The sequence below is a fragment of the Maylandia zebra genome, linkage group LG7 (genome assembly GCF_041146795.1).
Source record: "Maylandia zebra isolate NMK-2024a linkage group LG7, Mzebra_GT3a, whole genome shotgun sequence".
Taxonomy (NCBI): domain Eukaryota; kingdom Metazoa; phylum Chordata; class Actinopteri; order Cichliformes; family Cichlidae; genus Maylandia; species Maylandia zebra.
Window position 1 is genome coordinate 39964454 of NC_135173.1, and position 60948 is coordinate 40025401.

A 60948-nucleotide genomic window follows, 5' to 3' on the forward strand; every position below is an offset into this window, starting at 1 on the left:
AATGTATTTAAATTGTAACATTCGAGCATCATTTATATGAAGACATTTCAACTACATTCTGGTTTGCAGAGCAGAAATCAATGACTTCTTTGAGCCAGTGGTCCTTTGGGATCATTTTCCTCCTTTATGGTCAAAAGTTATTTTATGGCTTGAACTATCTCTACTATGGTTAAGGAAAACCCATGAAAGTTTATTCCAACAACATTTTCCACAAATACAGATACTTTGGCACACACTAATATACTCTAGCTGCTGGGGGACTGCATCACATTACATTAGGCTGACAAGTTGTTTTTCTGTTGTCTGGCCTGCTTCCATACATTGGCCCGTCACTGTCTTTTTATCAATTGTCTCTACCCTTTTAAACTTTCTATTTGTCCTTTGCCAGTCTCAGGCCATTTCTATTCATGTGAAAGAACAATAAACATCAAGACTGACCTCTCTGGAAAGTTAAGAACTTGTGCTTCTAAAGAAACAGACTGTTCCCCCCACTGAGGTCTTGAAATAATTGAATGTTTTTCTCCAGCAACTGTTCTAAGTTGATAAAGCACTTTCCAAGGGTCTTTCGGTGCAGGTAAAAAGAATGTGTAACTCTCAGAATAATGGCGTTATCTTATCCCTTATCAAGGGGGATTAAGGGACTTGAGCCTTTTGAGGTATTCAGTGGGAAATTATAATGGATGTACTGTAGTGGACTTACACCCCATAGTTTCTATCCTCAACATAATACACACTGAACATCTAATTTGACAACACACACATACAAACACACAGCTCTGGCTGGGATAATAGGTTGTGATAACTCCCCATCTGTGTTTGAGCTTTATTTTAGCTCATTTAGGAGCAACCTCATACTTAGAGCTTGGCTCATTAGTAGTAGTGTGGAAAGAGATTTGGCTAGATAGCAGAATGAATTTATCTAAAAGGAACGGCACGTTGGGAGTCACCTGGGAAATCATGGATTAGATAAAGCTACCTGCTTTTTTCCTTCTGGAGGAAAGTAACACATTGCCGGCAGGATTAACTGGTTGGATGAAGAACGGGTACACAGAAAGAGATAAATAATAAGTCAGATACAATGTAGGAACAAAGACAGAAAATCATTATAAAAATCAAAGCATGAATTAAGCTACTAGGTTATTCCTCCAGGGTGGAATACTGCACCTATATAACCAACAATAGCAAGCTACCATAGTGACAAAGAGAGAGAAAATCAATCAAATAATGGAATCAATGACGTTTATTAGTTTTTCATTAGTGATTGGATGGGGATGGAGTTTCTGGGCTTGAATATGATATGAGCTGAATATCCTTTCATACATTGCTAACTAACAGCAAACATTAAGATGGAATACATTTGATTTTTACTCAGCACGAAATTAACTTCTTGAAGATGCGTAAATCTCTGAAATGCAGCTGAAGTGGTTCAAGTGTCAAATCCATGCATCTTCACTGATATATTTTGGCAGCTTGGAGACCAGTAAAACTGGTGGGTTTTGATAATACATCAACACATCAGTTGCAGCTTGATCTTTCAGTTCCTATCAATTGTAATATAGGTTAGTTGATTAGAGGGGCAAGTGGTGGGGGCATATGCTAGGTTTTCATTTGCTTTCCTAATGGTACTGACAAATCTTTTTTGTTTGTTTTTAGTTGTTTGTTTGTGTTTTAAATCCATGCACAATTTCAGTGTGTGTTGCATTTTTTTGGTTTGAAGAGTAGTTGTCTATACATACCATCTGCCACTTGACAATTCTCTGACCGTAGCATGTATTTCAACACTACTTGGATAGCAGCCGTTAGGCTGTGCATTTTCAGTCAAACCCCAAATTTACTGCAAATTCTGTAGTAGAAATGTTAGGTAGTACTAGATATAGTAATGGAGAAGACTTTATAGTACACTCACGTCTAGTGTTTGATGTTAGAGAAGCAAATTTCCCAGGTTGAATACAGATCAGGCTCCCAGGTTGTTTGTCATGTCCCTGAGTTGGGAGAGACCCAGACTTGGCGAATGTTCGATTCCCTTCTCAGTAAGGCATTGACGTCTGCAGATGGGGCAGGATGCAGCTGGAGTTTCAAAACCAGGTGGGGCAATGATAAAAAGATCAGACTCCAGATGGCAGATATCACCCAGAGATTCTTCAGAGTCAGGCAGCATGGCGGGAGGAGGCAGGGGATAACAGTGATGAAAAGACAGCTCTATCAGGATGAGATGCAAAGATTGCAGATTAGCCATTTTCAAGTCTCTGCTCAAAGTACCAGGAAAAGCAATGGTAAAGGGTTTGCCCTGCTTTGACCTTACCTAAATGCCTGTAAGAATGTTTGGGTTATTGTCACAAACACAGTCAAGTAGTGAGCATAGAATAATATGGAGATGCAGCCACAGTCACAGGCGTTAGGAGCTGCCTGGCACTTTGATGGTAGACAAAGTTAGCTTTGATGTTTTTTCATTATTGATCATTCATCAGTTTTAATTTGATTTTAGGAGTTGGCCACTTAATTAGACAGAGTTTAAAGTTTTGGTGGGTTTTGTTTGTTTGTTTTTATGGTTTTCTTATGTTTGCTGAGTATCAGATGATAAATAGGGATAGGGAAGACACATTGGCATTAATATGTCCTGAACAGTATGGTAGTACAACACAGGAACAGTGCGAGAACAGGACTGGATTATTGCCACTGACTATACATATGGGCATATATAAGCGTAAATATATATGGCTATATACATACTTTTTTATTATGTTATTTCTGTTTGGGATTAATACGCCTATCCTCGTGACTGAGTAGTAGTGCAAGAGAGGATGTTGCTCTAAGACCAGTTATTTATTGCTCTTTGTTTTTGCCAATAATTCTATAGTTTTATATTTTTCTTTATCTATTCAATTACTATTTGATTAATAAACATAGCATTTTTGTACTCTTTTTTTTTTTAACCATGACAGCTCATCACCCTTATATGGGACCACAGCACTCAAAAACACTCATATCTTTGTGTCTTCATACCTGTTTAAAAACTGACTATTGCCAAATGACTTCACTTTTTTTTTTTTTTTTTTTTTTTACACCCAACTGCACCTGGACTTTTAATGTGTGGTTCAAGATTATGACAAATATTGCATCATTACACTGGGTTTGTATGTAGAGCTGATTCAGTTCAATTAATGAAATGTATTATCATTGCAACCTACTAAAATCTCAGTTTTTTTCATTGTGTTATCATTAGCAAGTTCCTAAGATATAAACGGTTATCTCAGATTTTTTCTGTGAAAAAGGGGGCAATGTTGTTTTAAGAGTAAAGTAACTAGTTGAAGAAAACCATTTGTGATAACCGGGTGTGATTTTTACCCTCTCAGTCAAATGAATAACTGATGACTATGGTTTCATTTCTGACAAAGATATGAAAAAACATAATTCTTTTTTTTTTTCTCTCCCAATGTATTCACCTCATACAGTTTTCATTCTCTCAAGGTAATTGCCTGAGGCTAAAGAAAACAGTCTCGTGGAAACAAACACTTTACTTCTGCAGACAGAATTTAAGTACCTTGTGTGCAAGGAGGAAAAAATTAATGTTCATTTATGATATTCCTTGCTCCTGCCTCGACATTAGACATTAATTGCCCATTAGGTTTCACAGTACTTTGTCACATATACCAAATCTTCTTATTGTGTTAAATGGCTTTTCTGTCAAATGGTTTCATTCCATAAGTGAGAGCACTCAATGACCGAATGTGACTCATTCAATCCCTGGCTGAAGCCAGAGCTCTGCACCTCTGCATACCTGCAAATACATGTATGTATACATGTATGTATGCATGCATGCGTCCACAGTCGCTCGCACACACTCAGAAAACAGATGCACACAGCAACAGGGATTCATTATAGGGCCTGTGATTAATTAAAACCTGACACATTGTGACTGTTAATCACTCTGAGAGGATAAGGAACAGAACAAAAAAGAAAAAAAAGGGATGGGGGGATAAAGTCAGCAGCAGCAGAGAGATAATGAAACTGGTGAAATGAATATATTGTGTAGCTTGAGCCAAACAATCTGATGAGATAACAATGTGTTTTATGATAAATTTGCTACTTGCACATGGTAAATTTGCAATAACCTGAAGACACTTTGTTTGCTTCCCTCTTGCTTTTTAACATAAATTGCTATGGAAGATCTGTTTCTATGCTTCAGACAGTACAACGACATGTAAATCCTTATCATCACAATCTTTCCTGTGTGATACATGACAAGATATTGCATTTGCACAGTCAGAACATGCTCTCACTCCTTCATGCCATTCTATGTATTTGCTTTTCCCTGTTCACTCTCTTCTCTAACTTTAAAAACCAACATTTCTTATGGTCATATAAAGCAGCACTGGTTTATACCATGTTAAGAAGATATCAAATGGTATATGACGTAAAAGGGCCACTCTATCATTGTTGGGTACACTAACCTTTTGCCTCTTGTTGAAAGTGTTCTGCAACACCTGAACAGCATTCTGCTCATTAGCGAAATTGCACATCTAGCCTCTGCACCAAGTGCTCCTTGACATTTGACCACTGAGCTCTGTGTTGTGTGGTTGCTAGGAGTTTTCCTGTTTGGTAAAATTTTAAATTTGTCCTTTGAAACTTACTTGTGGCAAACATGTGAAGCCTCAGTCCTTTTATGAACCTGCATGTAAGATAGTGGAAGCACAGCAGGGGTTCTTGCCCTGGGGTTTTATTTTAACCCTCCATAACCTGATAGATTATGAATAAACTGCTGCTGATTACTGAGAATCCTGAAAGGAAGGGGAAAACTGATGAAGATCCTGAACATCTAAATATAACTTTAATACATGCTTATTATAAGCTTGTATTAAATTAAAGATCACAGGTAATGACACCATTGTAGCTCACCTGCTTGAGCAGGTGACCCATATGCCAAAAGGCTACAGGCGGGTTTAAATCCAGCCCTGACTATTTCCTGTAGTATGAAGATGGTTATAATTCCCAAACAGTTAACGCAACGCCTTTTTGTTCAAACTATGAAGTAAAGGCTGAATTTCATCAGGGTATGCATGTACCTCACTGTATATTAAAAGCAACAGTTCAGGTGAAGAGAGTGTCAGCAGCCATATAGAACAGAATTAGCAGAGTAATTATGGTCTAGATGGATGTATTGAAATTGGAGCATTCACCATAGTTTGCAGTGAGTTACGTGTCATTTAACTAGAATTTCTTTTGTATATAGGGCCTGTCATTCAAAGCATCCAAACCTTTTATCAAGATTCTTTTTTTTTTTTTGTCTTTCTTTAAGCTAGGTGTGTGCAATGTGGGGGAGAAATGACAACACTAAAAGAAAAGGGAGGTAGATGAAAGACAAATGCAGAGAGACAGTGATAGAACAGGGCCGGGGGAGAATGACAGGTGGGCAGGGAAGAGGAGAGTAGGAAGAGAGAGACATTGCAGATCAGCTGGAGCCTTGAATGTATAATAGGCTTATGATGGATGGATGGCCTACAACCACATCAACTGCGGGTTACTTATGCATGCCATTAACTGCAAAGAGAGTCAAACTGCAGCGCAAAGCATAAACACTTATGGTGAATGATAGATGGACAGTCTGGCAGGTAAATAGGCAGGCAGGGAGACAGACACATAAATATGCTGGAAGAAGGAGAACAAGTCAAGTAATGAGGCAGGTAGGAAAATTAAGTCAGACTACTGCAGAGCTGGACAGATAAACAATTTACAAGCAGAAAAAAAAAAAAAAAAATAGGGCTGACTCACAAGAAGGGTAGTTTGTAGCCACCTCACTGCATAAGCACTTAAAATTGAGGTACTTGGGGTTATTTAAGTTTTGGGAGATAACTAATCTCTTCAAAAACAGACAGATTAAAGCAATTTCTTTTGTTTATCACTTCGGTAAATGCACCTTGGGCCTGGCGACAGGCCCATTTTACAAGCACTAAGTAATAATAACCCAGCTATCGTTTGTGCTACAGACAAAATTCACATGATTTTAGAAAGAACAGAATACAAGCTTTACAAGGATATTCTGTTTATCATGGTAGCAGAAAACATTAACAAGATACTGACAGACGGAAAAACAGGCTCTGCCTGATTGTTCTGTATTTATAGCCAAAACTCCAATAAGTCCAGGTGTTCTGTAAATGACTGAATCTGAGTGTCACGGCCAGTGGGGGCAGACCGTCTGGAGAGTGTGTGTGGTGGACCCAGGCGCGAACACAGGCGAGGAGACGGGAGTGAACTTAAACTGAAAGCGAGCCTTTATTTGGGCTGATGTAGAAGGGAGTAGACAAAACATAACAGGAACAGACTGCAACTAACCAAAAACCTAAACTGGAAAAACCCTAACCTGACTGAAAGGAATAACTATGATCACTGTGAACAGAATGCTGTGCAGATGCATGGAAACTGTGAACCAAATGGCATGACGAAACAGACATGAACATGACCTGCACGGAACCTCATCGTGCGGCTGCATGAAAAACAACATAAACTAAATGGCAAACATGAATTGCACAGAATCCTGAAAAACACTTAACTTGACCAGAGGGGAAGTACACAGACGACGCGGCAACAAACAAAGAAAGACTGAGGACTTAAATACACACATGAGGTGATCAGGGGAAGTGGAGACACATGAGAACACAGCTGACTCGAATGAAACATAATGACAATACAGGGGAGAGAAACACTAACTACAATGAACAAAGAACACCAGACTCTCACAAAATAAAACAGGAAACACGGAGACATAGACATGGAGATAAAACATGACATGAACTTAACCGCATAGACATGAAACGTAGGTGCAGGAACCAGGGAGACTGAGTACAGGCGGAGATGACAGAAATAACTAAGAAATGGCCTGAACAGCAACCTAGAATTTAACTAGACTGAAAATGAATACAAAAAATACATAAAAACTCAAACACTGGGTCACACGACCCAGTACCGTGACACTGAGTTAGTGTGTTAACAAATTATTTGAGTAAAATGATGTAGGTTTGGTTACAGAGGAGGAAAAAAATAGTATTTATCCTTCTTACTGATTTCTTAATTTTTAACATTTATCACACTTGCATGTTTTGGATTGTCAAACAAATTTTAATGTTAACAAAAAGAACCCAAGTAAGTCTCTGGGACTGCAGTGATCCAGAGAGAGCCATTATCCACAAATGGGGAAAACTTAGAACAGTATTGAACCTTCCCTGGAGTGGCTAGCCTGGCAAAATTACTCAAATAGCACACTGATGACTCGCTGGAGGTCAGAAAAGAACCCAGAACAAGAACTAAAGAACTGGAGGCCTCACTTGCCTCGGTGATTTTAGCTACAGGTCGGTGTTAAGGTCAGTGATTCAACAAAATCAAAAAAAATGGCACCCACTAGAGATCTATTACAACAACCACTGAACACAAAAGCTCTTCTCACATTTGAATGAGTTCCAAGACTAGAAAATTTGTAATTTTAATTGTTGAAAATCCTGAAGTCCAGCCATCAGACTGTGTGCAAAAAAAAAAAAGGAGGAAAACATGTTCCTTTTTTGGGGGGGGTGCATTTCACTTTGGTGCTCTAGGATGTCATCAAAATGCTAAAGCTACAAGACTAAATCATCAAACTCGAGGGATTTGCTCCCTGTATAATTCTCCCCTGTCTTCCTCTGCTTCATAGAGTCTTTTTGTTTCTGTGTTTTAGTATTTAGATGGATGGATGTATATTTCACATGCACCTGTATCTTGTTTCCCTTCTGGTTCTTATTCTTCAATCAGCCCTCATGTATTTTTAGTCCAGGTTTCCCTTTGTCAAAGTATCTGATTACATTTGCTTATGTAAGTCTCATTTCTTGCTGTGTTTTTGATCTTACTCACTGGCTCCTGTGCTTTCTGTTGTTTACTTGCTTTCTGGAAACTGTGTATTTTTGAACTTTTGTATCAGCCACAATACAGGTGTGCTTTTATTTCATTGTTTTCTGTACTGTATTTTCTCTGAAAGCCCACAGACATGCAAACAATACAAGGATGGACAATTACACAGGTGAATAAATGAATGCATAGATGCAGCTCTACTTGGCCTCTGACATAGACACAGCTGTGAATAGAAAACAGCGGTGATCAAAAAGCTAGCAGGTGTTTCAGAATATCAAGTGGCACTATGTGTGTGGTGTGTAAGACAGACAGGTCTGCATTAAGCCACGTGCAAAAGAATCTTTTTTATTCTTCATCCTTTGCTTGGAGACACTAATCAAAACCTTTTTAATCATCATGATTTCAAGAGATAAATTCCAGTCATTAACTCATGGGCAAGGCATAATATTCAGGCTGAAAATCAATAGTTGTTGAATTAAAATTTTAAATACATTTTAACCGTGGCTAGAATAATTTTTTTTTCTTAATTTTTCCCAACTAATCAAATGATATTAAAAGTCTGGGGTCTGCTTACGAGACCAAATGTTGAAACAAGTGTAAAAACAGAATATATGACACATACTTTGTCATTAGATTCAAAGCATTTCTGATTCCTTTTATATGGCTTTCTCACGTAACACAAAGACACTTGTAGATTTATAGTAGGTAAACTTTGAAGCACATGTTTATCTGTTGAAAGCTTGTGGAAGTTGCTTCCCCTTTGTCTTTGTTCTTAATGTAATTGGAGTATTCAGGTTTGCATTTGGGCTCCCTGCCAAAATAATTGCTGGTGTGAATTCCTAGATAACGATATTAGATATTTAAGCTGTTAAATTTTTTTTCCTTTTTTTTTTTCAAAGTCCTTTTTCATATTTCTTTGGGATAATTGCAGTCACAGTGAGAAACAACTCCAGTATTTGAGCCGAATTTCTGTTGAGTCCCACAAGATTATAATAAAGAGAAAGATGACAGGCTCACAGAGCTAGAGGAGAATAAAGAGTTTCAACTGTTTACTAATGGCTTTAGATATTGATGAGTGGCAAATTTTATCAGCTTACTGTACGTAAACATCTGATTGTTGGTCAATTCACATCACTTTGACATGTTTCAAATACCTACCTAGATGGTTTTTGCAAACCTGATTGTTTTGAGGGTTTTGCAGTGGATCACACACTGCGTTAAGGTGCAGCCCTTCACACAGAGCATGTGCTCTAAAAAGGGCATTTTCATCTGTGCCAGATTCTGCAGTAAAACAGAATGCAAGGTGGACTTTTTACAGTGTGACAGCAGTGTGACAAGAGTTACATAGAAGCCTGTCTCAGAGGTTAGCTGTTTTCTTAGGGAGTGTATCGTGAACCAGGTCTTTACTTTTGCAGCACTGACCCAGACATGTAGCAGCCATTTATCACCACCACAGTGCATTGACACAAACTGCAAATGAGGGTTTTTGCTAATGCTGAATGAAGGAAACGTGATGGAAGCATTAGATGAGTGATTGTGCTGAGGGAGCAAACGATCACCCAGTCAACCATTCAGCAAAAAAGAAAAAAAAAAGGTTTTGGGGGGAGGGCAGCGTTATGCAGCTCTTCTTTTATATAATGACCTTGCTATTATATCATTCTGTGTCTGGGGCTGTTTTTGACAATATTCAATAGATTAAACATAGGTAATATGGAAGCAGCAATACGCCTTAATGTCTGCCCCAAAGCCTACATTCATTACGACTATGCCTGAAATGGCACTATTACTGTGCTATGGCAGTATTGCAATAACTAAATTATATTTTGTTCTGCTAAGTAATTAATCTTTTGTTCAGAAGAACTGCAAATATGACTCATACAGTAAAACTGTAACTTAAAGTGTCTAAAACATAATGCTAGAGGGAGCAACTTTATGTACTTGTCATTATATTCAGTGAAACTGTCAGTAAAAGAGCATTTAGGAACAGTTTGGCGGCATTTAACTTGCAGTTTGCGTGTTTGATCATTTGTTTCTTTTTAAACTGAATGTATATATTGTACAGTCACATGCAATGCACATGATTGTCTCTCATGAAGTGACAGGCAAAAATAATCCATGTTGCACACGAGTGTTGCAAGCCATAACCGAAGGTAAAACACTGATTTTCTCTCAAGTGTTTCGTTTTATTTTTAAACAGTCAATGTTATTGACATTCAATACATTTAAAGTAAGGGGACTTTTTTTTTTTTTTTTTTTTTTATCTGTAGGAGCATGTGCGTGTAATCCCTTTCTACACCCATGGGCACTCCACACATGTTTCTGTTCAGAGCCTGATAAGACCTCTTCTAGGACTATGTTTTGATATTGAAGTTGTTTCAATGTCCTTTTTTTTTTTGTCAGATTTAAGCACTTTAGACATGCAGTGTTTGATATCAAGTTTTCCTTCCAACAAAGCAGGGTCACATATTGGTATGGAATGAACTGACTGAATTGTCACATTATGAAAAGTAGTGGTGGTAAAATATTTAATGACTGAATTTCTTAAAAGGTAATACAAATTTGAGGTAAAAATAGCTCATTCAAACTGTATGACAATTTAACATTTGTACATATATATGTTCATCATCTTTTTCTCAATATGTCGTTCACATTTATTATCATTTTCATGTCAGGCTCAAGTGTCCTAAAAATTACACTTTCCCTCTGATAAACAGTTTAATTATATTCTCACATCATATTAGTATCACTAATAGTGGCTAACACTGGCAAAAACAGCAGCGCAACAGAAAGTTCACCACATTCAACATCTCAGCTCAATATCCCTGTCACTAGAAAGAAGTGAGCTTCACTGACTTCACATCCATTTACCTCCTCAAGAGTAAATAGATGTGGACACAAGCTGAGGTAAACAATAGACTGACAGCCTAAACGCACTATAGATGAATGGTGATTGTTTGTCCCGCAGTGGCCACTGTAGCTAGGATGATACACTTGAATTAGGAGGGGCAAGAAAACAGAATTTGGTCGACTTTAGTCTGTAATCTACTGACATCTGATGGTGAGACTTTCCAAACTGTACCTTTTAGGACCTTTAGTTACAGAGCAGATACTTGGTTCATTAGTACAACATTGGCCCATGTTTTTACATTTGGCTAATGTGGAACAGCTGGGATATAAGTAAGACAAAATAAATATTTTACACAAAGTATGAACAGCTCTAAGTTTATATGTGAACGCACATAAGGCACGCTGAGTGTTCCACTGAGATCCAATAACTGAGATCATATTTTGAGGCAGTTTGGGCTGGAAATGGCCGACATCTTTCAACAATGTGGATGGAAATGTGTCACAACACACTGTAGGACCACCTACTCAACCCTTCATCTGCCTCCTGCTGATGAAAAACAACAATGTCCTTTGGCAGAGTCGTGCTCTGGCTTCGGTACCCACATCTGTCATTTAAACATTTCTCCGTGAAATGTTTAAATGCGTCATAAGACATATAAACCAATAGTGATCCACACTCTTGTACACAAACTAGATGTTGTAATCTTATGAAATGCTGACTGAAGTAAATAAATTTTTCAGTGTCAAATGTTAGCTGGCTCCTATATGAAAGCGGCTCCTACAGTATGCTATTTAGATTTACTTGAGTTGTACTGAGGACCATGGGAAACAAGATGAGTAGGGGCGTCCATTAATAAGATTGAAAGCACAGTCAAAGAGTAAAACATGACCACCTCCTGAAACGAGCAGGGACATAGGGGAAATAGTGAAAAATGCAGAGGCTTGTGTAGAAGAAAGAAAGATTAGAAAAGGGCAGACAAAGCTTCACAGTTGACAAGACCTCCTGCTGAGACCCATTGGGGAGAGGTGGTGTCTGGGGAATAGAAGGAAACAGAATAGAGGAGGAAAACAATGACAAACATGCACCAACTGCTCAAGCTTGGATACAGAAAAGAAACAAACAGAATGAAACATAAATTATACCATGTCCACCCTTCAGACTTCAAGTCTGAGCCCTTGTAACCTTTTGTACAGTGATCTATTCTTAAGTCTCAAGCAAGTAAGCTGAATCTAAATGTCTATGGTATTCTTGGTATTACTTCTTGATTGTAATCCTCAGTTTTTAGAGTGTACATCCTTGCAAGTCCTAGTAAAAACAAATACAGTTCACAACTTGAGAAACCAACAGTTAACCTGTCGATCTTATGCAAAGCCAGCCTCTTCTCCAAAGAATCATGATCCTGCGTCTTCGACTCGGTATTTTGAATTTGTTCTGTACATATGATATATTTCTTTGAAATGAAGAGAGAATTTGTGTTTGAGTTATTGAGTACGGTGTGGTTTTTTAGTGTTTCTGAGTTTATATTTACTTCTTGCTTTCTTGTTTGTTTGCGTTAGTTCCCTTCTGTGTCCTTGTGTTTGTGTGGTCTCTCTGTGCCCTGTTTAGTTTGTCTTGTTTCCCCGGTCAGTTATGTCTCCATGTTTTACTTCCTTTTGGTCTATGTCTCTGAGACTGTCCCTGTACCTCAGTGCTAGATTTCTGTTTCATTGTGATAGCCCCTTGTCTCGTGTGTGTGGTGCTCAGTTTTGCTTTCTGCTCCTCATCAATAAGATTATGTTCATCTGTGTTCTCCAGGTGTGTCCCCTCTGCCCTGATTCTGTCTTGTTTCCTCCATTATGTTTCTTCCTTGTTCATATGTGGCATGCCAGTTTTGTATTTTTTGTGAATTCCAGCAATAAAGCTGTTTTTTGAGTTTTCATTTTGTCTCTGGAGTCCTGCATTTGGGTCCACCTTCTTGTTGCACACAGTCACTGCATGACACAGTGTTACACCCAAATTGAATGAATAAAGTGGAACAATTTTTAACAAACTGCCACCTTAGCAAACACACAAAAGCTTTTCATACAATGACGTGCAAAAGTCTTTAGTCACCTCTCATTTCTTTTAATGTTGCTTTTGTAACCGACCCAGAGTTTGGGCCGGTAAAAAAGATTAAATGTTCCTGCAAAACAGGGAAATGATGAGACGGAGACGACTGGTGAAGTTTCTCTTTGCCTCGCTTCTGCCATATTTATTTATACAATCACATGTATTTTTAATTTGCAGCATCACCATTCTCCATATACAACAGAAATAACAATAAAACAGTCTGTATGTTCAGGCTGCAATACCACAATCTTTACATGGGAAACAAGAATGCTTCACGTGTAGTGACCTTCAAATCATTTACTCGGCTATTCTCTCTGAATGACAATTCAAAACAATATGAAATGCATGTTCAAATAAATTTTTACCTCTATTTAACTTTTAACCCAAATACCTATGTATTCTGATTGTTTTAACCAACATACCAGTGCTTGGTCTTAAACCAATTTAGCTTAGTAGCTCACAAATACATGAAAGAGTCATGTGTATGCTGGCAGGCTTAGCTTTAGCTTTAACATTCTCAAAATCACTTTTCAGAACCAGTAAACAGTCGTTCTTCACTGCCAACAGCAGATTAACATTCATATTCACAATATCAGGACACAACAAGGAGCTTATTCAGCTAAAACAACCTGAAATAAGTGGAGAAAGGAAACCAAAATTTCTAATATTTTCGAGTGCCCCTTGGTGTTATGGTCCGGGTGAGTGCAGGGTTTTTTCCAGAGGTTGGTGGTCCAACCTCTGGGCGGAGTCACCACATTCAAGCATGCAGTCCAAACCTGTTGGCATTTAAGCTGCCAGCACTCAGGACCAGGGCTCGCAACTACTCTTCGCCAGATCTTCACCTAACCTCTGTTAGTGTAGGACATCACAGTTCTCGTGATGCTGTTGATAGCAATATTCTCTGCTCACCTTGTGCTTCTCTGCTTGCAGTCATCCATCCGATCTCCACGCTCTAACTCTGACAATACTCACCTTCATTTGGACCTTGGTTTTCTTGGCAGCTCTTCTGCCACAGCTCATGCTTACTTCACCTGCCTGCCTGCCTCCCTGCCACAGTTACTGGAGATCATCACCGGCTGTAACCTTCACCATCTCACCGCCCACCTACAATAAGTAAGATAGAACTTGTCCGTGTTTGCTCTCACCTGACCTGATTACCTTCTGAACATTGTCTCCTCTCATTACGGTGACTCAAAGACTGCTGGTTTCACTCCCCGGCCTGACTTCCCTTTTCCCCACACCACAGGATTCGTGTGTATAAAGTTCCCTAGTATTGTGTGTTGTGTGTGGTAAAGGTCATATTTGCTACTCTACTTCTTAGAATATCATGTACATCTCATAGTTCACGTAGCATCATAGTTCACATTTCATAGTCACGTTATAGTTGTACTTCTCTGTTTGTAAATAAAGTCTTGTAATCACATTTACCAGTGCCTCTGTTTGTATCTGCAATTGAATCTGTTTATCTGGTTTGGCCTTCAGCCATGACACCTGGTACAAATAGTTCTCCAGGCTTTTCATTGGACTTGGCTGCTTCACTCATTTCCACTCATCCACTCATCCACTCAGTCCTCGTACCTGGCCTTTCTCAAACGATTTGTTTCATTAAATCACCTAACACAGCGGTCCCCAACCCCCGGGCCACAGACCGGAGTCGTTTGGTACCAGGCCACAGAGTTGAGGCTCGGGTGTGAAACTGATGTTTTTCAGGTTTCCTTGGATGTTTTCCTGTGTTGCAGTTGTGTCTTATTTTGAAAGGAATAATTACGTGTAACCATAGTGACCAGAGAGCATTAAGGGGCAGAGAGGAGGATGCTGCTCTCAATGTTGTTGGCGCATTTCAGGAGGACGCTGTTAATAATTACACAGTGAATTCGCATTTATTATTATATTTACAAAATACCACAGTTTTTGTCTTGGTCATATCATTTTATTTTGTTGCATTTATCCGCGACACCTTAAAGGCCTTTCCATGAAAATATTTTCTGACATTAAACCGGTCCGTGGCACAAAAAAGGTTTGGGACTGCTGACCTAACACTCACATGTGAATATGACACACATCATTTAACCAATGAAAACTCAAGGGATGAAGCAGCAACTTCAGCAGACAGCTAAGGAATTTGAAATGGTGTATTTAGCCTTTTTTTTTTTAAACTACTACTATGTTACATGAACACATGATTTGTATCCATTTCTTTAACTGATTTGACAAAAAATTCAAAAGATAAGTTTGCCAGGAATAAAATAGTATTTTGGAACCAACAAGGTGATTTACAAAGGGCTGGTATTTGAAGATGTAGCATATCACAACCTGGTATGTCATGTGTCATTAAAACATTTGAGGGAAAACTAATCAAGTGAAGAACAAAAGAGGTGGCTGAACAAGAAAAAAAAAATCTAATAAAGAATTAACACTGGGCCTGAGGGATATATTTGGCAGAGGATGTACCTACTGTTTGCTGAAACCTCATCACAAATGGCAATCAGAAATGGTGGCTATGAAGGAGCCATTCTTTAAAAAAAAGGAAATGGGAAGAAAAGGGTTATCTATGCCAAATTACATGAAAACTGGTTTGAAAATCAGTAGCAACAGGTCTTATGAAGTGATGAATCCAAATGAAAATGATTTGGTTCAAATCATCCTTAGTATGTAGAGGAGAGAGGTACAACAATGAGTGTCTACAGGCATCTGTAAAACATGATGATGGCTGTATGTTGGGGATCTTGTCAAAATGGATGGAATTATGAATGCAGAAAATTGTCATCAGATTTTTATGTACCATGCAATGGTACACCATCTGGAAAGTGTCTGACTTATAGCAGCTACATTTTTCAGTATGGCATCCCAAACACACTGCTAAAGCATACCTTGATAGGAAAACATACAATGGAACACTCCAGCCTTTTTTCCCCTAGTGCCTACTCAAGTCAGTTTCAGCCGTTTTCCATTACAACTGAGCACAACCTAATGTGCATGGGGTCGTTATAATGAGGCAACCAAGAGTCCTGTGACTGGCCAATCATTGGCATGTAGCCTGTTCACATCACATTTTTGGGTTGACTAAGGTCGTTTGGAAGTCCAGCCAAGGAGGTACTAAAAGGGTACCTAGTACAAGGTGCTACTACCTAATGAAAGAAAAAGTTGAGTCGAGCTGAGATGAGTTGAGTAGGTACTAGTGGAAAAGGACTATCAGTGATGGATTGGCCTCTCCAGAGTCTGGGCCCCACCATTATTGAAGCAGTGTCAGTTCATGTTGACGGGGAATGCAAAAAAAAAAAAAAGCAGTCAATATCTGGAGCACAGATGGATTATGTAATGCTAGTGTGCACACAGGGGGTAAATGTAGTCTAAGCCAGTGGTTCTCAAACAGTGGTACGTGTACCACTATTGGTACTTGGGCTCTCTAGTGGTACGTGGGAAATCGCCCAAAATTTTGTTTAAGATTAAAAATTATATCATTGTGGAGGTATGCAAAGATGACATGAGAGTTCCTGAGGCGTCTCCAGAGTGTGAGCTTTTCCTTATCGCCAGCTGTCGCGGCTGCCACAGAGCACTGGCGGGCTTGTTTCCCTGGTCCTTAAAAATGCAAGGCGGTAGACAGCGCCGTGCTGCAGGGCCTAAATGCTGATGGCAAAAACACAGCCCTTTTCCGCGGTGTCGCTGTGCCGTGATCCCAGCCACCATCGTTGAGTCAGAGGCTCCTCTGGGAAAATCGGTGGGGGCGCAGGAGATGCCGTTGGTGAGTCGGGAACTATTGCCTGGATGCTGAAGCTCCTAGTAGCCGGGAGAATGCGATCTACAAGTAATCCTTTGCGGCCAGCAGCGGGGAGTTGGCAAGGCCAGCTTGCACTGGAGCGGGAAACCGTCAGAGGAAGAGGTGAGTAAAGAGGAGTACCTCCGTCATCTGTTCTTAGCAAGGACAGCGTGCTCTCCATGAGCTCGAGGGCAGTACCATCACCCAGGCCAGAGAGAAAGGAGTTTCTCGGCTAGTTCTGTATCAAAGAGGGAGTAGCACTGCAGCAGCAGCACCTTGAGGGTGGAGGGATCCCGGAGGAGGGTCATCACACGACGGGTGGACAGCGGATCGAGCGAGGCCACCACATGATGGTATATTTTGGTCGTTGGCTGAAACGCCGCAAAGAGCAAACTGAGCTTCGACGTGCACGAACCACGAAGGAGGGTCGTGAAGCCAGAAATCTGGCAGCTTAACCACCACAGCAAAAATTAAAACGTACAGCTCTGTTATCACTTCTAACATAAATGAAGACAGGAAACTAAACAGCAGTGGCGTTTGTAGGGTTACTGAAGTTGGGCTAGCTGGTATATAGTGATGTGCTACATGGTGGCTAGCTACTGTAACGTGCAGTGGAGATGAAGCCAGCCGCGGAGGTGTGCAGATGGATAGCGAATGAGCAACAGCTTCCGACTTTCTAAAAAGTACTCATTTATTTATAATATCAAAAATAAGAGTGCTAAATTACATGTGCAAAACTTTATAAAGATTAAAAAAATAAAAAATAAAAAAATAAGAGTGCTACCTCTACCACACATTACTAAAGAGCACACTAGTCCACGTACACACGGGAGCATCCATTACAGGAGGAGTGCGAAGAAGAACCAAAAAAGGGGGTGACACACCAGTCATGAGACAGGAGGCGCCGCCATGTGGTGATACACTGCATTACAATAGCAACTGTTACACTACACAACAATGGTTAGTATAACATAAACCAACCCGTTCTCACTCCCAAAGCGTAACATTTTATGCTAGGTGACAAATCGTCAACATATTACGTTTTCGGCTACCCACCACATTCCTAAATGACGACCTCGGAAAAAAGAGGAAATATGAGAACCGTCTGGACTCCATCTACACATGTTCGCTCTTTTTCTTCAAATTGCTTAGAAACACGCTATTTAACATCATTATAGTCCTGGTTAATATCAGGAATAAGGTTATGGTTAAGGCTAGGGATAAGGTTAGGTTTAGGGCTGGAATACAGGGCTGGAACGTCTATTCCCGCGGGAGCGTCATTGCACTGGATTCCAGCCATAACCCGCCGCGTACCATAAGAACGCCGAAGGTCTCCTTTCGCGTTCCTCAGGAACGCCGCGGGACGTGACAAAACATCGACATGTTACGCCTCGGGAGTGAGAACCGGCTGCATAAACACAGTGAAGCTGGAGGATGAACGCTAACGTTTTACCACTCAATAAAAGAATGTTTTAATGCAGTAAAGTTGTTATTATTATCACTTGTTACATCCTGTTTATGAGTTAAAATAAATAACATTCATATAAGAAATAAAATTGTCTCTTGTAAACTGTATATGGTGTTAAATAGCCCTATATTACTGTACTTTGATGTCAGTCATAAGGGTGGTACTTTAAGAGCCATATATTTTATGAGGTGGTACTCACTGTGAAAAGTTTGAGAACTACTGGTGTAGGCTTAAACCTGAAAGTACATATTCTTCTAAGACCTATTATTGTATCAGTGTGCTTTATGCACAATACAAGTACTTAAACAAAGTAAGAGCAAAATAGAAAGGCTGGTCAAGAGTTTGTTTAAAAAGTGAAAGCAGAGGGGTTCATCTTTATGCTCTTGACTTCAGATAAATCCTCTTTAAAAGGGATTACAACAGTGATTTTACTTTGGGCATTGAAATGCTTAGATGTTCAAACAATAATCTGTATGCTAATGAGTCTATTTGATATTTCATCTTAAGTCTATTTCTTTGTTGCCCTCTGATGCCTGCAATAAGCTATAAGGCAAAGAATGCATTTGGAATGGAAGTAGAAAATCTCTATTTAAAAGAACAGAATATGTGTTGCAACATTGAATAAAACTGAGTTACATCTCTGGAGGCGTTATATTAATCATATGAGCTTTTCTTTAGTGTCAGTTTCCAGAAGGCTGATGAGTATCTCAGGCTGACACAATGGCAACTGCGGTAACAGATGGGAACAGAGAATGAAACAAAAGATTGTTTCATGGTAAAATAAGAAATGCTAGAATACTATTACATACAGCATGAGGATGCAAATTTAAAAGAATTTAGCAATTTGATTCATTATTGATTCTCTTATTGTTTCTCATTGGATTCTCATTGGCTCCCCCTTCAGTCACCACCATCGCTAAGCAGCATATCAAAGACATTACATTTGTGCACATTAATTGCATGCTTTGTGGTCAAATATTTGTGCATGTTGAAAGTATGTCCACTCTTTGTTGTGAAGAGTTTTGCTGTCTTTACTCAAAAAAAGTTATGTATTACACATTGCTTGTTGCCTTTTTTAAAAGTAATGAGTACGTTACTTAATTATTGCTGGAGAGAGTAATTTGTTACACAACTCATTGCATTACACATTTCTAATTTCGTTGTACTATTGTATTAGGTATGACTGTGCAATGACAGTAAAGAGTTATCTTATCTTATTACCTTCTAATTTCTCTGTAAAATAACCTGACAATTATTGTTAACAATATAAACCTCAGGCTACAGACCCATAGGCCAACACAAACGTCTGTCCTAATGAGGACACACATACAAGCTTTCTTGTAGTTTTTAGGTATGAACACAAAGTCAACAACACAAAACAACCCTGACCACAGAAACTTCAAAACGATCTCCACATTGATTCTACAGTAGAAACATAAACAGATAGAAACATAGGCTGCAGCCTGACTGATCGTCACTGCCTTTGTTACCTGTTGAAGTTCAGGGTCTGGCTGCTGGGCTTGGGTCGGCATTCACTCAGCTTTAACATCATTCATTCTTGGCTAGCTTGGCGTTACCATGCTATCTGCACATATGCTTGCAAAGATCTAAAGTTCTCTCTCACTTTTGGACATTGTCTTCTGTTGTTTGACACTGCAATGTAATGTGTCATGTTTCTTGATGGCTACCAATAGTATGTGCTCAAGATGCAACTTGCTAAGAGACATTTAATGAAATATTTGTTGTCACATATACATATTTTTGACCTGTATGGAACAGAGAAAATTAAGAAAAAATTTAAACTCCAGGTTTTGGTTTTTTTTGCCGTTAAAGATGTATGACATTTGAAAGATTTGAACCAGGAAAAAGAACAGTTCAAAGAAACCATTAAAAACCCATTGCGATGATATTCACATCTCTGATGAGTGTATATGTATGTTGTTTTGCGTTGTTTCATTATCTAACAATGAAATAATAGCATAATTTTCAAAACCTGTGTGAATCACGATCACATATGTGTTGCACTACAAATTTAACTCAATGTCAGTGTTGACTGGGTATGTTCATCTACAGTAATTGCCTCCAATGATGTTTCACAGAGGGCTAACAGTTTGCTGAATTTCTTTACTACCAAACACTGGAGCTGCTGATTACACTGATTAGCACCTTCAACCAGAGAGTAGGGTGCAATCACTGAAATCACCTGCCGCTGTGTTTGGTTGGAATTAAATTATGGTTGCTCTTGAGCTTCGACGACATATGGCAGGAAACCACTGTGCAAGAAATATGAAAATCTATTAAGGCAGACTCAAATTTCAAACAAAATCCCAGTGATGAGGTTTAAAGAATAGAAGGCATATGCATTTGAGAGGTGTACTAAGACACAACAGTGAAGTTAATAAAAATTGAGTCAATGGCATCATGAATCTAGGATATAAGGGAATTTCAAAATTTTCAAAATATAAAGAGCATCTTTTGTTTCACTTAAAAAAAATTATAAATAAAAGCAATATCTGGTGCCACATAGTTTCCACTTTTTGTGGCAAGCTTTCCCCTTACCTCTTTATGTATTCCATCCTACTGAATACTGAGAGCCTGCTTCAGCTGCGAGTGTGTTTTGATCCAGAGTGACATTCCTTAGTAAAGTGCTAATGGCGAGGCAGCGCTTTGGCAGAATTCCTTATTGTATTGAAGAGTTTTCGCCCCTGTGGCTTGTGGTGGAAGATCAGAAAAGTGTAATGGATTTAATGAGGCCAGTTGACTGTGAAAATAGTAGCATCTCCAGGAAGGTTCTGCAGCACAAAAAATGAAAAATACTCAACTGCAACTGCAGGCAAGAGTTTATATATTCATGTTTTAACTTTGCTAGACAAATATATGAAGCCATGGCATAACTTAAACTAGGACAAAGCCTTTTAGTAAAGTTGAATGTTGTTTTCTTCTTCTTGTGCTGCTTCTTCTAGAGGGCTAAACATACTTCCAATCAATGGCCAGTGGATCACTTTTAGTTACAACTGTGTCATTTGGCTTTTCTCAGTGTTCTGTTTTGTCTTCCTTTTTCACATTGCACCCAAGATTAAGTGGCCGAGTACTTTCCCAACTCTGACAAATCAAAAATTTCTCCTGTGAGGAAGGTCCATTGGGAAATGAGCTACTGTGATAGACCAGCAACAAGCTAGTAAAATGGATTACCACTTAGTACCTTCCGAAAAAGCATCTACCTTTGCAATATTTTAGTATATGTGAAAGGATTTCTCTTTTCTCTGTGTGTCTTTTCTCTATTTACACAGACCAATAACTCTCTACTCCTTGCTTGCCAATAATTGTGTCTTTCCTGTCCGACAGGGCCTTCAAAGAGAACTTTGTTTAATTCATGTCCATACAGTTAACATGAGTCCAACAGATACGTCGATTTTGACAGGTTGTTCTAATAGTAGGGCTCAACCAGAGCCACCACAGAATCAACAGAAAGAGAAATGGGCCAAAATGTCTCCCGCAGAGAGCCCACTGGTGTTACCAGCTGAGACAAAGCAACAATCAGCAATCAGACTATGCTGCACAACTGAAACTAACAGCTCGCCCTGTAGGGATTAGGTCCATTGTTTGAAGTCTAGACAGAGAAATACATTGATCTGCAAAGGATTTAACCCAAGCAAAAGTATAGCAATAAGAAGACTAAGCATCTAACTTGTGTTCGAATTCGGTCAGTGGAATAAAAAGACATTCAATATATTTCAAGTGAAACAACTTTATTCACAACCATCAAGTCAAAAATATTGTCTTTATGGTATTGTTTATCCTGATACACCATGTTTTGGCTATCTCGCAGCAATGCAAATTCTAATAGACACTATAAGTTTTAAGGAGCGTTAAAGTCCAATCCCTGACTAATGCATTGAGTAATAAGGTGATGTCATCTCTCCTTTAATAACAAATTCCATCTGCTTTATTTCATGTCCGTCTGAAATTTTTTCCGACAACTTATTGATAACGTTTCACGTTTTTCCTAACTATTCCATGATGACTATTAGTAAGTGATAACATTCCTATTCTGAAGTAAACAACATTCAATAGTCGGATGCAATTCTTCACTTCTGTTGTTTTATTATGTTTATCATAATAAAGAATTTTGTGTCTCTATTTTTAATGATTGAATCTGATGATGTGAAAAATTGCAGTGGGGGGGAAAAAAGCTGGAAATCGACATATAAACAGCTCACAACTTCACTCTCGTGATGAAGTAATAAACAGTGCATTTATTACTTTTCAATGATGTTTGACAGCGACACGGTGTTTAAAAAGTCATGAGTCCTAAGTGATAGAAAAGGATTTTTGTTTAATTGTGCATCATCATGCAGCTTCCAGTTAACAGTGTAAAGCTATTATGCGAGTGTATAATTTCTGTTAAAAAATGCCTAAATGAATAGAATAAAGGGCTGCATGAATATATGTATGAAAGGGTGAAAGTGGCCTGCGGCCTTAAAGAGTTTTGAGTGCTCATTAAGAATAGTGCTGTGTAAGTACCAAGAATCCTGCACATGCATATGAATTTGATTACACTTCTTTTTCTATCTCTCTTATCATGCAGGTAATTAAAGAGCTTACGAGACATAAGTAATGGCAACCCTGCTTGATTAATAATTACTGTGTGACTACTGGTAATATATCACATTACTGTACTAGAGATGTAACTTGATTAATGCTGTATAGAAATTTCTTTTACTTATGTATTAATCACATTATTTTATTGTATAATGCCTTGGTGCCACTGGATTTTAACAAGTCTCACACTCATACAGTAAGACAAATGGTGGGGGTCTAGTAAGGAAGTTGGGGGAAGCAGACAGCTCCACAGGAAGAATCTATTGTCTCTTTGAGGACTCTGGGAGGTATCAAGGAAGTGTGAACCTTAAGGTGTAAATTTTGAAGTTTTATTTTCAAAATGTAAGTAGTGTTTTGTCTGTACTCGGTTTGTATTTTTCCCTCGTTTTTCTCCCTAATGCTTTTTCTCCCTGATGGACCCCCTATCTTTCCCCCCATCTGTTTGTGGTTCCATTTCACTGTTACACTGTTTTCAGAGCACATATTATATTCCATGTTTGACAACTCCTTAGAGCTTGAGTGTTATAATTGGGCAGAGGAAGATGTTCACTCTGTCAGAATCCACCCTAAAAAAAAAAAACTTGCGCTGCATTGAAGCAACAATCAATAAAGAATTCCTTTTGCCTCTTGAGCTATCTTTTACTTTATTCTTCTTCTTTCCCATTTGTTTTATTCACCCACTTAGCTCCCACTACTTCTAATTAGGCTGCTGCTGCCACTTCAGTGTTGTGTGAGCGTTGAGTGTTGTACTCTCAAGCTTGTCCATTTATTCTGTGTGCATGGACGAATGCGCAGAGCCACTGGCATGTGTATCTGTGCATGAGTGTGTGTGTGTGTGGTTTAACACAGAACACAGATTGTAGCTATGACAAGTCAGCTAATTAGCTGCTCAACTAACAAATGTGCCGATAACAACGCTGTACTTGCGGTGGTACCATATTTTTACTTTTTTACTTTTTACCAACAAAACTTTGATGAACAACCGAAATTTGGGATCAAAATAAGACTGACAAGTAATAAAGAAAAGATGAGTATATGTAGGTAATGAAGTGCCACAGGTGTAGAAATTGTTATAAATCTCTGTGTGTGTGTGTGTGTGTGTGTGTGTGTGTGTGTGTGTGTGTGTGTGTGTGTGTGTGTGTGTGTGTGTGTGTGTGTGTGTGTGTGTGTGTGACCTGATACAGCTAACAGTGGTATGGTAATGGTGTGTCAGTGACAGTAAAAAAAGAATTCTGGCATTGTGGAAAGTTGTGTTGTTTCTGTGTGCCTTGTAATGCCATCATAGTACAGTACTGATGTTAAATGAGCTGGTTCTTGTGTAGGTTATCATCATAACACTTTACAGAAGTGGGGACTATTGACATTAGTGCTATAAAGCTGAGCTCTTGACACAGACAGGTAAACAACATAAATTTACAACATCATGGATTGTATCCAATTTCACATTTTAGTTTTACCTTGTTTTCACTTGCGTTTTGATCCATCTTAAGCATCAGAACTAATTAGTTATATTTAGGGCTCAATTAAAAAAATACTGTTGTTAAATTGAAACATAAACCCTACAACAGATTTGGCCCCAGTCACCCAAGCCTAGAGACCATTTTTCATCAGGACCAGGCAACCGTGTGTCCCTATGGGATAAGTTTTCCCTGAGCATTTGAGAGTGGCTGCTGAAGATACTTGCAGTTACTGCCCAGTCAGTTCCTAACACAGTCATGTATTCCCAAAGACCAGATTGTAGCTCATGGTAAATGGTTGCTGGTTTTTTGGAGTCACTAGGTGAAACTGCTTACAAAGAGGTATACAATGCTGCAGCGAAAACCTCATTGCAATATGTGTTGGTTGCAATAAAATTGTCACAGTCATCTGTAGGTTGCATGGAAGGTGACAATTTCTCTCCAAACATTTGGCAGCTACTAAACTGCAAAGAGTGTGATGTAAACCAACAACAGAGGCCATTCAAAGTAAAGGTTGCATCTTTTGAAACTGTTGGTTTCAGCAATAATGCACAACTTCTACTTTGAAAGGATATGGCCTTGTTTCCAGCTTGCATCATGTTATTTCAAGCGTGGTTGGTTAGTGAGTTTTTGCAGGCAAGTCAAGCTCTTCCATGCAAACTATGAGTGGCTGCAACACTTTGGTAACCAAAGTAATGATAAGATGCAGCACACTCTTTGTGACCAGTTTCACCTAGCAACTTCTAGCAATTTCAGGAAAACACTCACCATTTGGTCAGGGAACACACATCTTTCCCTAGCAACCAGAGCTTACCAGGGGGTCACCAATCAGTTCTTAGGTCTGTGTGACCAAGCCCTCAATTTTACTTAAAAGCCTGCTTTTTGTCCAACTCAGTATCGCGGTATTAAACTACCATCATATCACACATCTGCAATTTAAATCATGCAAAAAGAAATACATGCATAAATGTCTAATGCACTGATAAGGGGGAAGCAACGACAGCATGCATAACTAAGCTATATTTGCAGTGACCTGGTTAGTTTGTGTGAAATTACAGTGATTAATTCAAAAACTGACCTTTTCATTTGTCGCTGCCACTACTGCAATATGTTTAATGGAAACTAATGATGTGAAAATTGCATTCCTCCTCCTTGAATGGCTGATGCGATAATAGCATGATTTGGACAAGCCATTTTCACATCTTTATGTGTAAAAGTGAGCTAACAGTTAATTATAGACCCCACAGTCATGTTGAGGCAAATATTATTTTAATTTCTCCTCCATGACACTTAACAAGTCATCGAAATAAATCTTTTTTTTTTTTAAATGGGCTTATTTTTTGAAATACTGTGTGATGGTCTCTCACCATACATATGCATGTGTGAAGGTTTTTCAGTTTCAGTGTATGTTTTCAAAGAGTGTGAAGGCAAGGGACATTAGATTAATGAGTTATTCTTCAGCCCATAGCCTGGTGAGGCCACAGCCTGTGCTGTAGGCGGCTGAGGTTGCAGCCGCTGCTGTGAAAAGACCAAGAGATTGTGTAATACGCACAGAGGAAAACGTTTCGAGGGGCAAGTGTGCAAACACAATTCATAAAAACCTGTAGCTTGCATCCCACAACCTTTCTTTATCGAAGGAACTGTCTTATTTTGACAGAATCTTATTTACCACACCCTGAGGTTATCAGCCCAAGCTCACCCATACCTGTCCCCCCAACCACCACTACCACATGCACACATGCTTACTAACACACCATGAACCTTTATTGCCTATCCCTCTGCTCCTGTTTTTTTTCCCACTCGCCCACTCCCTCTGTGCACCTCTTTATTTCTGGGTTTTCGGTTGTTGTTGTTTTTTTGGTCTCCTTTCCTTCTTTTGTTTGACGGTTTGTTAAAGTCAGAGACAAAACAAAACAAAAACACATCTCTCCTTCATGAAAGAACTTGCCATGCTCTTTAGAATTAATGAAATTTATTTTTTTCAGGAAAGCTTTTTGAAGGTCTTCCTTAAACAAGGCTGAAAGGGTCTTCAAGCGCAGTATTGTTAGATAATATATAATAATCATTAAAAAAATAAGTAAGTTAACCAAAATATTTAGGAAATAATGTGTGTATGATTGAGTCTAGTGCCAATTCCAACTAAAGAAAAAATCAGGCAATTTAGTTGACACAAATTGCAGTGTACAACATTCTAAGAAGAAATACATTCATTATTATTTCCGGTTAATGAAATTGCAGTCTTTGTAGCCATCAGCTTTTTTATTTTCAAAGCCTCGCTCCATTTGAAACAAAGCAGTCTGCATGACATGCCTGAGACAAAAGTGTTGCTATTCAATGAGACTGTCCTCCCACAAGAAAACAACCCTACAGGTCATCTGTTCAAGTTGTTAAGACAGCCTGTCATTATGTTTTAAAGTTTAGCAGCCTCTAAAGCATTTGTAAAGAGCTATAATGAGACTGTGTGCCGTTGTTGTCACCTTTGGAGAGAGCGTATCTCAGCACCGTGTAAACACACAAAGCTTTAACTGTGTTAAACACATTACAAGGATGTTTTTGAACCCAAACTATGATGTCTTTCAAATCACCAGGATGCCGTTTTTTATTCCTAGATCCAAACAATTCGAGTAAAAGTCAAGTAAAAACAAATTTAATCCTAAAACTGATCCCATATGACATTCAAAAACGTAATCTAAAATCCAAAGTCCCAGTTGACAATGTTGTATTTTTAATCACATTTACCTCTTACCTTTTGACCCCATCCATGGAAACACTGAAATAATTTCATGTGCATATCAGAAAGTATGATAATTTAGTAGTGCGACTTGTGTTGTGTTTGGAACATCAGAAATTGGTTTAATTTTGATTCCTGGAGGAATTTTCTAGCTTTTCGCTTATTTGAAACCAGAAAATTAATGGAATTTGTTGTGTTAATGTTGACAAAAATAAAAAAGACATCACATTAGTGTAACTGTTGCAGTGGTATTTTCAGTTAGTTGCAGGACTTGATTTGTGTCACAGAGATATACAGCAGATGTCTTCATACACATTAAAAGTTTTGTGGAGAAATAACAGCCAATAACTCTGCACAATGAAAACATCACCCTGGAAGAAAGTTCTGCTTGAAGTATACTTGCATGTCACTGTTTCACTGCTAACTCTCTACTCCTTGCTTGCCTTAGGCTTGGACTTAAGAAGGCTGATTGGGGGCCATTCTCTCTGCACAATACACCACCTTGTTGCCCCTTTTACTCTGTCCTCCATCCTACACCTCTATGCTTTGCTGCTGTAATGACTCAATTTCCCCTCTAGCATGCCTGGCCTTCAGGGATCAATAAAGTTAATCTCATGTTGCCTTACCTTATCTCACAGTGGATCCCAGCCTCATTAAGACATGCTGGAACTTTTGCCACATAGAGGCTGAATAAAAGTAGGCCCAGGGCCCAAAAATGTGCCTGAAGCTTAGTTCTGGTGGCAGCAGTGGCAATATGTTATAATAAATCTCAATTTTAGACTCACAGGGAGTGCATTTCTCATTTTTATCCCTGACTGAAGAATCTTTAATATCCCTGGGAATATGGGTTTGTGAAGACCACAGGGCTTCTCCGGTTCATCTGTCAGACATCTGTTCATTTTACAAAACTTACCTTTTTTTCCAGTTAAATACTTGCTGATAGCAATAAAAGAGAAGACTAAGGAATTCACCTGAGATCATTCGTATCCATATTCATCAAAACTGTGTCCTGTGTTTAGTCTTGACCATTTCTTTTCATATTTTTCCTAAAGACAAATAGCAAGAAGAAAATCACATGCTCTTGTTTTTAAGTTTGTTCCTGTATGATCTGTCTTCTTGCAGACGCCATTACACTGTTTTGACCTTTTTTCCTTTGGGAAAATACTTTCAATCACAGAAATAAGTCAAGGAGGCATATTAACCTCCCACCAGCATACCCTCAGGTGCATGGCAGCACACACAAGTGCAACTGTATGCATGTATGAGTCATCCTGCTAGTACGATTGCACCCTTTTGGGTGCAAATTTTGGGCGGTGCTTGTTGGGTCAAACAAACTTTGCCTTGCTGTCTTGGTGTAGTGTCAAGCAGCCTAATCTTCCACCTCCAGATTCCTGTGCAAAATCAACACAGGCTGCCTCCTTCATTTACCTTGTTAGCTAACTGACAGCGGACTGTCTGGCCTCCAGCTTAACGGTTTTAATGAGCAGAGGGCCTCGTTAGTACTGTGTGGATAGCTTGAGACAAATGAGCTTGTTAAGTCCAAGCCATGCATATTCTTAATTAGCCTTTTGTAGTGTGTTTGATAGCACAATGATTTTGAAGGTGTGGGATAGAGTGTGTGTTTTCAACATTAAAGGCATTAAAATTTCCTAAATAATACCCCTAAGTTTAGTGCATTATTTTTATTTTTATTTTGTAATTTATACAGGATTATTAGGAAGAAGACGCTTTGCTTTTAGAGGTACACTATAATCAGACAGTTGAAAACACATTCGCAGTGGAAGCTGTCCAGTCAACTCAGTTTCATAGCACACTCACAGTCCAAAACTGCTGAACATTGAGCAACACTGCGTCAGCTGTTGGGTTTAAGGGCCTTGGTCAAGAACACAGTAACTGTGTTAAAGATGAAATAACTTGCAATGTTTTGTTTGCAGTTCTGCTTCTCTAACTACCAGTCCCCATTTAGAACAATGCTAATAGAGTGCTTCCAGCTGCAGTAGCAATGTCTGATAATGACCTTAAACATAAACTTAACACATACCAAAAATTTACCTTGTCTCTCACACAATTTCAGCCCCACAGTAGCTGCTTGAGTTGGCAAAAGACTTAAGCAGATGGGAACAAACACACCATTTCACCAAAGCATGAGACAGAACACTTTCCTACAAGACTAGAGGAAACTTCCAACAGTTACTGTTAGGTACAACATAATGCTTATTAAGTGGGCAATGTATTTTAGATTTATTATGTACATGAACGTATTAATTATTGTGGATTACAATCAGATAAAAAAAATACAAATAATTACTTATTGAGCACTTTGCAATAAATTCACATTCATCTTTCTCACAAGTGTTCATACAGCAATTTATTTGCATGCACTTCAGCACTGCATTTAACTTCCATTCACTCCTACAACACATTTTTAAATCACTATGTCACCTAACATGCATGGGAGGAGCTGGAGCTGGAGGGAAATCTGTGCAGATATACATGCACATTCCACACAAACAGGTCTCAGTCAATCAGGAGGTTTGAATCTTCTTTCTGCAACAGCACTAACCACTTCACTACCATGTCAACCAACATGGTGCTATAATAATACTATCCAAGGCTCAAGTTATCAAACCCAGAAACAGAGTTAAAGATACTGGCCATATCATTCCTACTGGGATGGATGATCCAAAACACTCAAAAGTTCAGTCGAACAGAGATGAAGAATTTGGCTGGACTTTGTGGCAGAAGCATTAGCCTTTGGCTACATGAAGAGGGTTTCTTTAAATTAGCTCCACTGGTATTGTGGTCTCCCCTTCTGCTGCTGGCAGCTGCAGAGCGTCTGAGACAGAGACCTCAAGCAGGATTCTTGTAATTGGAAGATGAAATCCTCGGAGCCATCGCTGGCCTGAAAGACACAGTCATAATTGTAAGATAAATAATGTATGTTTACATAATATATGAAGCCATGTTTTGTCCACAGTTTTTACAGAATCTTTTCTTGAGCTGCTGGCCTCTTTTTCCAACTGCTCTGTTTTCTCATCTTTTTATGAATGACATACTTATTGAAAGAAACAAAATGGTGTTAGAGTTCTGAATTCCCTCATTTCTGTGCTTTGTGGTTTACCAGTCTAACTTCATTTTGTTAACTATAGCTGTCTGACAAGAGATAAATGACTAGATAATTGGCAGCCTTTCTGAATTTCCCAGTTCTCTAAAACTTTAATTTGAGAGGCTGTAAACAGTGTCTGGGTTGATAAAAGTAAATTGATTGAGGTTTTTGTTTATTTTCTTTAATGCCACCAGTGGTCAGCGTTAACTAATCAAAAATACCGCAAATTGCAATGCTCAAGATAAATAAATAAAATAAAATAAAATAAAAAGCAATGGCGACAACCTTTTCTGTACAAGACCTCTAATTTGCCACTCACTTATTTCTGAGTGCAATCTTGTTTTTGTTTTGATGGCAACTGAAAGCAGTTTCAGAAGACCTGGAGTGCAATTTTTAGTCATTATTTTCCTGCTATCCCAAGGACACAGGGAAAATGCTTGGAAATTCATGGGTTTGTAAGTGTGTGGGATATCAACCTCATTAACATTTTTGACATCATTTCAGGGAGATGGTGATAAATCGGTGTAGGCAAAGCAAGTAATTGGCTCCCTATGGTAATTATGGAGTGGACCTTTGAAGCAAATACTCATATAAATGCCTCATATTTTGGAACGATAACACTAGAAAACAATCTGTTTCTTCCCCACCATCTCAAATGAGAGCAAACTGACTGTTTGTTGTAATTTGCTGATCAAACACCAAGCTCTTCTCCAGCAACACAATCTTATTGGAGATTCAAATCACTCTCTGAATTCCTTTTGGGTGCTTTTAGATGGAACCGTATTCTCAAATTTGGTTTCTTTGACAAGCTTTAAACGATAAAAAGTGAATATTTGGATATAGCTTTTTACTAAAATGAAAGAAGCTGCCCTTGATTATAAGTCTCTACCAGCTCCACAAGGGTTTCTGAGGTGGTCTTTAGGCTTTAAAGTGGCATCTATGCCAATTATTTTAGAACCTACCCAAATGAAAAAACACTCTAAAAGGTCTGGACATCCACAAAAGACAACACCAACATCCCAAACTAGTTGGGCAAGGGCCCTTTGTCGTTATTATTTGCTACAGAGATTTGTCATATCCCATATGTCCCATCATGGGGTTATAGTGAGCAGTCTGGAAAATCATTTCCCCGCTGCTTTTTGTTACCAGCAACTGGGTGTGTTCCTCTTTCATGCGACTGTCATGACTCAGTTGATATAGTCTGCCCCTAACCATCACAAAATGTGGGTAGGTCAGTGCAATGTCAGGGTGCACCATTTGAACACTGATTTTCATCATCTTGTCGAAGGTCGATTGTCGTCTTGAGAGTGGGAATTCTCCCATGGAATAATTCACTGGAGACAGCGGAGCCTCTGACACTAAAGAGAAGCGTCACTATTACAACCTCACGTCACCACTGAACGCAGCAAAGACACTACAAATCGCTTATTGGTCATGAAAGCATCCCACACACTTCCCCAACAGGTTATTAAACCCCAGTCAATATGTTCCCTGAATTAAAGACTGCATCAGGCGGGAGCTAACTGCAGTCTTGAATTTGTGTGTTGCTCTTGTAATTTCCATAGCGATAAAGGGATGTTTGTGTATGTCCCCATGTACATACCTAACCTCCACCTACACTGCCTCAGCCAGTGTCCCTGGCCGAATTAGGGTTTGGTGGTGGTGTTTAGCATGTTTGGCGTGTGTAGTTAATGTGTTGTCTTGTGTAGTTAGTGTGTAGTGTTGTGGATAGTTTTGTGTTGTGTGTCAGAATAATGAGGTAACTGCTGTCTCCAGGTAGAGAACAGAATAATTTTTTTTTAAGTAACACAATAGCTACTTTTCAAGTAATTAATTACTTTTAGAATCTTGTAACTCAGTTACTTTTTTTGAAGTAGTAACTAGTAACTATAATTAATTAATTTTTCAAAGTAACTTGCCCAACACTGGTGGTGATGGGACCAGCTGATTTCATGCCACCGGTTATGGCCACCCCATGGTTATGGCCACCCCATCGACAGGTGGTCTTCCTCCAATGTCACTGCAATGTCCAGACTGGCCGGTCAGTGGCAAACATTTCATACCATATATCAGGTAACGTGTTGTAAGGGTGATGATTTTAGCTTGTTTTTCAACCAACAGACCTTTTGCAGTAAGAAAAGTACCAGCCCACTTATACCTGGAGGAGCTGCTCAGGCTTTGTGCTGATATTAATGCTCGAGTTTTCTGAACTGCAGTTGTTTGGTTAGCAGAGTGTTGGTGACTTTTACACACTGTGCCACAGTACTCAGCCTCAAAGCAGCACTGATAGAGCATAGGGTCACTGAGTTGCTGTAGTCCGCTTTGCAATAGTGTAGTTAAAATAAATAGAGACATTTCTAAAACACAAGAAATTAGACCAACTGACTTATTGCAGATGTCACACCCTTTGAGAACAGTGTCTTTATTGCGGCTGGGGATTTTAACCACGCTGGCTGTGAGGCTCCTGAACTCTCTGCCCCCCTCTCACGGACAATAACCATATCCAACTTCTTAATAGCAATGAACTGGTCTGCATTGGTGCATCATATCTTTATTCTCTTCCCCCCTCCTGCCCCCCCCCCCCCCTCTTTCTTAAATAGATAACTATCATATCTGATATCATATCTCACAGTACAATAATATTGAATGGGTTGCATTGTTGTATTTTGTCATGTTTCTCAGGTCTTTGTCTGAATTTCTACGAACATTATTGCTAAGGATTGTCTTATTGCATTGGAGTCACACTGGGTTAAATATGTACACTTGGGTTTTAAGGGGTATTTATTATTTTCTTCTTTTTTTGGGTTGTATGGAAGCCCCAAACGCAATTTCATTGTTCTTGACAATGACAATAAATAAATACTACTACTTTTTCAGTACTACACTCATAGGCACAGAGATCTTTCAAACAACCAGTTATTTCAAAAATGTTTGTAAAGGCAAATGGCATTGCTAGGTGCTTGATTTTACATACCTATCACAACTAAAAATGGAGCAGTTTTGTTTTGCTGGCACTATTGAAAATGTCCTCCCATTTCTCTTTGTGAGCTACTAGTCTCTTTCTCATTGACAGGAGTAAAAAATGCTGATATATTCATAATCATAAACTTCCAGAGCCCATTTATAATGTCAAACAATCCTACACATTAAATATATTTATCTTTAAAAAGTCAGGAAATGTGAGTAGAGGCTAAATAACCCCCAAAACTCCTGCAGTATAAACCTACCATTAGAGAGGCCAAGATCCTAACGGAGAAAATTAGGTAATTTCATCAATAGTTAGATCATGAGTTATTGTGCTTAAGTACTTTGGATTTAAAACTAAACATGCCCTTGACTCATGCTAATTTACACTCTGTTTGATTAATAAGTTATATATCTGATTAAATAATTGATAGTGAGGCTCACATTAACATTTTTCATGGGTAATTGATAAAGCAATTAACCATATGTTGATGAAGCAGATCTCTGAACACATGCTGACTGATAATCCATACACACACTTTGATAAAGATCGGAGGTTACACACTCACAGCTGTCACCACAAGGATTCCTTTATACCAAGAGAAAGTGTACGTGTACATTTCCACCTTAAAATGAGACCATGTGTTTCACTGTTGACCCAGCAAGTCATAAGCGTGTATCAGTGTGTGTGTTTTAGTTTGTGAGTCAGGTAGTACCATCTGTTCTCCCAATTATAGGGCATGCTGTGCTTTAAGAGAATTTGAGACAACAGAGCAGTTCACTCATCTGAGACCAAACCATATGACTACACTATTTAGCACATATAAGAGTAAATGTCATTGAACTGCTCCCACCTGTGCTTTCGTGAAATAAGATTATATTTTTACTGGACTTTAAAAAGTCTAGTGGAAACTGTGACAAGCACAATAAAAATTACAAGTAACATTTAATGTTGCCAACAATAAATGTAAAATGGTAGCATTTTCCTTGATTAATTTATATACACTCTGAAGCTGATCACAAGGTGGAGCATGAAGCACAATAAAGTTTTGCAAATCACGTGTGAACCTGCACTGAGTTCAGGTCTGTTTCTTCACTTCCAAAGGGTACCCACTTTGAAGTAACTGTTTCTTTCAAGTAATTTCTTTTCATCCAGAAATCAACAAAGCATGCATACAAAACATGCCTCAAATTTATTAGTCAGTCTCTAAACTAAAGCCTTGGAGCTGCTTTGTATAAGTACACTGATACTAAGAAGCTTTAACTGTGGAAGTTAGAGGTCACTCAGTTTTTTTGCTACTATTTCTCTATATATAGTATCTGAAGTTAATTCAAGGTTCTGAATTTGAATTTTAAACATGAGGCCCAAAAATCCAAATAAACCAGAAAAGCACCAAATCAATAATCTGGTGCAGTAGAAGGATAACTGCAATAAAGGTCTAGTAGAAATCTAGGTAGCACTTTATTTTACATCTCAGTAATAAAGGGGTAATAGTAGAGTAACAAGGAAGAAACAAGAACTTAATAATATGGTCATTTCTAAGTTATTACCACGCAATTACCTGTGGTAGTTTCTGTGTAATAAGCATGAAACAGCGTTGCAAAATGTAAAACCTCATGTTTTGCAGTAGAATGTGACTGCAATAAAGGTCTAGGTCGATTAGCATTATTATGGTAAGGCTGCATGATATTTTGGCATTCACAAGATTTCCAGTAAACTTATCCTCTGACATCAACAAAATTGAAACTTGTTTGAAATATTTGGAAGACACTGCTATGGTATCAATTTGAAAATGTTGCTTGGGTTGGGTGTCCGTCTTGGCCAGATTGTCCAATGGACACCCTGGGCAAATGCCCAGGGGCGGGGTGATGACAATGACGCTAGACCTTCAAAATGAGGGATAAAAAATTTTAAAAGTACGCACTTCAATCATATATTAATTGTTTAACCTACAATCCACCTTGGTTGTGTACAAAGGCAGAACTACAAAAACTGTGTCTTTTTCCCAAATGTTATGGAGAGCACTGTGTGTCAATTTCAGGGAATCCAATTTGCCTTTTCTTTTGGGTGGTTAGTTTCAGAGAGGACTGCTGTTAAGAATATAACCAGCTGAAAGCTAATGTACAATCTCTTAAGTCAGGAAAAAAGTGAATCATGTCCAGCTAGATCAGCTGTGACATTAAGTTTTATAAGATTGGTAATGAGTACAAAATGAGCAAAATATATCACATTTTGACTGACTCACAGAGCCATTTGCATTTGGGAGCATTACCAAGAGGAGATATCCCAAACACCACAGGGAGACAAAGTCAAAATCCAAAAATTTAACAAGCTTGAGGTCATGCATGGGTAGTCAGTCAGCATGTCAAACAATTATGGCAGGAATCAAATGAGAGGCAAAATCCCCAAACTGGCAAGAATCCAGAAATATAACAAGGCAAGATTAACAAGGGATAAGCCTGAGGCAAAAATCTAGGAAACAGGCACAAATGTACTACAGAAGGACATCAACTTGAAACATGAAAACAAGAAGAAAAACATTGTTGAAAATAGCTGGAAGGCTTAACTACAAGGACAATTGGGCATCCGGCTGCTGATATTCTAGTGGTCTGTGGGGTAAACCAAGATGATTGATTGGAATATTGAACGAAGAAAATACACATAAGTGGAGGGACAAAAATAGACAGAAAGTTCACACTGAAATAAACAAAGTGAATAAATTAAGTGAGATTTCAAAATAAAACAGAAAATGACTAAATCAGAAATGCAAACCCACAGCAGTAAACAGACTTGTTTTATTAAATTTGAGCAACTGATGTGTGTTTGTTTTTGGAACCACAAAAATGAGCATTTGCGATGCTTTTGCACCACGCAGAGAACAAAGCATTTGGAAAATGTATTGTCTGTTTCTATTACCTGCAATAACAATGGGATCTACAAGACAGTTAGTTTTTGTTTAGGAAAATCCTATTTTAGACATGAAGGAATCATAAATAAAAGATTTTTTTTTAAAACTTTTTTTGGTCCTATATAAAAAGTCTTGTCTGACATGACGTATCTCTTGAGAAACTTTTGAATTACTTATAATTAGTTTTTCACAGTAGCAGGCTGATGAATGACTGGCTACTGAACATAAAGATGTTCTAATCCATCTTTAATGATAATTTGGACATTTTGTTATTCATTTTCCATCACGTTTCCTTGGGGTGACCCTGAATCGAAAGTCTTGCCATGCTCCCTCTTAGAGCTTTCATCTGCTCTTTTTTTGTCCACTCTTCACTTCCCCTCTTAATTCCACTGCCTACCTGCTCTACTTTTCTATTTGTCACCTCTCAGTCTTTTTCTGTCTTTCCTCTTCAGTTTCCTTACCCCTCTTCCTTTACTATTGTTTTGTAGTCTTTTATTAATTCTCCTTTTATTCCCTTTCATCCAGCTCAGATTTCCCTCTCCTTCCTTCTTTTTTCTCTTCCCTCCTCTCCTCTGCAGGCAGCCAATTAATCTTGCCTAGTGCTAATTCCTCATGAGTGCCATTTAGTGGCAGCTCAGTGGGAGGATCCATAAGGATTTAACGTGTTTATTAAAAGTTTGACTGCTGGTCGATGGAGACTCTTGGTGTCCTCCTTTCTCTCTGCCAGCAGGACAATGCACAGCATGTTTGTCTGTGTTTGTTCTTTCTCAGTGTGTGAATTCCTCAGGGCTGCTACTTAGTAAATGATTTTCGATACGTGTGACATGAGGGTGGTTTGAACTGAAGCAGGCAGTCACGGGTGGCAGGGTAATCACTTCTCAAAAATATCTACAGTTAATTGTTTATTGTAGCTTGGATTAACACTGAAATTGTGTATAGTGAAATGGAGTGGCACAGCTTTTTTCCATACTGTTTTGTCCATTTACTCAATCACCATTTAAAATAACCAGGTTAAAATCAGGTTATTTGTTGAAGCTGGAGGGTATTCTGTGTGTTCAGTCTTTCCTCTCAGATCTTTTATGTGATTTTAAATACATTATTACGATACACAGGGAACTATAACGGCATCACATGCTGTGAACCCTTTTTGGATCTTCTCTGTTTTACATAAATATAAGATTTCATTACCTTTTTGAGCAGAAGCAGAAAATTTGAACCATACTGAATAAATTCTTTTCGTGAAAGGACATATATGGGACACTAGGTCTTGAGATTCCGTTAATGGAAAGGTGTCCGCAGGTTTTTAGAATTTGCAAAAATCAATTTGTCTTTGTATAGATACAACAACAAAGGCTTTAACTATGATGGTACCACTATGTTTCACAGATTGAAGCGCTGTTTTCTTTCCCCAAATACACTTTTTATTCAACTTACTTTGGTGCTCAACTGTTCACTAAATATTGTTCTAATATTCCTCTAAGCACATCATTGCTGTTCTGTGTTATCCCCATAAACAGTTTGTCTAATGGTGGACTGGAGCGGCTTAACCATCAATGAGATGCTTTTGTAACCTTTTACAGCCAGATTTGTATCAATATCGCTGGAATCCAAATATGTTTTTGATCAGACTTTGACAGATGTTTGCTGTTTAAATTGCATCATGATGCCCTCTAACACTTCATAAATTGATAGCATCTGAGTATAATCACACTTTGATATTAATTTCTAATCCTGAAGGTACGTATACTTTTCTCTTCTCGCTAATATTTTAATATTTAAGTAGATTACCTTTTCTTCTTTATTGTCATTTGATCCATCAATCAATACATAAATATCCTTCTGGCGCTGGAGAATATGCCAGCTGCAATAGGGCGAGAGGCAGGGTGTGTTGGTACTGTGTGTTAGCATTATTGACTCACAGCAACAAGGTGTTGGGTTTGAATCCACCATCTGTCTGGGGCCAATCTTTCTGTTAGAAGATTACATTTTCTCTCTGGGTACTCTAGCTTCCTCACACAGTCCAAAGACATGCAATTAGTGGGATAAGTTTAACTGTTAGCCCTACAACAGACTGGCAACCTGTCCAGGGTGTACCCCACTATCATTTAGCATTAAAATTATTTTTTCCCAAAAATGACGTCTAATCAAGCTATATGCAGCACCATGGAAAATCTGTGTGGATGTTTTCTTGATGCATGTTCAATCATCAACGTAAAGAAATCCTGAAAAGTCAATTCTGTTCATTTGTACATAGCATTTTAGAAAATACTATGTACAAATGTTGTGCATTTTATGTTGCTAACTTCAATGAAGAAAAATTGGTATTTTTTGCACACTTTATAATTTTATTATATACTTTTTTTATAATTTGTTACAACTGTATAATTGTCAAAGCTAAAAGTGCCTGCTGTATTTTTGAACTGTCAAAACAATTGCAGTGTTGTCCTTTGGTCCTAATCTATTAATACCTTTTTAATGTGCTGGAGGCTATGTCTCACATCTTTCCTCACTTCATTTCAGTGCTGAACCAATGCCAAGACAAAAGTTGGCAGAGAAAGGGAATAAGAGAAGAGTGTTTAAACTTGTTTACCATGTTAACAATTCAGGGTAAACACATCATTTCAATTAGGATCTGCTAGATGAGAAAACAAATTGTCTATTTTAAAAAAATAAAATAAAAAAGAAGAAATAAAAAAATAAATTGTTATTGTTTTAGAGTTGGATGATGAGCATATCGCCTCCCAGGTTCAGCAAATTAATACAAAAAGTGCTACTTTTTTCCCTTCATGCATAAATTAAAACTGCCTAAGCTTAATACCTTAACCATACAGTTGTCTTGAAATATTATCCAAAAGTGGTGTTAATATAGTTAAACTTCAACAGGAATGATTCTGTGTTTGCTCATGCTCTGTGGGACAAGGTCTCAACTGATTATGTTTCTTTGCTTGCTTTTTACAAGTTACTTAATTTATTAGTTACACCAAATGTTTTATTTAAATGAATTTTGACTATGTGATCTTACATCTATCTGTCTGTGACTTTCTTTTAACTCACTAACATTGTGTGCACCTTATAATATCCTACACAATACAACTTAAACTAATTCCATACAGTCATGTAGTAATATATTATTATATTTAACTTTGTAAAACCTTTACTTCACTGCGGATAACGCTTTCTGTATTTCAGCACCATGGAGAGCTCCACCAAATGTCAATCCCTGACATTTCAACCAGAAAAATATGAAACTACATTTTGTCTGATGTATATTTTCATTCTGTGACTCCCAGAAAATTACACTGAAGCAATCTGGTTTTGGTATTGACAGCAGATTATTTATGAATTTATGTTTATTAAAAATGTTTTACAATAAACTTGCCCCGCCTCCACCCACTAATCGCCCTGTTTCCATCTTTGAAATTAAAAGTTTGTTAATTTGCCTTTCATCTTCTTACACAAACACGCAAGCTGATATCCCTTAGTGATATTGAGACAAGGTCCTGCCAGGAGGCAATCTGTCAAAGCTTGGGCAGAAGATAACTGCAGGACAATCTCAGACACCGGAGAGGCCCGTTGCCAAAATCAAGAGAGGGAGATGGCAGTCAAGAATATAAACGCAAAGGCAAGGTTTGTCGCAGGGGAGAGGGATATATAGAGGGCATATTAAGGATAAAGAAAGTTGGATTCTATCACATTTTAAATCATAGTGGTTGTGTGTGCACAGAGGACACTATGAGTACACTATTATGGTAGAGTACTCATAGAGAAGCTAGATAACAACTTCATTTCGATTATCATCGGTTAGCTATTTCAAATCTGTCTATTCTTGCCAAATTTAATCCTGTATTTTTTCTGTGTAGAGGTTAACAGTGTATAGTTATCCATAAAATTTTATATTTTTACAATGTATACTCTGCAGCATGTCCTTAATAAGGTGAGGAAACTGGACAAGTGGAGGATAAAAGAAGTGGTAGGCTTTAAAAAAGCGTTTTTCATTTCCTGTTCACTGAAAGCTCATCAGAAATAGTCTAAGTGGAAGAGTAGCTGTGAAAAAGCTGTTCTTAAAGAAAGGGAACTTTGAGAAAAAGGTGAGGTTTACCCAATTAAAAAAGAACTGCACTAAAAATCAGTGTCAGTGCTTCAAACATAGGAGGTCAGAAGAGAGAAAGTGGCGAGTTTCTATAATCATCTATAAAACACGGTGGAGGCTCTGTCATGGTTTGGTGCTGCATTATAGCCAGGGGTATTGGAAACTCATCACAACTGATGGAATTATGAATGCTGAAAAGATTTTGATCCACTGTAAATTAAACTATAGAACACATCTGATTGGCAACAGTTTAATTTTTCAGCATACCTTGGTAGACATACGCACAATTGGACATTATCAGGCCACCCCATATCTCAGATCTTAACAATACTGAAGCATGAGGCGTGAAATCATCTTGAAACAGAATGCAACAAAAGGCAGCCAACATGCAAACAGATTGGCGCCCAAGACTGCAATTGCATATTTTTTTTTGCAATGCTTACAAATCGATCGGTTTATGAATTTGAAATATATACATTTTGCAAAGACAAATGAAAATGAACTGTCCTTTCTTTGTCTTCAAGGTTTACTGATTTATGGATTAAGAAAATGTACAGTAGCTTATTTCATGATATAAACTTACAGTTAAATAGGTTTAGTAGGTTTTTTTAGATAACCTCTAGGTTTTTGCTTTGTTTTTATTAGACAGTGGCAGTGGAATGACTGGAAGGAAAGGAGACCGTGTGTTTGGGATGGCAGGGGCATATCAGCTGGTGCTTAGACAGGTGAGCTATAGGGCACAACAGGACTCAGTTGCTCCTGTTATTGCTTAACACCTTTTTTAACTTTGTTCAGGCAAATAGTCAGTACATATTTTACAGTGAGCACCTATTCTTAGCTGAGCCATAAAGACAGAGGTCTACCATAACAGACAGTGCCCAAATTGCAGGTTGTGCAAAGATGTCCCAGTCCTACAGTGGGACTGTAGGACTGGGATTTAATATGCAAGCTGGGATGGTGAAAAGGAACATCTGTGCTGCCTGTGGATTAGAAGTTCCCCCACAGGGCTAAGATCCTGTGAGACTACAAGTTTGAGACAGACAAGCAGCTGTTGGCCAACCAACCAGACACAGTGGTAGTTGATGATGAGCATAAAATGGCAGCTTCGGCAGAAATACAAGGGGCTGAAGGAACAACTGGAGTCCAAAGTAGCACAACCGAAACATTTTAGGCTGTAACCCCCAAACTGAGAGAGATTCCAGGCTCCACATTTGAGGTCTCTGCCCAGAAAAATGCAATCCTAGGAACAGCTAAAGCCCATCATTGTGCATATGAACTGTGATATTATCACAACATTGCAACCATTTATACTGGTCTGCTGAAATGACAAAAGTCAGATCTCAAAACAACATCAAAAAATCAAAGCAGGTGTCCTGTAGGAATAAAACAAGCTGAAATAGGCAATAAAGCAAGTGAAGAGTTTTTTTCAGGGTTTTTTGCAGAACACTTGATGTTTTCTGACAGCTTTGATGTGCCCCTTTGCGCTATTTGGAAGGCTCTATGTTACTCTGTTGATATGTCACTAAAATACTGCTTGCAAAAATTCAAAGGAGTATGCTCCCTGTATCCAGGAGTCCCTGTGCTCTGGAATATATAGACAGACACTATATATTTGTTCATCTGCCTTCAAATGCATATGAAATGCAATGTCAACTCTAACTCAATTACACACACTCATGTAACCACATCTGTACATGAGCCATCAAATAGGAAACTGTTCAATGCTCACATGCGCATGTGCTAAGATGCATATACATTTCTCTCCAAATTTCATAAAGCAAAAACAAACTACTGACACAGATACATGCAGTTATGTGAAATCATTGCATATAGTGAGAAAGGAGTGAGTCACAAAGTACAGGTTTCACAATCTTGTACAACCAACCTCATGCAAATTATTTCACAACATACATAAATCCTCAAACACACTTTAATGCTTTAAATTCAACCAGACAGAACATCTGAGACAGCTGGAGTGTCATCAGATCTTGACAACCTATTTCATGGTCTGTTTATTCAAAAATTTAATTTACTCACCATTTCTGTTTTGCATCCACAGTCTCACACACACACACACAAACACAAAGCTATCACATTCACATATACAGTATATGGATTTGTTGCATTATAGAAACATGTTCCTATACTCATACAATTTTGAGGGGAAAAAAACCCCCAAAGATAACTGGAGAGACTTTTGGATGTGTTGGGAGATTTTGAGTTTTGTGTTATGTTTATTTGTAGCTTCATTTAAAGGAAGAAGAGCTTATGAGTTGTACAACTGCAGGAAAGGGAAGTGAGACATTGTGTGAGAAAATATGTGCTGTGACAGCAAAACAGCTACCTCCTGTTTCAACAGATAAGCTAACGGTTTTTCCTTTTAAGGAGTTGTTATTGAATTCTTTACATGCCACGCCTGTTGTTGTTTGAGTATAAATAAAGGATGTACTGAGAGCCCCGTGCGATTCTCTCTGTGTCACATCTGTTGTGCACACGTTAGTGCAGAACAGATCGGACCGCGTGGGGGCATCGCCCATGTACATGTAAAATCTTTGAGTCTGTGTTTCTTGCCTCCTAAGAGTTTTCTCCTCACAGGATGGTATAAGAAGTGCTCTAAAGGTATATAATCTTGCTTCATGTTGTTTCAAAGTGCTTTACATTGTAGGGTAAGACCCCAACAATCAGTCAAATGAATTACAACTCTGTCTGGGTCTTTGGTTGGTAAATAAACTGGAGTGAAAGATTGCTGCTAGTCCTCCTCCTTGGCCTGCGCTTCGAGGATTCTGACAGTTAGTAGGACTTTGAGGTGATAATCTATTTAAACTGTTTTGACATTCATCCTGCTGAGACCAGGTTTGTCTAATTGATTTTATAATTAATCAACAATATGTTGGTTGATTATTAAATTATTTACTAATGGGAACTTAAATGTGGGTTATAAAAATTAGGTCTCTCTCTTCTATTTTACTCTTTGATCCAGCTGGGGATGCTGTATTGTTTTGTCTTTGTTAATTTTTATGCTTAAATCATTTTTTTTGTTGATTTTGTGTTTTTTGGTGGTCTGGGAGCAGATGGAGATGGGCTTTTTGGGAGGGAGAAGGCAGAAGAAGAGAAGCTACAGAGATTTGTGTAATATTGCAACTCTGTCTCCTCGACTGAACTCTGGATAGACATATTTTGGGAGGTTTAATAAATTTGTCCATTTCTGGAAATGAGAGCTGCTCTGTCTAAAGTGGGATGATGCTAATAATTAAGCTAAATGCTTTGCCAGCTAGCAAGTCCCTAAAGACACACAACTTGTGGGTGATTCAGCAGAAAGTCTGCTTTGGATAAAGTATGTGAAGGTTATACTACGAAACAGTTCCAAGGTGCAGATCTCTTTCTCTCTCTGTCACGTCTGTGGTAAAAAAAAAAATAAGACCTAAACGCAGATCTTTTCCAAAAGGAGACAGCGAATTTATTTACAGTGAACAAAAGTGAATAACAATGTGACAATCCCCACACTGTGGCTTATGGAGGACCACAAGAGCCACGCGCATTGAAATAAAGAATTCTGTTTTTAAATAAAGAATTGTAGAATAAATTCTACATTTGTAAATTAATTTTTGAATTCCAATTTAATAACCTAATTTTTAAAATGCTTTTTAAAATGCTTTTTAAAATGGCGATTCCACTCCTCGTTTCAAAATCCATTTCCCTTTCCTGTTCGCTCACGGATTAGCTCAGGGTTTAACATTTGGATTAGCAGCTGGATTAGCAACTTCATTTTAAAAATCCTGCTGCTATTCAAATGAGCCAAACCATGGGATGTAAGGAGCTCTCTGATTGGTTGGACAGACACAGGCTGGCTACCTGCATTTTACTATGCTGCTGTTTGTGCTCATAGCTTCGCCCTGCTAAGAAGCGTGTCTTCTTGTCCAAAGGCTGTTCAGCCTCGGGATTTACACTCGGCGCGACATAAATATGTGAAGAATGAAGGAACCCTGCAGTGAAACGGAGAGCTGAACCTCTGACTGTGTGCCTGTTTACTCAGTCCGACCACCTGTTGAAGGTAACATGCTAACATGGCTAACACTAGCATCACCACACGTAGCCCCGTTATTTTAAGGTCATTTTAGCTTATGAAAATTTTACGTCTAGCTTGTACAGCTGCGACATAAAGTTTCGAGCCTAGTGTAAATCCCGAGGCTGAACGGCCTTTGGACAACACGCTTCTTAGCAAGGCAAAGCTATGAGCACAAACGGTAGTGTTATGTTACTGCTTAATTAATTTCATGTTTTAAATGTTAGTAAAATGTGCCACCCTGTGGCCCCTTTAAGTCGATATTTTGTGACAGTAGAAGAAGAGTTAGACAGGAAGTTCATGTTTTCTTGCTATGCTGTTTCAAGATGGCTGCTCCACATTCATGTCCTTCTTTGGGTTTTTGTTAAAGCATTGTCTGTAAGTAGTTAATGGTAAAAAGCAATGAGACACTCCAAGTGCTGTCTTTATGTGTGATGGATCACAGTTAACAAGTTTTCAATGTGCTATTCATATGTAAATGAGATTGCCAGTTCATATGCTAATTAGCGGTGCTAATCATCATGCTAGCTTCTCAAATGCATTGTTAGGTCATTGGTTTAAGGCACATGTTGTTGTTAACAGTACAGATGAGTAATGTACATTTCCACATATGCTTTATTGTTACAGTTTCACAAAATGAAAGAACCAGTAAACTTCATAAGATCTCATCTATTGTCTGGAGTTCCTGGCTTCATGTTTAGCTGTTTGGATAGCTAGTCAGACTTCTAGCAAAGCCAATTACAGGCAGCATAGAAAAATCCAGGCAACCAACCTGTGTCAGCCAATCAGAGAGCTCCTTACATCCCATGGTTTGGATAATTTGAATAGCAGCAGGATTTTTAAAATGAAGTTGCTAATCCATCTGTTAATCCAAATGTTAATCCCTGAGCTAATCCGTGAGTGAACAGAAAAGGGAAATGGATTTTGAAACGAGGAGTGGAATCGCCATTTTAAAAAGCATTTTGAAAATCAGTCTATTAAATTGGAATTCGAAAAAGGTTTATCAAATGAAATTTTAAAAAAGCATTTTGAAAATCAGTTTATTAAATTGGAATTCAAAAATGTGGTCCTCCATAGCACTGGGGTGCGAGTTTTTTTGATTCGGTTCACATAGGTACTTACAGTGGGGCAAAAAAGTATTTAGTCAGCCACCGATTGTGCAAGTTCCCCGACTTAAAATGATGACAGAGGTCATTAATTTGCACCAGAGGTACACTTCAACTGTGAGAGACAGAATGTGAAAAAAAAAATCCATGAATTCACATGGTAGGATTTGTAAAGAATTTATTCGTAAATTAGGGTGGAAAATAAGTATTTGGTCACCTCAAACAAGGAAAATCTCTGGCTCTCACAGACCTGTAACGTCTTCTGTAAGAAGCTTTTCTGTCCCCCACTCGTTACCTGTATGAATGGCACCTGTTTGAACTCATCATCTGTATAAAAGACACCTGTCCACAGCCTCAAACAGTCAGACTCCAAACTCCGCCATGGCCAAGACCAAAGAGCTTTCGAAGGACACCAGGAAAAGTATTGTAGACCTGCACCAGACTGGGAAGAGTGAATCTACAATAGGCAAGCAGCTTGGTGTGAAAAAAATCAACTGTGGGAGCAATCATCAGAAAATGGAAGACATACAAGACCACTGATAATCTCCCTCGATCTGGGGCTCCACGCAAGATCTCATCCCGTGGGGTCAAAATGATCATGAGAACGGTGAGCAAAGATCCCAGAACCACACGGGGGGACCTGGTGAATGACCTGCAGAGAGCTGGGACCAAAGTAACAAAGGTCACCATCAGTAACACACTACAACGGCAGGGAATCAAATCCCGCAGTGCCAGACGTGTTCCGCTGCTGAAGCCAGTGCATGTCCAGGCCCATCTGAAGTTTGCCAGAGAGCACATGGATGATACAGCAGAGGATTGGGAGAATGTCATGTGGTCAGATGAAACCAAAGTAGAACTTTTTGGTATAAACTCAACTCGTCGTGTTTGGAGGAAGAAGAATACTGAGTTGCATCCCAAGAACACCATACCTACTGTGAAGCATGGGGGTGGAAACATCATGCTATGGGGCTGTTTTTCTGCCAAGGGGACAAGTTTCTGTCTGATTTCTCAGACTTTATATCTGATTTAGTTCTCAGCTCAGATAAAATAATTATTGTGGGTGATTTTAACATCCATGTAGATGCTAAAAATGACAGCCTCAACATGGCATTTAATCTGTTATTAGACTCAATTGGCTTCTCTCAAAATGTAAAAGAACCCACCCACCACTTTAATCACACTCTAGATCTTGTTTTAACATATGGCATAGAAACTGAACATTTAACAGTGTTTCCTGAAAACCCTCTCCTGTCTGATCATTTCCTGATAACATTTACTTTTACAATAATTGATTACACAGCGGTGAAGAGTAGACTTTATCAAAGTAGATGTCTTTCTGAAAGTGCTGTAACTAAGTTTAAGAATATAATCCACCCACTGTTATCATCTCCAATGCCCTGTACCAACACAGAGCAGAGCAGCTATCTGAACGCTACCCCAACAGAGGTCGATTATCTTGTTAATAATTTCACCTCCTCACTACGTACGACTCTGGATACTGTAGCTCCTGTGAAAACTAAGGCCTCAAATCAGAAGTACCTGACTCCGTGGTATAATTCTCAAACACGTACCCTAAAGCAGATGACTCGTAATCTGGAGAGGAAATGGCGTGTCACAAATCTAGAGGATCATCATTTAGCCTGGAGAAATAGTTTGCTGCTTTATAAGAAAGCCCTCCGCAAAGCCAGAAGATCTTACTATTCGTCACTGATTGAAGTAAATAAGAACAACCCCAGGTTTCTCTTCAGCACTGTAGCCAGGCTGACAAAAAGTCAGAGCTCTTTTGAGCCAACCATCCCTTTAACGTTAACTAGTAATGACTTCATGAACTTCTTCACAAATAAAATTTTTATCATTAGAGAAAAAATTACCAGTAATCATCCCACAGATGTAATATTATCTACAGCTACTCTTAGTACCATTGATGTTAAGTTAGACTCTTTTTCTCCAATTGATCTTTCTGAGTTAACTTCAATAATTACTTCCTCCAAACCATCAACCTGTCTTTTAGACCCCATTCCTACAAAACTGCTCAAAGAAGTCCTGCCATTAATTAATTCTTCGATCTTAAATATGATCAACCTATCTCTAATGATCGGCTATGTACCACAGGCCTTCAAGCTGGCTGTAGTTAAACCTTTACTCAAAAAGCCATCTCTAGACCCAGCAGTCTTAGCTAATTATAGGCCAATCTCCAACCTTCCTTTCATATCAAAAATCCTTGAAAGAGTAGTTGTCAAACAGCTAACAGATCATCTGCAGAGGAATGGCTTATTTGAAGAGTTTCAGTCAGGTTTCAGAGCTCATCACAGCACAGAAACAGCTTTAGTGAAGGTTACAAATGATCTTCTTATGGCCTCTGACAGTGGACTCATCTCTGTGCTTGTCCTGCTAGACCTTAGTGCAGCGTTCGATACTGTCGACCATAATATCCTATTAGAGCGATTAGAACATGCAGTAGGTATTACAGGTACTGCGCTGCAGTGGTTTGTATCATATCTATCTAATAGACTCCAGTTTGTGCATGTAAATGGAGAGTCCTCTTCACACACTGAGGTTAATTATGGAGTTCCACAGGGTTCAGTGCTAGGACCAATTCTGTTTACATTATACATGCTTCCCTTAGGCAGTATCATTAGAAGACATAGCATACATTTTCACTGCTATGCTGATGACACCCAGCTCTATCTGTCCATGAAGCCAGATGACACACACCAATTAGTTAAACTGCAGGAATGTCTTAAAGACATAAAGACCTGGATGGCCGCTAACTTTCTGCTTCTTAATTCAGATAAAACTGAGGTTATTGTACTTGGCCCTGAAAATCTTAGAAATATGGTATCTAACCAGATTCTTACTCTGGATGGCATTACCTTGGCCTCCAGTAACGCGGTGAGGAACCTGGGAGTCATTTTTGACCAGGACATGTCCTTCAACGCACATATTAAACAAATATGTAAGACTGCTTTCTTCCATTTGCGCAACATCTCTAAAATTAGAAATATCCTGTCTCAGAGTGACGCTGAAAAACTAGTTCATGCCTTTATTACTTCCAGGCTGGACTACTGTAATTCATTATTATCAGGATGTCCAAAAAACTCGCTGAAAAGCCTTAAACTAATCCAAAATGCTGCAGCAAGAGTCCTGACAGGGACTAGAAAGAGAGAGCATATTTCTCCTGTTTTGGCTTCCCTTCATTGGCTTCCTGTTAAATCCAGAATTGAATTCAAAATCCTGCTCCTCACATACAAGGTCTTAAATAATCAGGCCCCATCTTATCTTAATGACCTTGTAGTACCATATCACCCTATTAGAGCACTTCGCTCTCGCTCCGCAGGCCTACTTGTTGTTCCTAGAGTATTTAAAAGTAGAATGGGAGGGAGAGCCTTCAGTTTTCAGGCCCCTCTTCTGTGGAACCAGCTTCCAGTTTGGATTCGGGAGACAGACACTATCTCTACTTTTAAGATTAGGCTTAAAACCTTCCTTTTTGCTAAAGCATATAGTTAGGGCTGGACCAGGTGACCCTGAATCCTCCCTTAGTTATGCTGCAATAGATGTAGGCTGCCGGGGGATTCCCATGATGCATTGAGTTTTTCCTTTCCAGTCACCTTTCTCACTCACTATGTATTAATAGACCTCTCTGCATTGAATCATATCTGTTATTAACCTCTGTCTCTCTTCCACAGCATGTCTTTATCCTGTCTTCCTTCTCTCACCCCAACCGGTCGCAGCAGATGGCCGCCCCTCCCTGAGCCTGGTTCTGCCGGAGGTTTCTTCCTGTTAAAAGGGAGTTTTTCCTTCCCACTGTCGCCAAAGTGCTTGCTCATAGGGGGTCATATGATTGTTGGGTTTTTCTCTGTATCTATGAAGCACCTTAAGGCGACTTTTGTTGTGATTTGGCGCTATATAAATAAAATTGAATTGAATTAAACTCAACTCGTCTTGTTTGGAGGAAGAAGAATACTGAGTTGCATCCCAAGAACACCATACCTACTGTGAATCATGGGGGTGGAAACATCATGCTATGGGGCTGTTTTTCTGCCGAGGGGACAGGACGACTGATCCGTGTTAAGGACAGAATGAATGGGGCCATGTATCGTGAGATTTTGAGCCAAAACCTCCTTCCATCAGTGAGAACTTTGAAGATGAAACAAGGCTGGGTCTTCCAACATGACAATGATCCAAAACACACCGCCCGGGCAACAAAGGAGTGGCTCCGTAAGAAGCATTTGAAAGTCCTGGTGGCCTAGCCAGTCTCCAGACCTCAACCCCATAGAAAATCTGTGGTGGGAGTTGAAAGTCCGTGTTGCTCGGCGACAGCCCCAAAACATCACTGCTCTCGAGAAGATCTGCATGGAGGAATGGGCCAAAATACCAGCTACTGTGTGTGCAAACCTGGTAAAGACCTATAGTAAACGTTTGACCTCTGTTATTGCCAACAAAGGTTATGTTCCAAAGTATTGAGTTGTATTTTTGTTATTGACCAAATACTTATTTTCCACCCTAATTTACAAATAAATTCTTTACAAATCCTACCATGTGGATTCATGGATTTTTTTTTCACATTCTGTCTCTCACAGTTGAAGTGTACCTCTGGTGAAAATTACTGACATCTGTCATCATTTTAGGTGGGGGAACTTGCACAATCGGTGGCTGACTAAATACTTTTTTGCCCCACTGCCCCACTAATTGATAGAGAGCCATACTCTCTGGCCAACTTAATAGATGGGAGCTGGAACGATGTCAATCTACGAGATGTTTGTTCTGTTCCACTGACCTGAGGAGAGCTGCCCGCGTGGTCCTCTACAAGTCGTGGCAGCGGCACTTGTGATGCTGCACAGAAGCAGTTTAACAGTTTCGAGGGCAGTGTGCACCTTAGGGTAGAACAGTAAAGTGGACAGCTTTGGAGAAGCAGTCAATGATGGTGAGGATGGTTGTGTTACCTGATGAAGGAGGCAGTTCCTGTGAGCCATGGCAATGTGAGACCATGGCCTCTTGGGCATAGGTAGTGGTCGAAGCAGGCCATCTGGAGGAGTGTTTAGCACCTTATTTTGTATGCAAACAGAGCAGGTGGTCATGTATTCTTGTCTTTCACTTAAGACAGCCACCAAAACAGATGTTGAAGAAACTGAACCGTGCAGTTCTTACCGGGGTGGCAGGCAAATTGGGGCATGTTTGCCCAGTGGATGACCTTGCCTCGCCCACAGTGGGGACGCACGGTGGGCTGTTGGGTCCTGACCCCCGATCTGGTTCATTCTTTTGAGCCTCCTGAATCAGCTTTTCGATCTCCCAGGTGAGGGAGCCTACTATGCACATGATGGGTAGGATGGGCTTCTCTCTGTCTGAAGCTTCTTGATGCGGTTCAAACTGGCATGATAGAGTGTCCAGCTTCTTATTTTGAAATCCAGGCCTGTAGATGATAGTAAGTTAAAACTTGGAAAAAAACAAAACAAAAACAGTGCCCACCTAGCTTGACTCAGGTGCTTGGCAGCTTGCAGGTGCACCAGGTTTTTGTGGTCCGTCTAGATGAGCATGAGGTGCTCACTTCCCTCCAACCAATGCCTCCATTCTTCCAAGGCTAATTTGATGGCCAGCAGCTTGTGATCCCCCGCGTTAGTTTTGTTCGGCCTGAGAGATACGTCAAGAGAAAAAAAGCATATGCAATTTAACGTTGTTGATATACTTAATTTACCTTATTCTACCCAATTATTGAGCTCCATCGGGATCAGAGTGGATGCGGAGGAGAACAGCTGCTTGAGCCGGTTAAAAGCCTGCTGAGCAGGGAGACCCCTGAAACATAACTTTTGGTGACTTGGGTTGGGTTAGGGGTGTTACCACCTTGTTGAAGTCTCTGATATACTGTCTGTTGAAGTTTGTGAACCACAGGAATCTTTGCAGATCCTTCTGATTCTTTGGCTCAGGCCACTCCCCCACAGCCCTGATTTGGCCCGGTCTGCCCACAGCGGCCCCTGTTCACGAAAAGATGATTCTCCAACAGGCATTGCAGGATGAGACAGACATGTTTCACATGGTTGGCGTGACTCTTGGAGAAAATGAGGATGTTGTCCACATAGACAAAAACAAAATGGTTAATAAAGTCTCTCAACACATCATTACAAAGCACTGGAAGATTGAGTATTTAGTCATGCCATTTGGACTGATCCGCTAAGTGGCCTAGATGAATATGGAACACAGGTTTCCACTTGTCACCCTTTCAGATACTAACCAATTGGTAAGCACTGCGGAGGATGAGTATGGTAAATATGGTGGCTCCCTGCAGTAACTTGGATGCAGAAGACAGCAGAGATAAGGGATATTTATTCCTTAGGGTGATTTTGTTTAGGTCACAGAAGTCTTTGCAGGGACGGAGGGTCTTGTCTTTCTTTTCGACAAAGAAAAAGCCCGCATCGACCGGAGGAGTCTCTTTTGGGTTTAGACAGGCAGTACAGCCAGCTAGTAGCCAGAGGAGCACCGGGAAACAGATCTATGCTCCAGTCATAAGGTCAGTGTGGTGGAAGTAATAGAGACAGATCTTTATTGACCTTGGCCAGATTGGGATACATCTCAGGAACGACGACGAGGTCAGGTTTAGTTAACTGCTCGGGAGGTTTGGATACTGCAATGCTAGGCACAGTTGTCGTGGCACCAAGTACTCCACCCAGAGACGTGGCCCTTGGTCCCAGTAAATCTGGGGATTATGCCAGTAAAGCCAAGGATAACCTAACATCGAAGGAGTACTAGGTGCCCAAAACAGAAACAAACTGACCTCCTCCACATGATTGCCAGACAACGTTTGCTAAATCACCTGAGTGCAGTGAGCAATGTTGACTAGGTGGGACCCATTTAGGGCCGAAATCCCACACAGTGCTCGTGTCTGTGGCGTGAATCGTGAAATTACAAATCCCAATCTGTACAGTGGCTCTGCTCCCATGACAATCTCTGTTCCCAAATCCTAGCAAGACAAAATGCATAGATTAGTCTGGTGAGCATCACACACACAAAGTTTTCACTATCGAGCCCAGACTGCACTGAGGAGTAAGCTCAACGATCCAGCGTCGACTGAAACTCAGCCACACAGTTAAGTAGGGAGACTGCCCGTGGTGACAATCAGCTGAAGCTGGTGAGGGCTGATGAGCAGCAGGTGTGGCTGACTTCAGCTCGGGAACTCTTCCCACTCTGATGACTCTTGAAACACATGCCCAAACACAAATACACACAAACAGGGAAATAGGGGACTGGGAGGGGAGCCCAGACAAATAATAATAATAATAATAATACATGGACACAATGAGCAGGTCAACTGGCAAGGGCTGCCAGACCTTGACACTCTACATCTTTTTTACTTCAATTTTTAGGTACGTCTTCAGTGTTAGACTTAAGACTTTAAAGGAAAGTTAGACTTTCCAGAAGACTTGAGTTCAAGACCTACTTTCTGCATACCTTCTATTGCTTAATTAAATATAATAAAATTAAATAAATAAAAAATTAAATAGCAAGAATGTGAAGCAAAAAACAGCTAAATAGTGACTTGAATCCAGGATCTCACATGTTCAAACCTGTTTTTTTTGTTTGTTTGTTTTCCGTCTGAGATATAGACTTCAGTATCCACTAAACCCATCCCCTGTTTTATGATGCTGACATCTAGAAGAAAGAAGTGATATTTGTAACAGTCCAGCACATCAGGCTCTGTGGGTGTGCTACAAAGTGAGATTATTGGCTCAGCAAGCTATGTCAAGCTCAGAAAGGTAGAGTTTTCCAGCTCTTTTTACTTGGCTAAATCACTGTGATAACTTCTGCTGAACACAGAATTTGGTCAGGAGCAGGTTATGTTCCAAGTTTCTATTTAAAATTGGCTGGAAGTGGTATTTTCACTGACTCTTTGATTTACACCTTGTTTAAGTGCATTAAAGATTCTCTGCTGCGGGACTACTATGGGCAGAAATCTGTGCCATCAGAAACTGAATTTGAATAAGTTCAATTTGAATTTGAATTGCTCAGATTGAATCTGAATTGTAACTTGAATAAATGCTTTTGAAAACTGAATTTGAATTAGTCTAATTTGAAATTGAATTTATGGTTTGAAAATGATCATCACTAAATTGAAATTGAATTTTATATTTTGAAAATGAATTGATTTGCTTTGAAACTGCATTTTATCCTTTAAAAATTCAGCTCTCGAATAATTTCAGTTTCACTTCTCACCATTCAGTTTCAGTTCTACAATTCAATTTCAGTTCCAAAATTCAGTTTTTTGGAACTTACATCCGGTTCCGGTTCAAGTGCAGATTAATAGAACTACATTTTACTAGCGGACCGAAAGTGTTACTGACGGGAATCTACAGCGTCTTGAGCTGAATTAAGACTTCAGAAGTCATTCGTCATGTCGAATGACCAGCGGATAAACTCTCAGGTTGGTAATAAATGTATTACATGTATAAGAACAAGCGTCATGTTAACAAATGATAGCCGTACAGTAACTTTTATGCTTATTGCAGCTGTTAGCTAAAAACGGTAATTTAGCGTAGTTTGCCCTGAATTCAGCTTTGACAAACAAATATGATCGACTGTTTCTAGTAGAATTCCAAAGTTGTCATGTTGTACCCTCTCAGAGTACCCCCTCTGTATGCTTGCAGAGACCCCTACAGTAGGGAAACATGCAAAACGGTGTCCAAACCTTTGTATTTTAGCTTTATTTATGTCTTACACAGCATCCCAACTCTTTAGCTAACTTAATAACTTTAGCTAAAGTGAATAGTTAGTCTAATTCATTAGTGCAGCATTACTGGATCACCTCTGTTTGAAGTGATATAATATGATATACAACTATCACTGTGTTTAACTACCATAATAATTCTTAGGGTACTGAGTGCATGCTTAATTAGATTTTTTTTTTTTTTTTTAAACACACTGCTCTATTAAACTCATCATATATTTTTGCATATGCTGAACAGGCAGTCAGACATGCTGTAACTGTGGGGTAGAAAACAGCATGAACATGGAAAAGTTGCATGACACTTTGACCCTTGAGGACTGGAGTTTGAGACCCCTGTCATATGGAATATGACAGGTGTGGTTGAACTGCATGAAGACTCTGAAGTTTCTCTTCTCTTCTGGCAGGACAGGAATGTGGCCTTGTCCTGTGAGCCACTGTAAGGATGTACTTAGAGTAGAACTGGACTGTCACTGGCCTCAGGCTCTTCACCCTTTTCAAAGACAAAGCAGTCATTTAGATAAAATATTAGATATTGTTTACCTGTAAATGCACAAAGTAAATTTAGAAATGTTATTATTGTCAAGAGTGAACAAGCACTGATAGTGTAATCTACAGCTGTGGCCAAACGTTTAGAGAATGAGAAGTGTTGTTTGTTTATTTACAAAGTTTGCTGTTTCAGTGATAGTTGTATATCACATTATATCACTTCAAACAGAGGTGATCCAGTAATGCTGCACTAATGAATTAGACTAACTATTCACTTTAGCTAAAGTTATTAAGTTAGCTAAAGAGTTGGATGCTGTGTAAGGCATAAATAAAGCTAAAATACAAAGGTTTGGGCACCGTTTTGCATGTTTCCCTACTGTAGGGGTCTCTGCAAGCATACAGAGGGGGTACTCTGAGAGGATACAACATGACAACTTTGGAATTCTACTAGAAACAGTCGATCATATTTGTTGTCAAAGCTGAATCCAGGGCAAACTACGCTAAATTACCGTTTTTAGCTAGCAGCTACAATAAGCATAAAAGTTACCTTACGGCTATCATTTGTTAACATGACGGTTGTTCTTATACATGTAATACATTTATTACCAACCTGAGAGTTTATCTGCTGGTCATTCGACATGACGAATGACTTCTGAAGTCTTAATTCAGCTCAAGACGCTGTAGATTCCCGTCAGTAACACTTTCAGTCCGCTAGTAAAACGTAGTTCTATTAATCTGCGCTTGAACTGGAACCGGATGTAAGTTCCAAAAAACTGAATTTTGGAACTGAAATTGAATTGTAGAACTGAAACTGAATGGTGAGAAGTGAAACTGAAATTATTCGAGAGCTGAATTTTTAAAGGATAAAATGCAGTTTCAAAGCAAATCAATTCATTTTCAAAATATAAAATTCAATTTCAATTTAGTGATGATCATTTTCAAACCATAAATTCAATTTCAAATTAGACTAATTCAAATTCAGTTTTCAAAAGCATTCATTCAAGTTACAATTCAGATTCAATCTGAGCAATTCAAATTCAAATTGAACTTATTCAAATTCAGTTTCTGATGGCACAGATTTCTGCCCATAGACTACATTTTCTATGAGCAAGTTGTTAAGCCATACCTTACTAAAACCACTGAATGAAAAGCGCAAACTGTACATCACATTGCCATGGAAATGTGCATTATTTATTTGGTAATTCACAAAATGTATGTTTCAATACTTGATTCTAATCTGTTGCTAAGTCTTCTTTACACTGCTGGAACTGCAGCTACTAGACTGCAATTTCATTTCAGCAGTTCCAGCAGAGGAAAACAGACTTATCAGTAAGTTGAAATCAAGTATAACAACAATTACACATGTTCTGCATCAATTCAATTCAATTTTATTTATATAGCGGCAAATCACAACAACAGTCGCCTCAAGGTGCTTTATATTGTACAGTAGATCGTACAATAATAGATAAAGAGAAAAACCCAACAATCATATGATCCCCTATGAGCAAGCACTTTAGCGACAGTGGGAAGGAAAAACTCCCTTTTAACAGGAAGAAACCTCCAGCAGAACCAGGCTCAGTGAGGGGCGGCCAACTGCTGCGACCGGTTGGGGTGAGAGAAGGAAGACAGGATAAAGACATGCTGTGGAAGAGGGACAGAGATTAATAACAGATATGGAGGCTCTGCCTCCCATTCTACTTTTAAATACTCTAGGAACAACAAGTAGGCCTGCAGTGCGAGAGCGAAGTGCTCTAATAGGGTGATATGGTACTACAAGGTCATTAAGATAAGATGGGGCCTGATTATTTAAGACCTTGTATGTGAGGAGCAGGATTTTGAATTCAATTCTGGATTTAACAGGAAGCCAATGAAGGGAAGCCAAAACAGGAGAAATATGCTCTCTCTTTCTAGTCCCTGTCAGTACTCTTGCTGCAGCATTTTGGATTAGCTGAAGGCTTTTCAGGGAGTTTTTTGGACATCCTGATAATAATGAATTACAGTAGTCCAGCCTGGAAGTAATAAAGGCATGAACTAGTTTTTCAGCGTCACTCTGAGACAGGATATTTCTAATTTTAGAGATGTTGCGCAAATGGAAGAAAGCAGTCTTACATATTTGTTTAATATGTGCGTTGAAGGACATATCCTGGTCAAAAATGACTCCAAGGTTCCTCACAGCGTTACTGGAGGCCAAGGTAATGCCATCCAGAGTAAGAATCTGGTTAGATACCATATTTCTAAGATTGTCAGGGCCGAGTACAATAACTTCAGTTTTATCTGAATTAAGAAGCAGAAAGTTAGCGGCCATCCAGGTCTTTATGTCTTTAAGACATTCCTGCAGTTTAACTAAATGGTGTGTGTTATCTGGCTTCATGGATAGATAGAGCTGGGTGTCATCTGCATAGCAGTAAAAATGTATATTATGTCTTCTAATGATAAGATAAATTAATCACCAGATTAATACATTTCCATTCTCATGACAATATGACACATAGTATGCGCTTCATTCAGTGGTTTTAGTAAGGTACGTCTTAAACTCTGACTTTAAGCTCAACACGGTTCATTAAGGTATTAACCTTGCTTCATAATACACCTCACAGACCTTTATTCTGCATTCAAATAGTGTCACATCTCTCAATCTGCAGTTCAGTTTTTGACACAACCAGTTCTGACCTGGGAGATGTTTTCTGTAACTGTAGTCAAAAACAACCTCAGAACACAACAATGATATATTTTCATCGCAAGAAGATATTATAGTAAGTGTGTTTTTCACTAATGACCAGTGTTAGGACTAACGCGTTATTAAGTAACGCGTTACAGTAACTACGTTATTATTGTGGTAACGAGCACGGTAACTAGTTATTATGCTAAAATCAGGAACGCGTTACTCGTTACTGGGATTTAGATAGGGTCGTTACTCGTTACTTCGTGTGGTGGCTATCGCGGAGCTTCCACAGATTCAGTAACATTAGCAAGTGGTGGAGGCCAGCAGGTGGATGAAGGAAAGGGGACGCAGAAGGAAAAGAGACCCGAGGCGGCCGCCGGTCCAAGTGTGAACTGAACTTCAGGTAAGAAGTTATGACCTGCAGTCTCTCTGGGTCAGATATGAACCAAGTTTAGGTGGAGTTTATTTTCGTTATTCTGACTTTTTCCGTACTGCGTGCTAGCTAGCATGACGGAGTTTCTATACAGCTGGGTGGTGCTATGAAGCTAATGATGTTGAACTTTATTTTGTTCATAAGTTATTAGAGTTGCCAACCGTCCCTTCTGGTATTCAGAGAAAATATTACGCGTTTCTTATTGAGGTGAAAAGGAACAGTTTGTCCCGTAATTCAGCTACAATGAAAAAGACACAAAGCTGGAGTTATTCTGTGTCTTTGCTGCACAGCTGCCTCTTCTTCTCTCATTCTCCCCCCTCCCTCTCCCGTTTCTACTTCAATCATGAAAACTGATCAGTGATCAGCTGATCGGCTCTCTTGTTTGTTTATCGCTCACTTTGCGCCGAAAGAGGAAACCAGGGGATATCGCGCTAAACAACAGCAGCACGTTTAAGTTTGATCAGCTGTTGTTAGAATTTATTTAATATTAATTTCTAGTATCAGCTGATGTTTGCTGGAGCCACAGCTGCAAAAAAGCTGCTGGTCATGATATGGTTTGGTTATCTGGTGAGAGGGAAACATGAAGATGAAACCAGGAGATGTCCTTACTGGATCATGAGAGCTGAGCAGGTGATGGAGAAACAGGTTTACCTTTTAGGTGACATGAATGAGTTGAAGGGAAGTTATGAACTGTTTCTGAGAGACAAATAACACCAGGATCCTTTTTTAGGTAGCTGACAGCTGGTAACTGTGCAGGTGCGAATCTAGCAAAGTGTTGCCAGGGGGGCAGGTAGGGCATTAACAGGGAATGGGGGGCACAAAGAAATACTTTTCTTTCTTATTCTCATTTAAAGTGTCTCGCTTTTAAAAAATAATTATCTGAATCTTACAACAAACGATTGATAGATTGATGCATATATACCATCAAAACAGTGTACATCACTGTCACAACAGTGTTTATTTTCATTCAAAGGCTTTGTGATTTTTCCTATAATGGCGGGCCGGTCTCTAGTCAAAATGCCCGGGCCAATTTTCTGTCCCAGTCCAGCCCTGTATGCAGCTCATCTTCAGTCTGGTGTTACCTACATCTTCCTATTCAGAAGACAGAATTTCTGAGTTCTGAGTACAATCGAAAGCACCACGACTGCAGTTTTTGTGTTGGATGTAAAAGGCGCACATGACTCTGTGACGTAGGCTAGAATCATGGCAGCAGTCAATGACGGTCCAGGCGTGGGATTTCTCTCGTGGAAATATGCATTATACATTATATTTTCCTTTCTATTGGTAGGTGGCACAGTGCACTTGTGGCAAGTAAGCAAGCTAGAAGACCGGCAAAGTTATGGAAGAAACACATTAACAAGAGAATTCTGAGTAAAACCAAAGTTACTTTCCCTAGTAACTAGTTACTTTGAAAGTAACGAGTAACTTGAAGTAACTGAGTTACTTTTGAGAGAAGTAACTGGTAATCTAACTAAGTTACTATTTTAAAGTAACTTACCCAACACTGCTAATGACTTTTTGGAATAACCACATGCGGGGCCATATTCATTCAATATGCATTTTTTAATTGTCCTTGTTGCCACAAACAACATAATTCAGAATGAAATTAATTAATTACATTTAATTACAGCCTTTTTCAGATTTTGTTCATTTACTGTGTTTATCCACTTGAACGCCATATAACCCTAAGATAACCTAAATCTAGTCATAAACCTAATTTCTCCACCTCCCCTTATCTAACAGTGTTATAAGCAAAATGTTTTGGGGGGGGGTTTGTCTTTCTAAAACTGATAAAAATTCAAATTGGTCTGCACAAAAATAAACGTACAAGAGCTGGTACTTACTCACACACAAACACTTACCCATGGTTTCAACTTGTGATGATCAGCACCAATAAAACAACTTTGGACAAAAGCCTGAAAATAAGTGGAGTAGAAATGATTAGAAATTCTAACAGAAGCTGGCATAGTGAGTGTTCATAAAGTGAGACAGTATGAACAGCAAGCAGCCTTACTTCATTATCCTCGGTCAGTGTTCACCAAGCTGTGAGATCCAATATAACCCAGCAGCTGTCATTTTCTGTCATCTACAACACACACACACACACACACACACACACACACACACACACACACACACACACACACACACAAAAGAACCTAAATATATAAACAAAATACTGCCACTCTAAACACACAGAACTTAACTTTCTAGAACACGCTAATATAGCTTGTTATGAATACACACACCTTTTCCTTGACTCTCTGCAGAGTCTTTGTAATGAGCACCCAATTAAACAGAAACACATACACGCGCTTTGCCTTCATCTAAGTTGATGGGCTCATCTTCTTTTTTTTCAATCTGCTTTGTTCTTAGGACACCAATTACCGTCTTTCCCCCTTGTCATATCGACCAACTAAAATTGGTCACACAGGGTAAATAGGTTGTTATTGCAGTAATTACATACAGTAGTTATAATTCTCTTCTCACCACTCTTTCTGTCAGTTTTCCACTCTCCTCTGCCTTCACCCCTCGTATCCACTCCATCATTTTTTTCACCTCAATCTGCTACTTTTGTTTTGCTCCCATCCTTATATTTCCCCTGTCTGCTTATTATAAGCAACTATGGTCTTGTTTTCCACAGAGCCAATGATTGATAGCCATGTTTTCAGGCAGTGTATTACCTTTTGGGTCTATTGTGTCTAACAGCGCTGATGCTTACACACTGAAGCACAACAAATCTAATGTAAACTTCAAGCTTAACTCTTTCTTTTTCTTTTTTACATTTTTGACCCACCACATTCTTCATTTCAGCATTTTATTACTGGAGTAATTAAAAAGGAATCAAACACCATAAACTGTAAGTCATCGAAATATGGTATGCATCGCAGGGTACTTGTTGTTTTGTTCTGCATTTTATTTAGATTTTTTTTATTCTTCTTTATTACCCTCTACAGTTTGCAGTAACAAAACAACACAAAATAGAACAGAAAAAAAGCAGTTCAATGTAAACTGCGTCTTGCTAATAAGAGGTATCTGTCAGCTGCCAGGAGCCCCACTTCAGATTTGATCATACACACCTGCAAACTTAGTACAACAGCTCCACAATACTGGTGGGCCATGAAGGAAAAGAATGACATCGGTGCTAGAATTTCAAAACAACAGCAGCTAGACTGCTAAAGCCTTTAGCCCAGTCTGTCCAAAGGACATTGTTCCAAAAGTCTTGTTGTTTGTTCAGATGCAACTTTGCATACCTAAGCCATGCTGTTTTTTCCTGGCAACCCTTCCAAACAAGCCACACTTGTTCAGTCGTTTTCTAATTGCACTGTCACGAACTTCAGCATTGAATATGCATTGAATGAGGACTGTAGCATCTGAGATGTTTTTTTTGTCTGTTTGTTTTCCAGTTTTTGTAAGCAATGCATAGTCTGACCTTAGGATGGAAAGGTTAGCAACTGTTTTCCACTTGCGAATAGTCTTTCTCAATGTAGAATAATGAGCTTCAAGACCAGTGGTGATGTCTTTCCTCCTTGGCAGTGTTATTGACCAGCATGTTTTTATATAGGTGGTCACACTAGCAGGACTATGTATGC

General features: G+C 39.0%; 1 long non-coding RNA gene across 1 annotated transcript; it reads right to left on the reverse strand.

Annotated features, from left to right (window-relative positions):
• Window positions 1-49841: 49841 nt before the first annotated feature.
• LOC143419694 (uncharacterized) lies at window positions 49842-50280 on the reverse strand. The gene is made up of 3 exons (XR_013099705.1): window positions 50210-50280; window positions 50005-50106; window positions 49842-49894 (listed from the first exon to the last, which is right to left on the reverse strand). It is a non-coding gene; the product is annotated as an uncharacterized LOC143419694 (long non-coding RNA).
• Window positions 50281-60948: the final 10668 nt, after the last annotated feature.